At 43.4% G+C, this 72,089-nt stretch overlaps 1 protein-coding gene across 1 annotated transcript; it reads right to left on the reverse strand.

The window, feature by feature from the left end:
• Positions 1-2,126: 2,126 nt before the first annotated feature.
• Positions 2,127-9,029, reverse strand: CD93 (CD93 molecule). Its single transcript, XM_019718382.2, has 2 exons — positions 6,831-9,029; positions 2,127-6,551 (listed from the first exon to the last, which is right to left on the reverse strand). The coding sequence occupies exons 1-2, from the start codon at positions 8,744-8,746 to the stop codon at positions 6,527-6,529; spliced, it is 1,941 nt and encodes a 646-aa protein (XP_019573941.2). The 5' UTR covers positions 8,747-9,029; the 3' UTR covers positions 2,127-6,526.
• Between the last annotated feature and the right edge of the window lie 63,060 nt (positions 9,030-72,089).

A 72,089-nucleotide genomic window follows, 5' to 3' on the forward strand; every position in this document is an offset into this window, starting at 1 on the left:
AAGAGTGCTTTGCAAGAAAAAGTGACAAAGCGTGTTGGTCCTCAGCCAAGGTAAGCAGAAATATACCTCTGCTGTTCTGCAAGTGTGGGCCAGAAAGTTACAGATGCAACAAGGGCAAATAGCCCTTAATTAGTTCAAACTGAAAGTTGAGATGTGTGAATGGTGACCCAATGACCTTCACTACATCTTGGTCATCCCCCACCCCATCCCCTTTCTCTCTCTCTTTCCTTTTCCCTCCCTACCTTCTTCTCTTTCCTTCCCTCCTTTTTTGTTTTTCTTTTATTCATTTTCTCCCTTCTTCCCTTTCTTCTTCCCTCCCTCCCTCCCTTTATTCCTCCCTCCCTTCTTTCCTTCCTTCCCTCATTCCACACAGTTGAATTCTATGGACCAATTTCAGCCACAAGAGAACCACAATATCCAAGTCAAAGGTGACAAACCTCAAATAAAAACCCAGGAAATGGTTTTCAGTGGAGTGTGACAGCTGTGGTGAATTCTGGCTGTGGGCACCTGGAGTCTCAGGACAGGGCATGTGTATGCAGCCCTGTAAAGAGCATTCTGTCAAGTCAAATTCTCAGAGAGTGATTGCTAGCCTCATGGGTTATTCTGGACATTTCACTCTCTTTGCTTCTTTTTTCACTTTTTCACCATTTACCTGTCCTTCATTTATTCCAAGAAGGGTGAGCCAGGAGATATAAATAAGATAGGAAAACTTCTCTTTTTAAGCATCTGAAATGTCAAAATATAATTCAGGGAGAGGCAAACTGAAACTCTGTGGTTTTCAAGTTTATTGTCTTTGCTATCTGTCTCCTCTTACTGAATACACTTGAGTCAGCTAAGAATTTGATGTGCTCATTCAGTTCATGTTAAAAGCCACGGAATGTACACAATATATATGTTAGTTTTGCATTTTAATCTATGTGTTATCTGAAACAAATGTACTTTGTATTGTGGAACAGGTATAAGTCTGTATAAATTAAATTCTTTTGGGGTAAATAAATCATTTGACAGATTTAAGTCATTAAATCTGCTAGCATTTAAGTCATTTTAGTTAGTGGATAGCAAACGTCACCAAGAAGAGTCACTCTTAAAATTTGACATTTTTGTTCACGGGCCTTTCCTCAGACAGGAAACTCTTGCTTCAGGTTTTTCAGTATGAAACAGAAGGATGTTAAAATTGTGTGATTGTATATGTGTATATTTATGTTTGTGTGTCTGTATGTATGTGTTTGTGTGTATGTTTGTATATTTGTAGTTGCTTTTCTGCGTGTTTGTGTTGTATGTTTCTGGTGAATGTTTGTTTGTGTGTGAGTATGTTGGGGACCAGCCATAGTTGTTCATATTAAGATATAATTTCCAAATGTATTTTGTTAATGACGAGACTGCTAAAAGGATCAGCTTTATTTAACCCTGAGTAATGAGTGTTTATTCTGCATCATGTCCATTAGCATATCAGCAGAGCACTTAACCTACCTAAACCCTGTTCTTGCAAGTACATAATCTGAAAGGAAGATGGACTTAGAACCGACCACCATCTGAGGCCCCAATCTCACTGTTCAGTCACAGTGAGATTTATGCAGCCAAACAAGAAAGATCTGGTCTGCCTGTCCAATCAGTTAAATTAACTGAAGATGCTTTGCTGCTAAAGTGGTAATAATGCTCATATGATACTAGACAATTGTGTTTTTGCATCACTCCAATGGGACATGTTTAATCTTACACCAGGTGTCATCCATGCAATTAAAATGATGTAAGGAATTAAATCGTGAAGATAGAGGCACAGAGGAGTGGACACAGGATCTGAGGCAAAATCTGGAAGCATTCAATTGGGTCTGGGTTTCAGCTGGGACACTGGTCACATTGCAGCTCAGTCTCTCTGTATCACCATGTTCCCAGGGGCAGAGTTGTAGCGATGGTGCAGGCAGGAGAGCAGTGCCTAGTATCCACCCAGTCAGGGCTCTGGGGTTTGTGCTGCCTCTACTAGGTGAAGACATGCAAACTGGGCAGTCAAAGCACCTTCCTTTAGCAACTCTTTGAAAAGGACAAAGGATACATTTAATGATTGAGAATACCAGCCTGCCACATATTTTGAGTTGTTATGAAATACATTAAAGCAAGTTGACAATACATGTATTTCAGAGTTTATTAGAATAGGTGCATAACAAAGAGTGCAAAGATCAACAAACCTGCCACTTCTTGAGGCTGACCCAAGATGCCTCTCAGTATCTCAGAGTTCTGAGGAACAGTGCAATCTTTAAGCGTGCCCTCCCTGCAAAGTGCAAAGCACTCTTGCCTAGGATGAAAATAAACCCTGCCTAGAAATTCCATGATTCCAGAATCAGTGGAACAAGTTTCAAGTACACATATTTAAAAATCCTTGCATTCTCATTTAGCATTCATGAAGTGATTACTGACATTTATAAATTGCACCTAATATCACAGAATGAGACTTGCATATGACCTAATTCAAGCGTAAGCCAAATGTACAAAAAGAACTTTATCCCAGGGGACCAGGGAACAAAATCTGCTGAAAGGAAACACTTGCCGCCTTGTAGATAAAAGGAACAATGTAAGAAAAGAATTCCAGAGTTTCTTCCTAAAATAGATGGGCATTATCTCTAAGAACAGACCAAAACATAATTCTTTTTTTTTTTAAAGCACTTCAGTAAGTATTAGTTTTGGGAATCTGGAATGGAATAAGGTATTTGATTATTGGACACATGGAGAATTTTGATTATCATCCTCTTTTTTGGGTTGACAAACCACACAGATTTAAGCAGTAGGTTTTGCAGCCAGACAGGAACAGATGCTTTCAGGGCTCGTATCTCAGATTCCCACACTAAACCTATTGTCTAAGGTGATGGAAATATGTAAGGACATTACACCATTTGCAGCTGCTAGAAATCAATGCTTTCCTGTTTTCCTGACCTAGACAATGGAGAAGCTCAGCAGAAAAATAATATGAAAAGGTTTTCTTATATTTGCTTTAAAAAAAACTGTTATTTTGAATTTAGTACATTTTCCTTGTCAAATCTCATCTCTCTTCTCTTAGTTGTCACACACACAAAAAAAATTATGGGAAAGAAAGTTGGAATAAAAGTAACTAATGGTCAAATCCATATTCTTCAAAGATTGCTGAGTGGTAAAAGTCCAGGTCCCATGCTCAGACAAGCAAGAGCTCATGATTAGAACATGAAAGAGAACAGCAACTCATACAAATGTGTTTAAGAAAAAAGAAATGTGTTTCATATTCAGTCCCTCCTGCACGATGTACATGAGCATGCGCTACATGCTTAACTTTTTATTCCACTTGTTTGCCTGGTCATAGGAAGATGTGAGGAGGAGGCTTTCCCAATGGTTGCTAGTGTATCACTGAATAGCACTTAGGGCTAGAGATGGCCTGGCAAGGCCTGGCCGTGACTATAGCCACAGTCCTCCTGTCCTCAACTCAGGAACCACTTAATTCACTCACACAGCTGTGTAGCACCACAATGTGACAAGGACTATGATCAAGCCACTCCCAATGGCTGCTTTTGCCATGAGGCCACGCTGTTGAGCAGTCGTGGGTCATCCTACAAAGGACATTCACCAAGTCTACCACTCACCAGGCATTTTTGGAAATTGCCTCATCCTTGGTTTTCTCCATGCCTCAGATTCCCTGGGGATATTTTCTTCCTGCATCAGGCCTCTCCAAACAATGAACAAGAAAAAGCAGTGACTGTCCCTGAAATTCAGGAATGGGTCTAGTGGGCTGCATGTTTAAGGGTGCCATCCCCTTTAAATTATCTGCCTTGGGAGGTAGAGGGTGGAAGATGGTGAGTTTACCTCAAATATAGTTTTTCGAAGAGTCTCCCAGAATCATTGAACTATGGGAAACTGTTTGAACAAAAGTCTCCATTGCCTTTGAGCTTGTTGCCAGGTGGGGCCTTCTTCCTCTCCCCATCGTCCTACTGGTGCTGCTCAGCAGGTCTGTTCCTGCCCGGCCCAGGGACGTGGTTAGGGGAGTCTGCACGTAGCAGAACCACCTCTCCCCATGCTCAGTCTCTGGCTGTGTCATGGCAGAGCCACCTGGGGCTCCCCTGGATAAACAGGTGGTTTGCCAATTGCCAAGCAACCGATGGGCACTTGTTTATCCATTGCTGCAGCTCCGAGCTCCCCAACACAAGGACTCGAGTACCTCGGACAGAATTGCAGCAGTATTAAATTGGAGAATAAAACATCTGTTTGAGGCCGGCAGTTTCCATTAGATTTTCTGCCTGAGGTCATCCAGGTCGGAGATCTTGGCTGCTGGTGGGCAGTGGCCTGAGAGCAGGAGACCTTATTGGCCTTCAGAGGACCAACTCTGCCAGAAGGGACTCTGAGAAACTGCTATTTACCAACCCATATCTCCCCTTGTGGGTTGTGGGTTCCACAGCGTGGATCTACATGGTCTCCCCGGTGTGGGGGACTAGGCTGCCTATTCCTACCATAGAAGAATTCAAACACAGAGACCAGAAAATGAGGCTGGACCATAGAAAAAATGGAACACTGAAATGAGAGGGCACATTGGTGACCTCAGCGAATTCAAAGTCCACAGGATCACAGAGGACTTGGGTAAAACCTTTAAAATCATCTGAATGGTCAAACGGTCGGTTCCCATACAACACACTGCCAAGAGTCATGCCACAGCTTTTGTCTCCTTGAGTGTTAAATACCAATATTCCAAGTGAAAAGTGACTTTAAAAAACAGATTTTCCAAACCCCTGCTATGCCCCACAGAGCCTCCATATTTCCTTCCACCACTCCCCTTCAGTTTTCCACTGTCTTGAAAAAAATCTGAACTGCATCATCTACATTTCAAAATTGGCAAAAGGATATTTACTTGACTCAGAAGGCTGTGTACCTGACACTATTCCCACCCAGGGTATGGACCTCTGGGACAGATGCATTTCTAAGATAAAACCAGAAACAATAAGGTATCCTCCTTCTGAGAAGCAGAATTTGGAGTCTCTGGAAGGAAACACATTCCCTCTGTCCTTCTCTATGGTGGCAGCAGACAGCCCACTTGCCATCAGAGCTGCCACTAAGGCAGCTCTAACAGTTCCCACCCTTCCAGTTGCTTTCTGGTGACTCAGGTGGAACTATATGTTATCATCTACATTAAGGGCAAATCTTTGCAATTGAGCACTTACAAATGAGGATATAAATTAAAATTGCTTTGAGTAGTTTTTGCAGTTGCAAAAGATTTTAGTTATTTTCTCTCCCCCACGCCCACCCTATTTACTGAAAAGAGAGAAAGGGGACACAAGTTCCTGAAGCAGCACTGGGACAGCATCCTGCACGACCCTTCCTTGACTTTTTTGTATCCTACAGCCACAAATCAGGAGCAAGTTCTCAGGATGCCATATGGACTAAGAACTGTGCTAAAACAGTCTATGATGACAGCTTTCAGAACTCAGCATATCACTTCTCTCACACATCCTATAGAAACAATCAGAATGATAGACTTTTTGGTGCTTTCTCTATCTACAGTCAAAGCACCCAAATCCAGAGCTGCATGAGGTGAAGGCCGGGCAGCCAAGGATGGAGGGTGTCTTGGGGCTGCGCTGACTCAGAGACAAGTTGTCCTTGGCTTTTTTCCTTATGAGTGTTCATCTCGTCAATAGTCAAGTGTGTGTTAACATCAGAACATTTAGATGAATTTAGATTTAAATGCTTGTGGAGCAAACCCCCAGCCTCTGTTTCTCCAGCACGTTAGGTTATTTGTTTTCAAAAACTTTTTTAACTCACTTCATATAACTTTTATCACATTTTTCAGGCTTCACTGGCAAATAAATCCAAGACTATCATCAGTAACTTAAGAACAAGGAAATGTATGTCTAAACTCCCTGCCTCCTTGCTACCTAAGCATTCAAGTGGATTTCTGGTCAATGTGGACGATTTCAACAATATCAAGGTCAGCCGGACTTTTGATGGGAAAAACGCATGAGTGTAAAGGTAAAGAGATGTTCCCAGTCCTGAATAGTTTTCCTCTGACAAACAAACAAACAAACAAACAAACAAACAAAACAAAAAAACCCCAAAACAAAAAGAGCTTCTTATATAATTAAGCTATTAATTCACTTAGTCTCCATTATACTAAGAGGAGCAAACCATTTCAGTCCTACTTAGCATTATCAGACCCCTTTTCTTCTTAGATAACTCCAGTCAGCACAGAAGCAGTTCAAAAGGAGCCCATTAGCACCAAACTTGCAATTCAGAATCAATGCAAAAAATGAAATCAGTCACACTTGAATTTGACAAGGGAGAGTGAGAATTGTTAATATTCACAAAATTCCTACAGTGACACACAACTTCAGGAGTATCACACACACATAGAATATACCTGCACATTCCAAGTTGCCAGGCTTTTAAGGAGAAAGTTTATAACTGTTTGCTAAGATTCCAGTCCAATCTTTTAGAAGGTTGTGGGTCCTGCCTTCTGACAGGGAGCATCAATCTCTGGAGATGGTGGCAGCTGACTGTCAGTGTCTCTGGGACCACCTTATCTTCAGCAGTCCGTCCCAGGTGTCAGACTATGGAAAACAAAAGATAACATTGGAAACTGCCGCACCCTGCCATGCATGATGAGACCCTGGAGCAGGCCACGTGCACCGACGCTGTTGGCAGCACAAGAGGGAGGAACAGTCCTAAGGGAGCTTCAGTGTGTCTGTGGGTTGGCAGCAGGGTTGGGTTTACTATCCAGCATGGACAGTCCCTACCCCTGCCCTCTGCTTGTTTGTGAGGAGGTCATTGCCCACCCACCTCTCTGTGCGGGCCCATCCTGTCCCCTGGGCAACCTCAGGCCCCTTTACCTGTAATGGTTTTCCATGGCCCTGCCCTCAGCTCGCTCTGGAACCCAGGAGTAGCTGTGTGCTGCACTCTGGGGCTTTTTCTCCTCCTCCCTCTTGGCTCTGCGCTTGCGGTAAACCAGCAGTCCTAGGGCCAGAGCCAGCAAGAGTAAGATGGCCACTACGGCGCCCAGAATGTAGAACAAAAGCAGCTTCTGCCCATCAGTGCCGTCATCCCTTTGATGGATCATGAGATCCTCGCCCGTAGAGTCCTCATGGCTGGTGGTGGTTGTGGAGTGGTGGTTGCTGGGCTCAATCCAGATGCCAGGGGACATACTAGGGGTCAGTGTGTTGGGTGGGGCAGGGGTGATAGAGGCGTTGGGTGGGAGGGAGGATTTCCTCATGGTGAGTGCCACCTTGGAGGTGTCCTTAGGGTCCCCAGTTGGACTTGACATTGTGGCAGAAGACACAATTCTCCCCTCTCTAGCTCCTGTGTTCTCCCCTTGGAGAGGTCCAGCCAATCGTCCTAGGGACGTGGGCCCCATGATGCAGGAGACCCCGTCAGGGGCCAGCTCCCAGCCTGGCAAGCAGCCACAGCGGAAGGACCCCTGCATGTTGAAGCATAAGCTGTCACAGAGGCTGCCTTCTTGGCCCTCACACTCGTCCACATCCTGGCACTGGGTTCCGTCCTCCCCAGACAAAACATAGCCGTCCTTGCAGAAGCAGTAGAAGGAGCCATTTGTGTTGGTGCAGCCCTGGGTACAGGGTGAGTGGTCTGTCTCACACTCGTCCACATCCCGACAGGCCCTCTCTCCAGGGCCGCTGGCCTCATAGCCCACCCAGCACTGGCAGTGGAAGCCCCCAGGAGTGTTGATACACTCCTGGGCACAGGGGAAATCCTGGCACTCATCCACATCTACACAATCCTGTTGAGTTGAATCCAGCTGGTAGCCTTGGGGGCAGAGGCACGTGTAGTTTTTCCCAAGGGGTCCAGGGATGCATGTCGCCACCCGTCCACAGGGGCTGGAGCTACAAGGGTTCCGGGAGGTACAGGTCACCAGGTCATCCAGCAGCCGGAATCCGGGGCGGCAGCCACAGCGGAAGGAGCCGTCTCCCCCCTCGAAGCAATCTTGCTGGCAGCCCCCATTGTTGAAGTTGCAACCATATTCGGGGCTGATACAGAGGGGACCCGAGCTGCTCCAGTCAAACACATCAATGGCCTTCTCCTTGCACAGGAAGAAATAATGCTCACTCTTTTCCCCATCCCCACAGGCCACATTGGCCACAGAGGCAAAGGGCACAGCCTCCAGGGAGGAGCTGGTGGCCTGGAAGGGGGTGGTGTAGTTCACCTGACCCGGGCCCCCCAGGGCCAGGGGCCGGCACATGCCTTTGAAGCTGAACTTGCACACAAAGCCTTTGATGTTGCTTCCAGGAGAGCCCGGGCTCCCACAGGGGCTCTCGGACCACTTGGGGAGGCGGCTGGTGAGGGAAAGCAGGGACAGGTCTAGCATTAGGGACACACAGCGCCTGGAGATGCAAGAGCTTCTGGGCTCCTTGTGCCAGTTGGCATAAGGTGTGTCCTCCCCACCACCCACCCAGCTGAAGCCCTTCAGAGGTAGGCTGGGATCCAAGCACTTGCCCTTCTCTCGCTGGAGTCCTATCCAGAATTTGCCCACCGGGGTTGCCAGCGACATCCTTGGCTCCAGGAGCTGGGCCAGTGCTCGCTGGATGTGCTGGGCCTCCTCCTCAGTTCTCACCGTGGCCAAGTTGCCCCCGTTCTTGCTGCAGTGAAGCTGGGCCTCAGGCGCACTCAGCTTGCCCCAGTGGGCCGTGTAGCAGGCAGTCCCCGCGCACACCACAGCCTGTGTCTCAGCACTGGCCGCTGCCCAGGGCTGGCTCAGGAGCAGCAGCAGCAGCAGCAGGCTGGTGGAGGCAGCCATTGTGTCCTCTGTGTCGCTCTCAGTGGGAGACTGGAAGCCTGGCAGTGACAGCGGCTGCCCCAGCTGAGCTCCAAGGGACACCAAGGGCTTAGACACTGACACTCTGGTACAGAGCAGGACACAACGACGGCAGGCTTTTCACGTCCTCCTGACCCAAGGCGCTTCCTGTGCTGCTGTACTTCTTATTTCTCACCGGATACTGGAACTTCCTGCAGTGAATAGTTTTCTGACTCCCGTTGCCTTCATCATGGTTTTGTTGTTCATAAAAGGAGACAGGCAGATTTGCTGGGTCCCTGGCTAAGCACTGGGGAAATGTGATGGCTTGGGGGTGGGGGGAAGATGTTTACAGCTCTGGAACACCAGCTGCTTTATTTTGCTTCCATTCTCTCCCATCGGCACAAGGAGCTTAAATGGCATGCTACAGACTGAGTAGAGACTTTTGGGGGCTAGGAACTTGAAAAAGCTCACTGAGTAATCCATAGTAAAATTCCACTTTGGTTTGCAAACAACCAGAAGGGGGAAAAAAATCCTCAGACTTGAGACACGAGGCCACGGATGGTTATAATTTTCAGCCTTTTTTAGAAACAAACTGGATTTTCCTTTCTCTTATCTCATGTTCCCTTCAACTTTGGGAATCTTTTTTATTTTATTCCCCCATAGTGAACTTTAAATAGAGAGGCAGTGTTTAAATAGGAACTGGGCCGTGGGAATGTCTGAGTGCTTAATATAATGTCAAGCTCCTAGAGGACATTAAAACAAATTGGGTGAAATTTAGCAGTTTTCAGGGTTTCACCGAGCAAATATTGTGTTGGGAGGTGGCAGTGTAACACAAAGCATGAGAAAGAGAAAAACAAAAATGTTTCTGGCCTCCTGACCCTGGAATTGATATCTGCCTCCTCCACTCAGGGATCCTAGGATAGGTAGGAGTTCTGGGCCTCAAAGAAGGATTCAGGCCACCACTGACCGCCTCCTGCACAGCAAGCAACTCACCAAAGTCCCTGGACTTCAAAGGTTCTTTTCCTGCATCACAGACTTGTTTTGCTCATTGGGGCTGTGTGGGGACAGAGTCCCAGAGAGCAGTTTCCAGGTTCTCGGCCTCACGTGGAAGGTGCTGGCTCGGGTAGTAGATGGTCATCAATTGTGACTGGTGGGCCATCAGCTGTAACCAGTTAGCCAATTAGGCACTGATATAACTGCCGTGGCTATGTTGGAGGGTTGGTTGGTTGGCAGGCAGAGAAGAGGACAGCGGATTGCAGATCATGTGGATCCTACTTCCTGTGTCTCACCCAGCCGCCAGCGAGACTGGGGTGCAGGAAGACCCCTTGTTGGGGTACTGGCAGATGTTTGCTTTTATATCTTCAACCCAGCTGCCAGCGAGAATATATAGTGGTATGACTATCTATGGCTCCGTTGGTGTTCCTTTTTGGCCTCACCATATCCTGCATTCTTATGCGAGGGGCAGGACCAGAGTCCCTGCATGACATATGGCATAGCGAGCAGGGTATGGTGCCCAGCCAAAGCTCTCCAAAGGGCGGTGGAGCAGTTTGTGTATGTGAAAGCTCAGCTTCGGGAGGCCCGTGAGGAGTTGCGCCAGGAAAAGGTGGTGCGGTCTGCTTGGGAGACTCGAGCCTCCAGATAGCACGCCACCCTGTTGGCTGTGGCAGGCTTCGCCTGCTTTTTGGTAGTCTGCTGCTGCCGTAGGCCCTGAGGGTTGCAGACATCTTACACCAAAGCCTCTACCCAATCAGACACCTGGAGCAGCGAGCAGGATTCCGGCCAGGTAGGAATGGCATCTGACTCTGGGCAGGAGGATGTGTGGCCTTCACACAGTGTGTGCTACACAGTAGCCACTGTTCTCAGGAGTTTGACCCCCGAGGAGGGATGGGAGGACATGAATGGCTCTCTGGCCAGCGTGGAGAGGGCACTGCAGGTTCTAGCTGAGCAGTTGCTGGTGGAGGCGAAGGGTACAGCCGGCCGTGTGGGCTGGATGTTCCTCGCTGTGTTGCATCATAGCACAGAAGATGCACTTAATGAAATAGCTCAGGGGCTGGACCAGCAGCCCCCGGGGGAGGCGCTGGAAGCTCGGGACCACCAGTTAGAGGAGGTTCTCACCGTGTTACATCATAATTCGGAGGAAGCGCTTGCTGGAATAGCCCAGGTGCAGGACCAGGTGTCCCAGTAGGAGGCTCTGGAAACTCGGGTCCACCTGTTACAGGAGGAGACCCATAGTGGAGACTCAGTGCCAGAGGCGGATGACGCGAGTGGAGACAATATAGCTCCCAACCCCCATGCCCAGCTCACCGTGAAGCAAAAGGTGAAGCATGAGTAACCTTTGGGCCCCAGTGTTGTTGCTCCCAGCAACCCAGCAGCAACTGAGTTCACAACCTACACTCCTTACACTCCCACTGAGTTGCAGGAGCTGGGGAGGCAGTACAGAGAGAGCCCTGGAGAGCCAGCCTTGGCTTGGCTATTATGTTTATGGGATGAGGGAGCAGACAGCATTCTCTGCTCCCCAGGCGAAATGGAAAAGCTAGCCTCCGTGACAGGGCATCTGTCCCTGCGACAAAGGTTACAGAATTGCCATAGGTTGGCCCAACACCAGGGCAACCATTCTCTAATGGAGTGGCTCACTGCTGTGGTACGCACAGTATGGGGACAGGCTGGCGAGTTGGCAGACACTGTGAGTAAATGGCAATCGTATACTGAACTTATTCAAATCATCCATGAAATGGGTATGAGACATGCTATGTGCAACCCTAATATGCGGGGGCTGGATGACGAGCGTTTTACAACCAGCATGAGAGATCTGGTTTTGGATACTGACCCAGCAAATGCTTTTGATCCCTGGTTGCCATTCTTACGCCCTATGTGGGGCAGCAGATCCATGAAGTTACAACTGCCATGGCCACTCTGGCGGATGTTGAAAGCCGGTAGCAAGAGAAGTTAAGACATGAGGTTTGAGAAGTTAAGACCTGGAAGCCCAAATCAAAAGTAAAGGGGTGAGGTCGCGGGCCTCAGAGAGTAACACGCATGCAGATGTGGCATGATATTGTGGCAGCAGGGGTCGATTAGGAAAAAATAGACCAACAACCCAATGCACTCTAGTTGGAAGTTTGGAAACAGTTGCATCGGAATAGCAATTCTAGTGAAGCACAAAGGGAAAGTCTGGGAAAGTGCGACTTCTGTCCCTCCAGGACTTCATGCGGCCACTTGAGGCTGACTCCTTTCAGCTTGATTAGGGAGATGGAGGGGTCCAAGGTACCCTGTCAGAGGGGATCACCAGGGACCGGAGGCCTCACGTGGAACTCTCCATAAGTTGGTCCCCTTCTAATGTTCAGAGGGTTTTGGTCCTAGTTGACACTGGTGCAGACTGCAGTCTTGTTTATGGGAACCCAGAACTGTTCACCGGACCAGCAATCTGCAATGATGATTACGGGGGAAAGACTGTGACTTTAAAAGCTGTTTCCTTACCACTGGGTATAGGAAGGCTTCCCCCCTGTACCTACATGGTATATGTCTCCCCCGTTCCGGAATATATTCTAGGGGTGGACGTGCTACATGGCCTCAGTTTATAGATGTCGGTTGGAGAGTTCTGTCTCCCGATCCGGGTGGTGAAAGCGGTGACACGCAGGCATGCTCACCACCCTCCTCAAGTGTTGCCACAGCCCTGGCGCGTGGTTACAGTGCAACAGTACCACATGCCAGGAGGACAAGAGGAGATTGGTCATACAATTTTGGAATTGGAGAAGGCACATATTGTGAGGCCGACACCCAGTCCCTTTAACTCCTAGTATGGCCTGTCAAGAAGCCAGATGGGACCTGGCGAGTGACTGTGGACTATAGGGAGTTAAATAAGGTGACACCACCCTTGCACGCTGCAGTGCCTTCAATTCATGATTTAATGGATCATCTGACTGTCTGCCTAGGGACATATCACTATGCAGTGGACACTGCTACGGGGATGATGTTTGCTTGGCCCTGTCCGGCTGCGGATAAGTGGCATACAGTGGTCGCTCTTACACATCTGTGCATCCTCTATGGGCGACCCCAAGTCATTGGAAGTGACAGGGGTTCTCATTTTACAGGGCAAGAAGTGCAGCGCTGGGCTGTCAGGATGGACGTACAATGGTTGTTTCATACCCTGTACAATCAACAAGCAGCTGGCATGATTGAATGCTACAACAGCCTTTTGAAACAAGGTCTCCGGGTGTCAAAACACCCTCTCAAGATGCATGACTGGGCCTCGCATCTATTGGACGTCCTGAGAGTCCTGAATGAGAGACCACAGAAGGGAGGGCCCACACCAGTAGAAGCTCTGCTACATCGAATGGCCGCGCACATTCAATTACAAGTTACCACAAGTGAGACTCTGTTAAAGCCAGGCTACGGCAGAAATGGAAACATTTTGCTGCCAGCACCCGCATGCTTGAAACAAGCAGGGGAACAACAGCAATGGACTTGACCCTGGAAGGTCAAAAGCCCCCACTGTCGGTGGTTGGGTCTGATAGCCTCATGGGGGGCCAGTTTGACTCATGATTTGCAAGTGATGCCAGGGGTGGTGGCCGAGTGGCCACCGCAAGTGACTGTAGTATACGGAAATCTCAATGCCGGGATGATTTTGTGGGGAACCTATGTGCTCTCGCTATGGCCTATTATGGGGTCCCCTGTTCTGTTACATGTTGAAATACATAAGGGACCCCAAGCCCTGCCATAAAGGTCTGGTACCACAAACCGGGAAAGGGGCCAGTGGCAGCAACCCTCCTTTCCCAGGACAAAAAGCTAGCATGTATCCTCCCAGATGAAAGGCATTTGCTATTGTTCATTCCGAAGACTACTGTTTCTTTCTGCCCGTAACGCCTATAGGCTAACACGGCACAGGGCCCCTCATGGAAGACGCTTGCCACATAGATTGTGATGCAAGACCCTGTAGGGGTGGAGTGTGGGGACAGAGTCCCAGAGAGCAGTTTCCGGGCTCTCGGCCTCATGTGGAAGGTGCTGGCTCGGGTAGTAGATGGCCATCAGCTGTGAATGGTTGCCATCAGCTGTAACCAGTTAGCCAATTAGCCACTGATATAACTGCTGTGGCTGTGTTGATTGGTTGGTTGGTTGGTTGATTGGTTGGTTGGCAGGCAGAAAAGCAAGCGGCAGATTGTGGATCGTGTGGATCCTACTTCCTGTGTCTCGCCTGGCCACCTACGAGACTGGGGTGCAGGAAGACCCCTTGTTGGGGTACTGGTGGATGTTTGTTTTTGTATCTCCAACCCAGCTGCCAGGGAGAATATAGTTGTATGATACCCTTATACCAGCTCCGTTGGTGTTCCTTTTTGGCCTCACCATATCCTGCATTCTTATGTGTGGAGTGGGACCAGAGTCCCTGCATGACAGGCTGTCTTTGGTAGGGTCTCCCGGAAGTAGACCCTGAGACAAGGATTTGGAGCAAGTAGTTTATTTTGGGAGAAGTGAGATAGGGAAAGGAGGAGCCAACACAGGGTTACTGAAAGATCAGGTGATACTGGGGCTCCTGGAGCTCCATTCCGTGGGACACTCTGAGAGATAGTGTAGGCCACATGGCAAAGCATTCTCAGCTGAGGGTAGGGGGCTGGGGCAGTTATCTTCCAGCTCCCTCCTCACTGGTGGCAGATTTTCTTTGCAGCTCTGGGCTGACAGTGAGGACCAAGTACACCAGGAGGATGCTCAGGTGGAGAATCACAGGGGACTGCCAGGGGGCTTTTTGTGTGGTACCAGCGTCTGCCACATTGGCCCTCTACAGAGATTTGAGTTAGGGTTGTATGGGGTTAGTCACTCATTGACTCTCAGCCTCCCCAAGGTGACCATCTCAGATTCCAGTTGGAAATCTTTCAGAGGTATTCCTTATGTCCTACTTATTGTAATAAGGTATTTGAGATAGTCCAGTGACCTTCTCTCAGAACCCAAGGTATCTTCCCTGTGCTCCTTGGTGCCTATGGAGATACATCCATCATCTATCCATCCACCTATAATTCATCTGCCCACCTATCCATCCATCCACCCATCCATCTGTCTGCCCACCAGCCCATCCATTCATTCATGTAACCAACGTTCTTTAAGCCCTTACTATGTGTTGGGCTCAGCACTGGGAATCTGGGAAGGAACTTCTGACTTCGTGATCCTTGAAGTATATTAGAGTAGACAGAGTTGGGGCACATTGAACAGTTGCAACTGTGACAGGTACCAAAGGTAGAAGTTCAGGGTGTCAAGAGAGGTCTTGACCTAGTAGGAGGATGGTGGGCCATTGGGATAATCTCCTCTAGGGAATAATAGCAGTGAAGCCAGAATCTAAAGGAGGAATATTTATGAGGGGCAATGATGTCCATAGAGGGGAACAGCACATACCAGTGCCCTGTGGTGCAAGGGTTGTGGCCTTCATGGAGAGTGAAGGAAGGGCAGGGAGACTGGAGCCCGAGGAATGAGAGGGAGGGCCTGGGGAAGGTGGATTCCTGTGAGTCCAAACAGTGATGATTTGGGACTTCTTAAATCTGTGGGGAGACACCAAAGGACTGATAAGTTGAGATGTATGTGAAAAAGAGTGTCTCCTGCTGTGGAGTGGGGAGGAGGCTGGTGGACCCCAAGCAATGTGAGGACCACTCAGCAGATGACTGCAGGTTTCCAGGCCCTGGAAAGTTACCAGCCCATGGTAACTTGGATTGGGCTGGGCCCCTGGATTAGGGATAGCCAATTCAGGAGGTGATGAGGTTCCAAATCAGGTCATTCTTGGCACTGCACGGAATGTGGGTTGGATGGCATGGGAGGTATGCAGGGGGACTTCATGGCTTCTTGCTTATGCCATCAGGGTCTAGGATCCTGGAAGGCTATGTGGGAAAACAGGGCCTGGGCTGGAGAGCAATCAGAGGGCGCTGCCTCTTGGGGCTGAGAATCTCCCAGAGAACCCCTCTCTCATGACTTGCCTCCTTGGGATCCTGATTTAGCCCCCAGACCTGGGGAAGCAGCCAGGTTCAAGGGAACCTGAGAAGGCTAGTGTCCTCAGGTCCTGGTCAATGTAGCTGGATATTTAGGTTTAGTGAAGGTCAATATTAACCTCTGCCTGAAAGAAGCTGCATTTCTAAATGTTTATATTTGGTAGGTGATTTCTTAACATTCTCTAAAATCAATCTGACAGTGTTTGCCTCAGGTTGCAATGCAGCCTGGCATATACGCATAGCAGGGAATCCTTCTCCTGGTTGCTTGCTTTGTAGGAGGCAGTCAGTGGTGGCCTTAATCCTTATTCCAGGCCCAGAACTCCAGACTTTCACTCTGTCCCTCGATCCTTCAGTGACGGCCTGCCAGCCTGCAGAGCTGGCTGGGTTAAATCACCTAGGATCTGACAGCCTGGCTTCTGCAGTGTCAGTCTCCTCGCTGTTTTCCCCACTCACAGAGGAGGTGGAAGGAGAGCCCCAGGGGCTGGGACACCATGCCTGCTAGCTCAGCAGAAGAAGGAGAGCTTACCTTTATTGGTGGAATTTGGCTGAGTTTTTCAAAGTATTTAAGATCCTTTGATGCAAACATGAAGGAAATTCTGAACCTCATGTATGGAACTCCCTATGGATGATGATTCATCACATTTTATTTAAAGTGCAGATTTTATCAAACCTCTCTGAGGACTCACAGCTAAAGAACAGGGCAACAGAGAGCTTTCCTGTTGTCACGCAGCAGCCTACCCATCTGTCCCCTCGTACCTACCCCTAAAGAAAGCAGAGTCTTTGAGACTAATCTTTTCAGGGACTTTACTTCACCTTTGTGCTTGCACCTTATGTCTCCCTGTTTGGCCCTGGAGAATGGCTGGTTAGTCAATGATGGGTAAGATTCCCCACGGAGGGGGGGGGGCAACTCAAGCCAGGCACAGTGGAGTGGGGACCAACAGGAGAACCCATGGGGTTGATAGAGGTGGGCAGAGACCCCCACCTTCCCCTGGTTAAGGAGAGCCTCTGCCTTTGTGGCTGCATTCCTTCCCACAACCAGCTTGGGAAGAGATTCAATGGTATAATAACATCAGTTCTCCATCTATCCATTTCAGTAAGTTTCAGCATAAAGGTTTTTTTCTCTTGGAGAGGTACATCCTGAGACTTACAGGTTCAGCTGTTTGCAGGCAAGGGTAAATAGTTCAAATCAGGTTCTTAGTATAATGTGGGAAATTCACAGACCTTGCAGAAAACAATGTTGCTTTCTTGTGTATGCATCAATGAAAGCCACAGGGCAGCCCAATTTGGGGCTCTCAGTCCTTTGATGCTGTGAGACCCTTGGCCCCTGTTTTATATCTTTCTTGATTTCTGTTTCTTACTTTCTTAACCCTTCCCCTCCCCTTCTCATTTGCTCACTGCTTGTGTTGTGCTGGACTCAACACTTTCCTTGGTTGATCTTTGAGTGGGAGCTATTTTAAGTATTCTAGAACAATCACAAGCCTAACAGTATAGTTTGTGCCCTGAGCCATGGCCCTACACCATCCACTTTCATTCTCAAGTCTCAATGAATGCTGTCAGCTTTATTTTTAAATTGTCTTTAAAAATACTTCACACTATGCTGGGAATGGACTGTTCTAGTTGCTAATATGGGGATAGTTTAAAATCTCAATTATTCTGGAGCAGAGTGATTTGTTTATGAATCATTCAGACACGTGGCTTCTTCTTTATATTTTAAATTAAAAAGTTGAATGAAGGAGGATATTCAAAGCATGCTGCACTTGTTCTAGAACATGCAACAGGTGCCCAGTGTGCATCAGTCACTCTCTTCCATTTGTTCATTCACTCAATAAACGTGTATGAGCCACTACTATGCACCAGACTCTGTTTTCTGCCTGTGAAGGGGGAGGGTACACAGGTTTTGGTACTTTATGTGCTTTGTACCAGACAATTGAACAAGGAACCCGAGAACAGTCTTTGATGGAGAGGACAGGCGTAGGAGAAACTGGCTGGCCAATGGACTCTTAGCAGCAGTTCTCTTAGTGGGTGAAGGGCAAGTTCCAAAGATGGCCCAGGTAGGCAGGGGTCTGAGAGGGCAGTCAGGGTGTCCCAGAGAGGAAAGGCCGTGCATTCCACAGGGTCTGCAAAAAATTTAAAACAATATTAAAACGAGTTAAAAGTTGGTCTTTTTAAATTATCTTTTTATTTTCACCAAGTCCCACTAATTCTAAACAAGGTCAATTATAAAATTCTCCTCCCCCACAAAAAAAGAAAATTTGTTGGTCTAAATTCTAAACAATTGTGGTAGTCACCATTGTTTTAATAATATATATGCAAGCTTCAGATTAGCACCTTTTAATTATTTATCCTTTAATAAGCATTATATTCTGTGTGGGGTGTGGGAAATTACCAGTCACCCACAGGCTTTACAGAGCAAGTTCCTGGTAGGTGGGATTCAAAGCTTGAGGAGGGTCCTGCTTTAGCAATACTGCATCCCTGCTGCTTCTGAGCTGATTCACAATAAACGATGATAACACAGAGGCCACAAAGAGAAAGAAACAGAACCTGAGTCACTTCAGTCCATTGTTTTCTGTGACTACTCGGAGTTTTGTAGTTGAAAGTTTAAAACAGGATAGAGTGGGAGCTGTGAGATGTGATACTTTTGGTAAGTGCAAATTTTAGTTCATAGTCAAGCTATTTAACTGAATCTGAATAACATTTTTTTAAATTGAAGTTTCCCCTTTTTTAATAGCTTGTTTTAAGACTAAAGAACAAATTAAAAAATCATTATTGTGCATAACGACATGATTATTTCTGAAAGCAATTCTGTTGTACAGAGGTGTGAGCTGTTGCACTCACCCACCTGAAGTACAAGTACGCCAGTTGTGCAAAACCACAATAGGATAGACTTCTCCCAGGGGCTTGGCTTATCGATTTTCCAACTGTTCTACACTGAAGCAATAGAACACATCCATCCACCCTGAGTTCAAATCCTGCTCTGATGTATATAGTTATGTGACCTTAGATAAGCTGCTGAACCACTTTCTTCATGTTGTATGTCACAACAACCTGTGACTGTATTCTCACCTGTAAGAAGGGGGGCTTTGTGAGGATTAAATGAATCAGTACCTAGAAAGCTCTCAGAACAGTGCTTGCAGGAGGTGTAATTGTTATACCAGGAGGCAGAGGAGCTGAGATGCCTCCCACCCCACCCCCAGACTCTGCCTCTAGCAACTGAAACTAGATCCTCAGCTTGGCCACTTACTGGTTTTGGAGTTAGACCCAACCTCTTCATCTCCAGAGATCTTGGTTTTCTCGGTTGTCAAACAGGAACAATAAGGGTCAGGAAGCCATGATGCTACCCTGAGTATTAAATTAAAGGAGACAATAGCTGTGAGCATTTCCTGTGGGGGCTGGTGCATAGACAAGAGTCCTGTTCTTATGATTACAAGGAAACAGAGAAAGGCAGACAGCACACCTCCAGCCTCTGCTCCCACCAAGGCAAAAATGAAGAGGAGAAAACCCCTGTTATATTTGCTGGAGACTAGGAGGAGTTTTTCTTTTTCAGGGGCTTCCCGGTCTTTGTTTGGCTCTTTGTCTGGGTAAACATTCTTCTAGAGCATTATTGATTTTTCCATATCACAAAAATAGCCTTCTAATGTAATTTATCATGCACAATATTTATAGAAAACTTGCTTGGTTGTTTTTAAGGTTAACTTGCTCTCACCTCCTGGCAACTGGCTTTGATAAACAAAGGCCACTTGTCAGCATCTGGAAAGAGATAAATCACAGAGAGGAACTGTGCTTTTGACAGGATCTCTTCACACATTTAATCTGCAGCCACAGCTCCAGGGATGAAATGACCCAAATGAGGTACAGGATCCCTTCAGCATTTACAACATTCTCAGTGGTTCCAATAAGTTTTCATAACAATTTAGCCCTGTTTAGACAATATAATTTTATAGAAATAAAAATGATCTATTTGCACATGCCACGATTTGATTCTCCATGAAATGAGAATAACACAATAGCTGTTTGAAAGAGAGGTCATGTAGGTTGAATAGAGAGGATGTCGTTGCCTTAGGGAACTGACTGAGGACTCTTGAATATTCCTTAGGATAACAGACTAGACCTGGAGAAGCAGATGTCTCAAGCATCCATGAGAATCTACCTGGTGCCAGGTGTGTCCAGGTCTACACCTAGGAGCACTAGGGTAAGTGCTAGGACCACACATAACAGCTGGGGAGGCTAGGTTGCAGCCATGTGTCCTGTTCCAGGAGCTCACAAAAAAGCTGGACCCCGGAAAAAAAAAATGGCGGCGTGAGGTGAGCCTCTATAAAGCTCCCCTGGAATTTATAATGAATCGAACAACAAAAACTCCACAAAGGACTCCCTGCACAGCGGACAGGCAAGACGAAGAGGCCGACTGCCGAAGTCACCTACAGGTGGGCGAATCGCGCGAGTGGGGGAGGAGGAAAGGGAGAAGTGCGGAGATGGAGCCACACGGGCACAGGATGCAGACCAAGCTCAGTGCTCCGAGCTCGCTGCTTCCCAGAACTACCGCAGCTGCGGGAGAGGGAAGAAGTCGGACTGCTAGGGCACCACTTATGGCCCACAGGGCTGAGGGGGCAGCATATAGCATGGCTGAACACAACGCTCACGGCAGAGACCTCAAAGAAAAGACTGAGGGAAGAAGGCTGAAAACGGTGGTTTAAGCCCACACTGCCGAGCAGAGAACGGAAGCCTTAGGCACTGACACTAGCTGCCCCCTCCCTAACCTCCCAGAGCTCGCCCCGCCCCCACCTGCCCGGTGCTAGAAGCGAAACAGTAGCAGTTTCAGATCGAAAGAAGAGAATATTTGATATTCTGAGAACTATGGACCACAGACACAAATTCGCAGCCCAACTAGTTCCGGCAAAGGGGAGAGAGCTATGGAAGCAGGACCGGCTGTGGTGGTGGTCGCCGCCATTGCTCTGGGCCACCTCTCACAACTCACCTCGCCCCTGGCCCCACCTATCAGGGCGGATCCCTGCAGGAGTAAACAGAACTGCTGAAACATACGGGCTCTGAATCTGGAGCTGGAATAACTTTGGAACATCAGAAGCTTTCCCCATACCCACCGGGACACTGTGCCCTGTGACCTAGATGAACGATTAACAGAAGAGAAGCCCGTCTCCCAGGGAATCCCCCCATTGTGTGAGAAGTTGGAATAGTGCAGAGAAAACATAGCACTACCGTGTGGGAGAAGAAAAATAGGCTACAGTCGGAGAAAACATAAAACATTCTACCAACAAGAACTGGAAAACAAAAGAAAGACAGCTTCATATCAACCTGTTGCAGAAGCCACTCCTGTAGATGTCTAGGAAGAGAAACAGTAAACCAGTAATTGCCATGAATAACTAAGGCAACAAGATAGCTCAGAAAGAAAGTGAAAAATCTCCAGAAAAGGCACTTAAAGAAGCAGAAATATGTGATTTAAATGACAGAGAATTCAAGATTGCAGTTCTGAAAAAATTCAACGAGATGCAAGAAAACACAGATAGGCAGTTAAATGAATTCAGAAACACAATCAAAGAACAGCATTAGCGTTTTACGAAAGAGATTGAAATTTTAAAAAAGAACCAAATAGAATTTCTGGAGATTAAGAACTCAATAGAAGAAATTAAGAATGAAATAACCAGCTTAGGTAGTAGAGTTGACCAGATGGAGGAAAGAATCAGTGACATCGAAGATAGAAACCTGGAAATGACACAGATAGAAGAAGAAAGAGACTTGAGACTTAAAAGAAATGAAAGAACTCTACAAGAACTTTCTGACTCCATCAGAAAGAGCAATATAAGAATAATGGGCATACCAGAAGGAGAAGAAAGAGAGAAGGGAACAGAGAATATATTCAAACAAATTGTCAATGAGAACTTCCCAAACTTGTGGACAGAACTGGACCCTCGAATCCAAGAAGCAAATAGAACACCTAGTTACCTCAATCCCAACAGGCCTTCTCCAAGGCACATTGTATTGAAGCTGTCTAAAATCAACGACAAAGAAAGAATCCTCAAGGCAGCCAGGGAAAAGAAGACGGTAACTTACAAAGGAAAGCCCATTAGATTATCATCAGATTTTTCAGCAGAAACTCTACAAGCCAGGAGGGAGTGGAACCAAATATTCAAACTATTGAAAGAGAGAAATCATGAGCCAAGAATAATATATCCAGCAAAGATATCCTTTAGATATGAAGGAGGAATAAAGACCTTTCCAGACATACAGAAGCTGAGGGAATTTTCTAATACACGACCTGCACTACAAGAATACTAAAGGAGGCTATTCGACCACCATCAACAGGGACAATTTGTGGCAACGAAAACATAAAAAAGGAGAGAGTAAAGGCCTGAAGAAGAATACGGGAATGGAGAAAGTAAGTGTGCTGAAGAAAACGGAATATTCTAAATATCAAACTTTCTTTTACATCAACTTAAGGGTAACCACTCAAAAAAATCCAGAACTGAAATATATAATGTAATAAAAGAAGAAACAGAGGGAAACATCATAGGATACCACCACACAGAAATAATAGACAACAACAAAAAGGCAAAGAAACAATGGAGGCACAGCTTTACCTGAACTCTAAAGATAGAATGACAGGAAATCCTCACATATTAATAACCACCCTAAATGTAAATGGACTAAACTCACCAATAAAAGGCACAGAGTAGCAGATTGGATCAAAAAATTAAACCCAACCATATGTTGTCTCCAAGAGACACATCTCAGCTACAAGGACAAGCACAGATTCAAAGTGAAAGGGTGCAAATTGACATTCCAAGCAAATGGTACCCAGAGAAAATCAGGTGTAGCCATAATGATATCAGATGAAACAGACTTCAAGGTGAAAAAGATAATAAGAGACAAAGATGGACATTTCATAATGGTGAAGGGGACTATACAACAAGAAGACATAACAGTCATCAATATTTATGCGCCCAATCAGGGAGCACCGAAATATACCAAGCAACTACTAACAGAACTAAAGGGAGAAATTGACCAAAACACAATTATACTAGGGGACTTAAATACATCATTGACAGCTATGGATAGATCATCCAAACAGAAAATAAATAACGAAATAGTAGCCCTAAATGACACATTAGATGAAATGGACATAATTGACATTTATAGAGCACTTCATCCTAAAACATCAGACTATACATTCTTTTCTAGTGTACATGGAACATTCTCAAGGATAGACCATATATTGGGACATAAAATCAGCCTCAGCAAATTTAAGAAGATTGAAATCATACCAAACATATTCTCTGATCACAAGGCTTTGAAATTGGATATCAACTACAAAAAGAAAGCAGGAAAAAACACAAATACATGGAGATTAAACAACATAATTTTAAAGAATGACTGGGTCAAAGAAGAAGTTAGAGGAGAGATCAAAAGATACATAGAAACAAATGACAATGAAAATACATCCTACCAAAATTTTGGGGATGCAGCAAAAGCAGTTTTAAGAGGGAAATTTATCTCATTACACGCCTATCTCAAGAAACAAGAAAAATCCGAAATAATTAACCTCATGTCACACCTTAAAGAACTAGAAAAAGAAGAACAAGTGAAACCCAAGATCAGCAGAAAAAAGGAAACAACAAAAATCAGAGCAGAACTAAATGAAATAGAGAACAAAAAGACAATAGAAAAAATAAATGTGACAAAGAGCTGGTTCTTTGAAAAGATTAACAAAATTGACAAACACTTGGGTAGACTCACTAAGATAAAAAGAGAGAAGACACTAATTAAGAAAATCAGAAACGTAAAAGGGGAAGTTATCACGGACACCACAGAAATACAAAGGATTATCCAAGAATACTATGAAGGACCTTATGCCACCAAATTCAATAATCTAGAAGAAATGGACAAGTTCTTAGAAACATATAGCCTTCCAAGGCTGAACCATGAAGAACTGGAAAATCTAAACAGACCGATCACCAGTAAGGAAATTGAACCAGTCATCCAAAACCTTCCCTAAGCAAAAGTCCGGGACCAGATGGCTTCACTAGTGAATTCTACCAAATCCGCATCAAAATCCCAATGGCATTTTTAAAGAAATAGAACAAAAAGTCATCAGATTTGTTTGGAACTACAAAACACCCCAAACAGCCAAAGCAATCTTACGAAAAACGAAAAGTACAGGAGGTATCACACTCCCTGACTTTAGCTTGTATTACAGGGCTACAATAATCAAAACAGCATGGTATTGGCAGAAAAACAGACACTTAGACCAATGCAATAGAATTGAGAACTCAGAAAAATACCGCATAAATATGGACAGATGTTTGACAAAGAAGCCAAAAACATACAATGGAGGAAAGACAGCCTTTACAATAAATGGTGCTGGGAGAATTGGATAGCCACATGCAAAAGAATGAAACTAGACTGCTATTTGTCACCATGTACCAAAATCAATTCAAAATGGATCAAAGACTTAAGCATAAGACCTGACACAATAAACTGCATAGAAGAAAACATAAGTACTAAACTTATGGACCTTGGGTTCAAAGAGCATTTATGAATTTGACTCCAAAGGCAATGGAAGTAAAAGCTAAAACAAATGAATGGGACTATCTGAAACTTAAAAGCTTGTGTACAGCAAAAGAAACCATCGGCAAAATAAAGAGACATCCAACTGAATGGGAGAAGATTTTTGCCAACAGTGCCTCCGATAAGGGGCTAATATCCAAAATATACGAGGAACTCATGAAACTCAACAACAAAAAAACAAACAACCCAATTGAAAAATGGGCAGAGGACTTAAGAGACATTTCTCCAAAGAGGACATACAAATGGCAAATAGACATATGAAAAAATGCACAACATCACTAATCATCAGAGAAATGCAAATCAAAACCACAATGAGATATCACCTCACCCCAGTCAGAATGGCTATCATCAACAAGACAAATAGTAACAAGTGTTGGAGAGGCCGTGGAGAAAAAGGAACCCTCATACACTGTTGGTGGGAATGCAGACTGGTGCAGCCATTATGGAAGGCAGTGTGGAGGTTCCTCAAAAAATTACGAATAGAATTGCCATATGACCCAGCAATCCCTCTCCTGGGTATCTACCCAAAAAATCTGAAAACATTTATACATAAAGACACATGTGCTCCAGTGTTCATTGCAGCTTTGTTTACGGTGGCCAAGACATGGAAACAACCAAAATGTCCTTCGATAGATGAATAGATAAAGAAGTTGTGGTATATATACACAATGGAATACTATTTGGTGGTAAGAAAAGATGATATAGGAACATTTGTGACAACATGGATGGATCTTGAGAGAGTAATGCTGAGCGAAATAAGTCAGACAGAAAAAGCAGAGAACCATGTGATTTCACTGATATGTAGTATATAAACCAAAAACAACAAAAGAACAAGACAAACAAATGAGAAACAGAAACTCATAGACACAGACAATAGTTTAGTGGTTACCAGAGGGTAAGGGGGATGGGGGGTGGGAGATGAGTGTAAGGGGATCAAATATGTGGTGATGGAAGGAGAACTGACTCTGGATGGTGAACACACAATGGGATTTATAGATGATGTAATGCAGAATTGTACACCTGAAATTTATGTAATTTTACTAACAATTGTCACCCCAATAAATTGAAAATATAAATTAAAAAAAAAAAAAAAAAAAGCTGGGCCCATCTTCCCAGGTCAGTTCTCCTGTCTTTGCATGGCCTGGCTCAGCTCGCATTGCTAAACCCAAGTGATTTAATGCAAAGGGAAATGATACTTCCCATCTTCTGTAGGTGTGATTGCTAGTCAAAACGTGATATTTACTAGCCATATGACTTTGGGTAAGTATTTTTCCTCTCTGGCCTCTATTTCCTAACGTGTAAGTAGTGTCACGTTGCAGAGGGACATGCAGATTAAATGAGATGGCCTAGCAAAGCGTTTAGCACAATGTTTCATCACCAGTTGCCATTATTAGCCATGCAAACACAGTTATACATTTACTAACAGTTCTTACAATTATAGTTATCCTGTTTGCCTTCACTGATTCTCAGGAAGCCAATAAAACCCCACACAGATGAAGTGTCAGCACCACAACACCCTCTTTAAGATCCAGAGGTAGAGCAGTGTTTGACAGCACTGCACTGGCCCCCAAAGATGCCTGACCACGTGCTCCAATGGCCTGGGGGGATGCATGGAGAGAAGGTGGTGGGCATGGCCATAGGTGTCTCTAACTCAGGATCCCAGGTAGATGTGTATAGAGCATGGGATAGTGTATGTGTATTCTCAAAGTCAGCACTGTGACCTGGGATCTCAATGTGTGCCCAGTGAGTTTTCCTCACCTGCTATGGGATAGCGGAGTCCATGCCTAACTTGAAGGTTTTGACACCATGTCGTCCATCGGTGGGTTGGTGCATCTTTATGTTAATCCATCACCCCACCTCTGGGGTCACAAGTTGTTTTGGGCATCTCGGACCTGCCAGCTCTGTATGGGCACCCAGGGGCTGCTGCACTACAAGGGCATGTATACCTTCAGAGGCCTGGGCCTTTTTGGCTGGGGTGTGTATAGAGGAGGTAGCAGGTGCACTCCATTGTAATTGTCACCCACTGGTGCTGATGCAACCCTAGTTTGGAGAATGGGTATACCAGGTGCAGGCCCTGGGGCAGCACCAGTCCTGTCTCTCTTGGAGGTGAGCTGGGAGCTTGTCTGTGGGCTGTGCAACATTTAGATGTATCAGTCAAGTGCTGGGTTTTCCACTCTGGGGGTGCTCATGGAGCTCCCTGGGCACCCTGGAGACCCCAGAATCTGATTCCACATGGCTATGCCACAGAAACTTGGAGACCTCCCTGTCATCCTGAAGTGCAAGGCCAGAGGTCAGAGCCCCAGGTTTCAGATAAAGGTGCCCTGTGAGTTCTCTTCTCATGCTTGGTGCAATCTCTGTCTTCAGGGAGTGACTATTCTCTCCTGTGTCCTTGATTTCCCATCTATGAAAGGCCAGTGTGACACTGTGAACCTCTCCACACAGTGGGGGGAGGTGAGGGCTGGAAAGCCAGACCAAAAGGAGCAAAGCAAGACATGCAGAGTGATCGACCGCACTTATTGCTTCGATCAGGGCACTTAGTGGGCAAACAGGTAAAGAGTGCTCCTATTTTGACATCCCATAATGAATGGGCTGACTGAATTTAGTTCAATGCAGGATTTTGAAAGTAAACCAGGTTGCATTTTTAAAATCCCTTTTCCTGAAATAATAAAAATTTGCCTTTTTACTTTTGCTTTGTTTCTCTCTGTCTCCATGTCTCCACCTATTGGGGAAAAAAAGGGGGCTAAGGAGAAGATGTCAGGGCAAACAGGTTGGGGTTGGGACCCCAGTGGCCAGAGAGAGCCCCTAGGTAACATAGGCAGTTGCTAGTAGTGGTGGCTGTGGTGACATGGTGAGGATAGGGAATGGAGATGGACTCAACAGAGTCTGCCCCCAGGGGCACAATGGCAGAAAAGAGTCCTTATTAATTAGGCATTCCAACCTAATCCTTCTTGTCTAGCTGGATTCTCCTAGGCATTCCAACCTAATCCTTCTTGTCTAGCTGGATTCTCCTAGACAAGAAGGCACAGTTGACAGCCTAGTACCAGTGCTAAATCCTGTTAAAACTGACAAGAGTCAAAATAACAATGGCCTGTGGTGTGCAGAGGCCCCACATCTCCATTTCCGGATGATTCCTCTAACGTGGCCGTCCATGACATAGAATTGCCTGCCTAAGCTTGGGCTTTTAATTTCATTTTACCGGTAGTTAAGTTTCATCATCAAATGAAACAGGAGTTTCATTCCCATAAGCGTTCTGGATTATGTCAAGTTTCCCTCTGAAAGTCTGAATCACACTGTCCATGCCCTACTTTTCTCCAACACTGCAAGGGAAACATTCCTCTGCAGAAAACATTCCTCTGAGAGCCCTAGTTATTTCATTTTCCTTTTCCAGTTCTTTCTAGAAGATGAAAATTAGAAAGTGACCTGATCTCAGTTCTGGGAGAATATCACAGTGCTCTCAGGCCTCTGCTGTAATATGTATTCTCAGCTAGGGGAGAACATAAGCAACGGTAAAGCCTCCTATTAAATTCTAGACATCAGCCTCTTCATCTGAATGAGAACTGTTGGTCCCAGGTTGGGTCCAGCTCTTGGACATTTTCTATTAGACCCACACAGTGTTCTTAAATTTTTAAATTAATTATCACTATTTAAGAAGTGTAAGATTTTACGTAAAGATCTGGATTTCTGCTTTCTCTTGAAAAAATCAAAGTGTCTGGCAATGCTGGTCCCTTCTGACCTGGCAATCAGTGGCCACACCAAGATCCTCTTGGGTGCTGCCTTGCCGGCTCCTGTAGCTGTGGGTGCCTAAACTTCACTGAACATCAATGTAGTAGCACACCTGCCTTCCATCTAAAGCCACGAGACTTCTTCATCTGGTATTTATCTGTGATCTATTCAGGATCCTATGTCCATTGCTCTCTGTATGAAAGGGGTGTGTGTGTGGAGAGTTCTTCTAATTATAGCATCTTATGAATCCTTGATGCCTCTCCAACAGATGTCCTCTCTTATTCTTCTTGAGAGAAGCTCGATTGTGTATCTGTTGGCAATAAACTTCAAGAGATGCTGGTAGACTCTGAGCCAGGTCTGAACCAACATCCACCCCTAGCCAGCTACCTGGGTCAGGGCAGACTTGTGGTACAGACTGCTTATGTAGTGTGAGGGGAAGTGCTGGGTGCTTCTGGGAAATGCCCCCTTCCCTGCAATAGAGAGGTGAGAAACGGTCATCCCGTCCTCTGAATGATCTTCTGAGTACTGGTTTGCCAAGAAACATGTCAGCTCAGAAAGATGGAGGAGCATAAACAGGGAAGGAAACTGGGTCCTCAAAGGCCTCATTGAACTGCTGAATAAGCCACAAAAAATCTCCTCACGTGAGACTTCTTATATGAAATTATTAGCGTTTTAATTGTTCAAGCAACTTTGTTACTTACAGTTGAAAAATTCTATCCAGACTTTGGAGCCCTAAAGATTTTACTCTATAGGACAAGTGCTGACCCCAAGGCCTTTCAAGCCCTTCCTGGGTCTTTAGAGCTTTGGTCTGTTTGCTGAAGCAAAGATCCATGCAACAGTTCTAGGCACCAAACTCTGCTCCCCACACACATGTTGGAAAAGAGAATGGACTATTTGTGGTGACCTCCCTCTTTAGGTGCTGACGATGAGGAAGGCATCTAAATGGAGGAGGGAAGTAGCTGCTTATACCTGCAGATGTTGCAGATGGTGGCTTGGGAGGGCTAACAATGAAACACTTGGGAAGACTAGCTTTTGTCTGCTCGTCCATACTCCAACAGCCTGCTCTGCACCTTGGGGCCCAGTGAAAACGGGAGCAGTAGATGGCACAGAGAGGGCAGTAGGCAGATAAGCTTGAGCTGGCCAGATACCTGCATTCACACCCACATACCTGCTGTCACCTTCCTCGTTCCCATGGAAATAAAGTGGGTGGCAAAAAGGAAGATGAGACGCCAAGGTACATCAGGTTCCAACATGCAGAAACCATTTCAGACCTACACTGGGAGCAGGCTACACCCTCTGCCTATTCAAGAGGAAACATGATGCTGTCATCACACACAGCAACTGCAGTTCTACACAGTTTCCCAAGGCAAAGTCAGACTGCCCCAGGGTTTCCAGCATTTCACCTGAGTAATTCAGCAAGTGTGAGTTTTTTCTTTTAGCTCTTGTGTTTTAAAGGCAGTGGTGACTTCGGTGTGCTAATAATTCATCTCTGAGTCCAAAGAAAAAATTGTAATTTAAAATGGTGACCAATTTGCAGGCATTAGTTTGCCACATGCAAAATCAGCAGATTCCACAAAATTCAATAAAACATACGTACAGGTAACCCACATATAACATGGTTGTTAGGTTCCTTAAAAATACCGTGTTATGCGAGTCCATCTTATATGAAACAAAGAACTAGTACAAAAAAGGGGGTTAGTTTCCAAAAAATAAAACAAAAAAACATGCTATTTTTAGAATTAAGAGAAATATCTTTATTAAAGTAACTTTCACCAAAAGTATAACATATTAATATGTATTAAATAATGTTTTCTTTGTCATCACTCCTAAGCACCATTAACCAAGGGCGTTTCTTTTTGGCAAGATATCATCATCCTCTGAACTTAATACTCCACGAACACAATGGATTTAAAATTCTAATAAATTTTAAAATTCTGTAGTAAAATCTGATACAACATCCATGGTCGAATGAAAACTTTCAAATGAGGTATCTTTTGCTCTTAAAAGTTTTTATTACGTTCCTTGTTATTCGGGGATTTCCCTAATTTCAAATGACATAGCTTTTGCTCTTAAAAGCTCTTATTACATTCCATGTTGTTCGAGGATTTCCCTAATTTCGAATGAGATATTTTTTTGCTCTTAAAAGCTCTTATTATGCTCCATGTTGTTCGGGGATTTCTCTAATTCTCAACCGTGTTAGAGCAAACCCGTGTTATAGAAATGCCGTGTTATACAGGGGTTACCTGTATTTCCATTCAACCCAAAATTTGAAGTTATAAGCAGTGGAAGGTGCAGAATTACAGTAGTTTTTTTACTAAAGAACTGCATAACTCAATATATCAATATGGCATCATAAGATGTGGGTGACCTGCTCTGATTGAGGTTTACTGTTGACTTCTCCTGATAACACAGCAACCTGATTCTTAAAGACACAGAAGGATAGAAAACATTTAGTAGGACATACCATGTTTCCCAAAAAAATAAGACCTAGCTGGACCATCAGCTCTAATGTGTCTTTTGGAGCAAAAATTAATATAAGACCCAGTCTTATTTTACTATACTGTAAGACCGGGTCTATATAATATAATATAATATAATATAATATAATATAATATAATATAATATAATATAATACAATACAATACAATACAATACAATACAATACAATACAATATATACAATATAATACCGGGTCTTGTATTAATTTTTGCTCCAAAAGACGTATTACAGCTGATTGTCCAGCTAGGTCTTATTTTCGGAAGAGGATAGTGCCCTGCTCAGGCCTGGGGAGGCTGAGTCAGCCAAGTGGCAGGTGAGGCCTGCTTCACCAGGACCGTGCCCCTGCCTGGAAGATACAGCAGTTGTTTGCCTGCACGATAATGGGTCTTGGCCCAGCCAATGCCATCTCTCCTCCTGCCACAGCCACACTTTTCACACTTGTGCACTGTCACCTCTGCTTTCCCATCTTTCTCACTTCTCTCTTTTCTTCCTCTTTGATGTCTTAAAACTGCTTTCACAAAGCTTCCCTCCGACCCAGAGCAACTACATGGCCTGTGTCAGTCCTCAGTTACTGGATCCTCAGGTGTACTTTTGGAATCCTCTATCTATCAGGGACAGCAGGACAGCTACCTAGCCCACTTCACAGAAACTTTGCAATGCTATGTACACTAGCCCACACACACACGTGCACACACAGGTGTGTACATACATGTACACACACACATGCATACATGCATATGGCCATACATAGGTATATATGCACATGCACACACAGGGGCAAAAACACACAGGTGCATACAAACACACACAGAGATACGAGTTAACTAATTCACTCTTTTAACTCCTTAGGTCTTGATGACGCTTTGCCTGTCTTCCTATAGTAAATCCAACCTCCCTGTCATCAGTTCTCATGGAAAGCCTTTTCACCTTGTAGCTCTACTTCCTGGAACTCAGCACATTTGTAATTTCACATATGTATATTTGATAGAGAGTCTCCCTCCAGTGACTGTAAACTTCAATAGAGGTGAAAACTTGCCTCTTTTTTCCTTTGCTTACTCCCCAGTGCCTGTTACAGGGAGTAGGTGATCAGTAACTGTTTGTTGAATGAATTCACAAATCCCTAGAGTAAGTGAGACAATTTCCCATGCTAAAGTAAGAGGGAAAGAGGATCAAGCAGGGTTGAATCCTGTCACCTGGGAAATCCAACCCAATTTGCATTTACAGTGTGCATTGCCCATTCGAGACATTTACATTTCAAGAAAATCTATGTTCAAGCTAGAAAATATTGGAGGAGCATTTATAGCCCCTGGACCCCCAGCACCAGGTTTACTGTTGGCAAGTCCTCCAAAATGGAAGTGAATGAAAGAGAATGCATGACTGCTAAACACTGGCCTTTCCCATAGCTCACCAGATCCTTCTCTCTACGTCAAGCTCCCTTTCTTCATCTCCACAGTTCGTCAGGATGGGCATGTGCATCCTGGGGGACACACCAAGATTCCCTGTCCTTCCACATCATGGTTTCTTCTTTTTGTTAACATCAAGGTTCTTAGATTTCCTAAGAGGGTTGACACTGAGATATTTTCAAGGCCCACCACTCAGTGTTCCTTCCCAACTTCCCTCCTATTCACGTGTCTTTTTACACAACGTTAAAACCCACTTTTTAAAATGCACTAGGAAATGCTTTTAAAGGAATAAGAGAAGCACAAAGGTGATGATTATGAACAAGAAATGAGGAAACACAGCAAGAGGAAGGTGACTTGGTCATTCTCAGTCTTCATTATCCTTTAAGATATCCTCATACAGAGACTTCCGGAAAAATGGCGGAGTGAGGTGAGCCTCTGTAAAGCTCCCCTGGAATTTACAAAGAATCGAACAACAAAAACTCCACAAAAGGAATCCCTGCACAGCAGACAGGCAAGACAAAGAGGCCCACTACCGACTGAAATCACCTACAGGTGGGAGATTCGCGCGAGTGGGGGGAGGAGGAAAGGGAGAAGTGCGCGAGACGGAGCCACGCGGGCACAGGACGCAGACCCAGCAAAGCGCACCGAGCTCGCTGCTTCCCGGAAGTACCGCAGCTGCGGGAGAGGGAAGAACTCGGACTGCTAGGGCTCCGCCAGGGCTCCACAGGGCTGAGGGGACAGCATATAACACGGCTGAACCCAACGCTCACGGCAGAGACCTCGGATAAAAGACTGAGGGAAAAAGGCTGAAAATGGTGGTTTAAGCCCTCACTGCCGAGCAGAGAACGGAGCCTTAGGCACTGAGACTAGCCGCCCCCTCCCTCCCCTCCCAGAGCTCACCCCGCCCCCACCTGCCCGGTGCTAGAAGCGAAACAGTAGCAGTGTCAGATCAAAACAACAGAAAATTTGCTGTTTTGAGAACTGTGGACCGCAAACACAAATTCACAGCCCAACTAGTTCCTGCAAAGGGGAGAGAGCTGTGGAAGCAGGACCGGCTGTGGTGGTGGTCGCCGCCATTGCTCTGGGCCACCTCTCACACTCACCCCACCCCTGACCCCACCTATCTGGGCAGATCCCTGCAGGAGTAAACAGAACTGCTGAAACATACAGCTCTGAATCAGGAGCTGGAAGAGCTTTGGAACATCAAAAGCTCTCCGCATACCCACCGGGACACTGCGCCGTGTGACCAAGACGAACTATTAACAGAGGAGAAGCCTGTCTCCCAGGGAATCCCTCCATTGTGTGAGAAGTTGGAATAGTGCTGAGAAAACATAGCACTACCGTGTGGGAGAAGAAAAATAAGTTGCAGTTGGAGAAATAATAAAACATTCTACCAACAAGTACTGGCAAACAAAAGAAAGGCCGCTTTCTATCAACCTGTTGCAGAAGTCACTCCTGTAGATGTCTAGGAAGAGAAACAGTAAACCAGTAATCGCCATGAATAACCAAGGCAACAAGATAGCTCAGAAAGAAAGTGAAAAATCTCCAGAAAAGGCACTTAAAGATACAGAAATATGTGACTTAAATGACAGAGAATTCAAGATTGCAGTTCTGAAAAAACTCAACGAGATACAAGAAAACACAGATAGGCAGTTAAATGAACTCAGAAACTCAATCAAAGAACAGCATGAGCATTTTACGAAAGAGATTGAAATCTTAAAAAAGAACCAAATAGAATTTCTGGAGATTAAGAACTCAATAGAAGAAATTAAGAATGAAATAACCAGCTTAGGTAGTAGAGTTGACCAGATGGAGGAAAGAATCAGTGACATCGAAGATAGAAACCTGGAAATGACACAGATAGAAGAAGAAAGAGACTTGAGACTTAAAAGAAATGAAAGAACTCTACAAGAACTTTCTGACTCCATCAGAAAGAGCAATATAAGAATAATGGGCATACCAGAAGGAGAAGAAAGAGAGAAGGGAACAGAGAATATATTCAAACAAATTGTCGATGAGAACTTCCCAAATTTGTGGACAGAACTGGACCCTCGAATCCAAGAAGCAAATAGAACACCTAGTTACCTCAATCCCAACAGGCCTTCTCCAAGGCACATTGTATTGAAGCTGTCTAAAATCAACGACAAAGAAAGAATCCTCAAGGCAGCCAGGGAAAAGAAGACGGTAACTTACAAAGGAAAGCCCATTAGATTATCATCAGATTTTTCAGCAGAAACTCTACAAGCCAGGAGGAGTGGAACCAAATATTCAAACTATTGAAAGAGAGAAATCATGAGCCAAGAATAATATATCCAGCAAAGATATCCTTTAGATATGAAGGAGGAATAAAGACCTTTCCAGACATACAGAAGCTGAGGGAATTTTCTAATACACGACCTGCACTACAAGAAATACTAAAGGAGGCTATTCGACCACCATCAACAGGGACAATTTGTGGCAACCAAAATTCAAAAAGGGGAGAGTAAAGGCCTGAACGGAATATGGGAATGGAGAAAGTAAGCATGCTGAAGAAAATGGAATACTCTAAATATCAAACTTTCTTTTACATAAACTTAAGGGTAACCACTCAAAAAAAATCCAGAACTGAAATATATACTGAAATAAAAGAAGAAACAGAGGAAACATCATAGAATACCACCACACAGAAATAATAGACAACAACAAAAAGGCAAAGAAACAATGGAGACACAGCCTTACCAGAAAACTAAAGATAGAATGACAGGAAATCCTCACATATCAATAATCACCCTAAATGTAAATGGACTGAACTCACCAATAAAAAGGCACAGAGTAGCAGATTGGATAAAAAACTAAACCCAACCATATGCTGTCTCCAAGAGACACATCTCAGCTACAAGGACAAGCATAGACTCAAAGTGAAAGGGTGGAAATTGACACTCCAAGCAAATGGTACCCAGAGAAAATCAGGTGTAGCCATAATGATATCAGATGAAACAGACTTCAAGGTGAAAAAGATAACAAGAGACAAAGATGGACATTTCATAATGGTGAAGGGAACTGTACAACAAGAAGACATAACAGTCATCAATATTTATGCCCCCAATCAGGGAGCACCAAATACACCAAGCAACTACTAACAGAACTAAAGGGAGAAATTGACCAAAACACAATTATACTAGGGGACTTAAATACATCATTGACAGCTATGGATAGATCATCCAAACAGAAAATAAATAACGAAATAGTAGCCCTAAATGACACATTAGATGAAATGGACATAATTGACATTTATAGAGCACTTCATCCTAAAACATCAGACTATACATTCTTTTCTAGTGTACATGGAACATTCTCAATGATAAACCATATATTGGGACATAAAATCAGTCTCAACAAATTTAAGAAGATTGAAATCATACCATGCATATTCTCTGATCACAAGGCTTTGATTATTGGATATCAACTGTAAAAAGAAAGTGGGAAAAAACACAAATACATGGAGATTAAACAACATACTTTTAAAGAAGGACTGGGTCAAAGAAGAAATTAGAGGAGAGAGCAAAAGATACATAGAAACAAATTACAATGAAAATACATCCTACCAAAATTTTTGGGATGCAGCGAAAACAGTTTTAAGACGGAAATTTATCTCATTACAGGCCTATCTCAAGAAACAAGAAAACTCCCAAATAAATAACCTCATGTTACACCTTAAAGAACTAGAAAAAGAGGAACAAGTAAAGCCAACTGTCAGTAGAAGAAAGGAAACAACAAAAATTAGAGCAGAACTAAATGAAATAGAGAACAAAAAGACAATAGAAAAATTAATGTGACAAAGAGCTGGGTCTTTGAAAAGATTAAGAAAATTCAACAACCCTTGTCTAGACTCACTAAGATAAAAAGAGAGATGACACTGATTAACAAAATCAGAAACGAAAAAGGGGAAGTTATCACGGACACCACAGAAATACAAAGGATCATCCAAGAATACTATGAAGGACTATATGCCACCAAATTCAACAACCTAGAAGAAATGGACAAGTTCTTAGAAACATATAGCCTTCCAAGGCTGAACCATGAAGAACTGGAAAATCTAAACAGACCGATCACCAGTGTGAAATTGAATCAGTCATCCAAAACCTTCCCAAAGGAAACGTCCGGGACCAGATGGCTTCCCTAGTGAATTCTACCAAACCTTCAAAGAGGATCTAATACCAATCCTGCTCAAACTCTTCCAAAAAATTGAAGAAGAGACAGTACTCCCTAACTCGTTCTATGAGGCCACATTACCCTGATACCAAAACCTGGTAAGGACAGCACAAAAAAAGAAAACTACAGACCAATATCTCTAATGAATACCGATGCAAAAATCCTAAACAAAATTCTAGCAAATCGAATACAACAATGCATTAAAAAGATTATTCATCACGACCAAGTGGGGTTCATCCCCAGGGCACAAGGATGGTTCAATATCTGCAAAGCCATCAATGTGATACATCACATAAACAAAATGAAGGACAAAAATCATATGATTATATCAATTGATGCAGAAAAAGCATTTGACAAGATACAACATCCATTTATGATTAAAACACTTAATAAAATGGGTATAGAAGGAAAATACCTTAACATAATAAAGGCCATATATGACAAGCCCTCTGCTAATCTCATAATTAATGGAGAAAAACTGAAGCCCTTTGCTCTACATTCAGGAACACGACAGGGATGTCCCCCATCACCTCTGCTTTTCAACATCGTGTTGGAAGTCCTTGCCAGAGCAATCAGGCAAGAGAAAGAAATAAAAGGCATCCAAATTGGGAATGAAGAAGTTAAATTATCACTCTTTGCAGATGACATGATGCTATATATAGAAAACCCTAAAGACTCCACCAAAAAGCTATTAGAAACAATCAACGAATACAGTAAAGTTGCCGGCTACAAAATCAACGCACAAAAGTCCATTGCCTTCCTATATACTAACAATGAAATCTCAGAAAAAGAAATACAAAAAACAATTCCTTTTGCAATTGCAACAAAAAGAATAAAATACCTAGGAATAAACTTAACCAAGGATGTGAAAGCCCTATATGCTGAAAACTATAAGACATTTTGAAAGAAATTGAAGAAGACAGAAGGAAATGGACAGACATTCCGTGCTCATGGATTGGAAGAATCAACATAGTTAAAATGGCCATATTACCCAAAGCAATATACAGATTCAGTGCAATACCCATCAAAATCCAATGACATATTTTAAAGAAATAGAAAAAAGAATCATCAGATTTGTTTGAATCCACAAAAGACCCTGAATAACCAAAGCAATCTTAAGAAAAAAGAACAATAATGGAGGTATCACACTTCCTGATATTGGCTTGTACTACAGGGCTACAATAATCAAAACAGCATGGTATTGGCAGAAAAACAGACACATAGACCAATGGAATAGAATTGAGAACCCAGAAATAAAACCACATAAATAAGGACAGATAATTTTTGACAAAGAAGCTAAAACATACAATGGAGCAAAGACAGCCTCTTCAATAAATGGTGCTGGGAGAATTGAATAGCCACGTGCAAAAGAATGAAACTGGACTGCTATTTGTCACCATGTACCAAAGTTAATTCAAAATGGATCAAAGACTTAAGCATAAGACCTGACACAATAAACTGCATAGAAGAAAACATAGGTACTAAACTTATGGACCTTGGGTTCAAAGAGCATTTTATGAACTTGACTCCAAAGGCAATGGAAGTAAAAGCTAAAATAAACGAATGGGACTATATGAAACTTAAAAGCTTCTGCACAGCAAAAGAAACCATTGACAAAATAAAGAGGCCACCAACTGAATGGGAGAAGATTTTTGCAAACAGTGCCTCCGATAAGGGGCTAGTATCCAGAATATACAAGGAACTCATGCAACTCAACAACAAAAAAACAAACAACCCAATTGAAAAATGGGCAGAGGACTTGAAGAGACATTTCTCCAAAGAGGACATACAAATGGCAAATAGACATATGAAAAATGCTCAACATCACTAATCATCAGAGAAATGCAAATCAAAACCACAATGAGATATCACCTCACCCCAGTCAGAATGGCTATCATCAACAAGACAAATAGTAACAAATGTTGGAGAGGCTGTGGAGAAAAAGGAACCCTCATACACTGTTGGTGGGAATGCAGACTGGTGCAGCCGTTATGGAAGGCAGTGTGGAGGTTCCTCAAAAAATTACGAATAGAATTGCCATATGACCCAGCAATCCCTCTCCTGGGTATCTACCCAAAAAATCTGAAAACATTTAGAGATAAAGACACGTGTGCTCCAATGTTCATTGCAGCTTTGTTTACGGTGGCCAAGACATGGAAACAACCAAAATGTCCTTTGATAGATGAATGGATAAAGAAGTTGTGGTATATATACACAATGGAATACTATTCAGCGGTAAGAAAAGATGATATAGGAACATTTGTGACAACATGGATGGATCTTGAGAGAGTAATGCTGAGTGAAATAAGTCAGACAGAAAAAGCAGAGAACCATGTGATTTCACTGATATGTGGTATATAAACCAAAAACAACAAAAGAACAAGACAAACAAATGAGAAACAGAAACTCATAGACACAGACAATAGTTTAGTGGTTGCCAGAGGGTAAGGGGGGCGGGAGGTGGGGGGTGGGAGATGAGGGTAGGGGGGATCGAATATATGGTGATGGAAGGAGAACTGACTCTGGGTAATGAACACACAATGGGATTTATAGATGATGTAATACAGAATTGTACACCTGAAATCTTTGTAATTTTACTAACAATTATCACCCCAATAAATTTAATAAAATAAAATTAAAAAAAAAAGAAAGATATCCTCATACGGTGCAAAATCTCTCTGATTTGAGGTGTGCAGCTTGAGTGTTCTTACCTCTAAAAGCTGAAAGGGCAGTACAGAAATGAAATACTTCCCCAAGGCTGCCAGTGAATCTGCACCAGGAGCAAGGATAGGGTCTGGAAACCCACAAACACCACTTCTCCTGGTTCCCAGGTAACAGTGGGCATAAATCTCATTCCCAGTCACACATGAGAATCACAAACCACAGTGCCAAAGCCTAGCCTGGACCAAGTAAATCAGACTGACTGTGGGTAAGGCCTGGGCTGGGTGTTCTTTTACACACACACACACACACACACACACACACACACACACACACAGCATTAAGAAGCACAGGGCCTGGAACGTTCTGAGTACTAAATACATACTTGCTGAACAGAGCTTTGGTCTCCCCCTCAGAGAAGAACATACCTGCACCTCCCTTGGAAGCTCCTTTCCAACCAGCTGGCATTTGCCGGGACATGTGTGGGCACTGTGGTGCACGGGGCCCTTAGGCTGAGCCCCAGGACATCCTGAGTAGAGTGCGCATCTCTGGTGACAGGGAGTCCAAAGGGTCTCTCTTTACCTTGTCTCATTATTCTTCTTGCTAATCTGCAAGTCAGGTCCTTCTACAATCACATGCTGAGATGAGTAACAGAAATCCTCTCTGAGCTGAGCTGCCATGCCCAAGACGCACCAGGAGGATTGATGGAGGAGCCAGGAGTGATGGAGGAGGCAGGAGTGATGGGGGAGTCAGGACTTATACAGGATCCAGGAGTGATGAAGGAGCCACGAGTGATGGAAAAGCAGGGAATGCTGGAGCCAGGAATGATGGTGTAGGAAGCAAGAGCGGTGGAGGGGACAGGAGTGGTGGAGGAGGCAGCCTAGACCAGGGGGTGGGTGTGGGGACACACAGATGCTTTATTATCCATGTCAACCTGATGATCCACAGGTTAATGGAGACAATCAGGAAAGGACATCCACAACCAGAGTCCTTCACCCTCTATGGGTCAGACTCCTCTAGGACTCCGCTGTATTAATTCCATGCTCACACAATAACCTAGACAAAAATGTATATAACATAGTTATTCATAATAGCCCAAAGCTAGTAACAACCCAAATATTCTTCTGGTGAATGGTTAAATAAACTGTTCATCAATACCATCAATGCTACTCAGTAACAATATAAGACTTGCTGACACACACATCAATCTCCTGAGAATTACGCTGAGTGAAAAAAGCCAGTCCCAAAGATTACACGTTGCGTGGTTCCACATATATAATAATCGTGAAATGATAAAGTTATAGTAATGAGAAACAGATTACTGGTTGCCTGGTGTTAAGGAGAGGGTGGGAACAGGAGGCTAGTGGGTGTGGTTAGAAAAAGACAACAGTCAGTGTCCTTGTGTAGATAGAAATGCTCTGGGTCTTGATTGCATCCGTGTCAGTATCCTTGCTGTGATTTTGCATTATAGGTCTGCAAGATGTTATCATTGGGGAAACTGGAGAAAATGTACATGAGAACTCTCTGTATTATTTCTCTCAAACTGTATGTCAATCTACAATGATCTCAAAATAAAAAGTTCGATTAAAGAAAGAGAAGAAGGTCTGGACACAAATTTATTCACATGATGTGTAAGGACTGGACAGAAGCTGTTCTATCACCTGTTAGCTGCAGGGAAGCCAAACTCACCCACCTGGATCTGCCAGCAAACTTCCTAGGTCTTAGGAACAGCATTAGTCCCATGGCCCCCAGGCTGTGGTCTTTGGCAGGACCAGAGATTCTGACCCTGGGAAGAGTGGAGACCAGTCCTATGCAGGGAAATGCAGGGAACCATCAAATAGTGCTATCATGGCCACTGAAAGGACCAGAGGGCAACATTACCTTCATTATTTTGAGAAGATGTACAATTGTCAGCACAATAGCCACTTCTCTGCAGGCTCCAGAAATTTCTGTTAAAAATATTAACACATTACAGAGACAAACTAACTCAACTATCATTACATCAGGGGTTGTAAGCATTTCCTGTTCAGAACCAGATAGTAAACGTTTTCAGCTTGGCTGGCCATACTGTTGTAACTACTTAGCTCTGTCTTTGTAGCCACAGACAATATGTAAACAAATGGATCTGGCTGTATTCCAACAAAACTTTATTTACAAAATCAGGCAGTTGGCTGGATTTGGCCCATAGGTCATTGTTTGCCAAACCCCTGCCTACATTTATATATTTTTGCAGTTTGCAAAGCATGTTCACCCAGCCACCACCAGTGAGCATGGATAACTCTTACCAAGCTCAGGGGACCTCTCTCATAGGAGGGAAGCCTGGGACACCCAAGGGTGAGACACAGGCCTGGGACCCCGGGAAGGGCACTTGGAAGCCAGCTTGGATGCCGCACACTATCAGGGATTCTTAGAGCGAGTAGGCTGGGAGAGAGCCACGGAGAGTGTGGTATTTTATCCACCAGCAAAGAGTGGTGAAGGAGGCCCATCTCTTTCTCTCCATCATGCCAGCTAAGGGGGAGTGTATTCAGACTGATTCTGACGCAGGCTGATGCTCAGAATTGTGGATCAAGAAAGAAAAACACTTCCCTGGGGCAAGAACCCAGGTCTCCCAGAGCTCGGATCTTAATCTGCTGTGTGAGCTTGAAGCACTCACTTCCCACTAGGTGTTGCTGGAAAATGGGATCAGATTGAAAGTACCTTTATGGCACTATCCTTCATGCCATGAAAAGGGAGCTTTTATCACTAATAACATAATCCTTTGTCCACATTAGGAAATTGAGTAAAGGTGATCATACGTAAAGTCTTGCCTTAGTTCAAACTCCAGTCATTGTTTTCATTCCTAATTTTCTCCAAACAACTTCTGCTCAAGTCAGGCCTGTATATGGACAGAAAGCCCCTGAAGAAACAATCAGTAGAACTTATAAACCATCTTGGGTACCAAGTTCCTTAGATCAGTCATGCAAAAGCTTTGGGAAATGACTCAAATGCCAGGAAGGAAGTTTAAAAAACAAAAGAAAACAAAACAAAACACACACACACACACACACACACACACACACACACACACACACACACAAGCGAGCTCATTTAAAGCAAGAACAAAAAATAATGAAAGGCAAACTAAAATAACAAGGAGAATATATGACATTAGCAGCATTTTTTTCCTATAAGTACTGCCAGCACCCGCTCAGAGGAGTGAGGGTGACTTCTGTGGTGGTAGGTGAGAGAGGGAATGTGTGGGAACACTTTATGAGAAGGTGGAATAGGTGACTTCCTTTGTGCCGTTTAATTTGTTTTGAAGTGCAGCTCACCTATAGGCAGGAGCACAGAGCATGATTGATAGTCAACGAGTTTTCACCTGCTAGACTCTAGGCAACCAGCTCAGGAAGCAGAACATTCCCATGCCCTGGAAGCTCTTGCACTCCTTCAGACACCTCAAAGGTGATGCTCTTAACTTCTGACAGCTTTGGGGTGATTGCATTAACAGTGTCACTGGGGTATTCACTTGTGGGTCTGGCTTCTCTCACTCTGTACTGTCTCTGTGAGATCCAGCCATGTTGCATGTGGCTGTAGATGGCTCGTCCACATCTCCTTGCTGAGTGTCCCACTGTGTGAATATGCCACAATTTTGAAACCCATTCTGCTGTTGATGAGATTTAGGTGATTTCCAGATTTTGTTGTGTGTGACTTAGGGAGGTGAAGGCTCCATCAGGCCAAATCCTCCATCTATTAATAAATTGTCTGAAACGCATTATCATAGAGGCAGGTTGTTTGGTCCACATCTTTCTCACTGTGCCCTCCTTATCGAGGGAGAGTCCCTGTGGAGGGGCCACATGCAGTGGTCAGCTCCCTGATACTCTGAGCTCCAGGGGTCTCTCCTTGCAGCAGAGGGCAGAGGGAGCAATAACTGGCACCAGTTTTGGCTCCTTCCTCATTGTGCACTGTATCAGCTCTGCATCTACTTACATCTGAGCCATGATGCCTTTAAAACTCCCCAGAGGACCTTCTCATACCTCTCGCTTCAGTCACACTCATGGGCAGTCTGAAGACCTCACTAAAGCCATAATGGGTTGAGAGAAAATAGACAGTGTGGCCTTCAAGGAGCTCACAGATAGATTGAGCAAATCAGAACAGAGCTTGAGAGATGTAACAAGAAAAACTGTGACTAGAGTCTGAGGGAGGGTGGAAAGGAGGAATGTCAGGAAAAGCCTTGAGGCCTTAGATCCGAGCTGGGTTTTAAAGGACCATGTGTCTGTTGACCAGGCACAAGGTGAGCCTAGATACCTGTTTTATTCAAGATGAGAAACAACATGACAGATGGAGTAGAAATGGGGTAGAACCAGGTGGACTCAATTATTTTCCTCTCTCTCAAATGTAAACCCACCTGAATGCCCCAGCAGAGAGCTGTTTTACTGTGTGTGATTTAGGAAGGTGACATAGGGTGTATGGTTGCAGGTGAGGAGCAGAGCCAGGCCTTGGGCACCAGCACCTGGCCCTCAGTCCTGAGAGGTGGGCTAGTGCTCTGATGGCTGGGGGCAGCACTCAGCCTGCAGCTCCAGGTACATAACTGGCTGTCCTGCATGCCCATCAGTAGTCTTTCATATGCTCAGTGACTGTTCCTGCCATTTTCTCTCCTTCCTGGAAACTGCCCATCTATTCTGTGACCTAAGAAGCCTGTCTTATCACCACCAGGAATGCTGATGCAAACGGCAGGATTTTCCATAAGTGGTCCCCATGCCCAGGTTCAAGTACAGGAACCAATGACTTGGTTTCCTGTGAACTCACTTTAGCGTGACTCAAAGGACAAAGGAGGGCCTTTCCAGAGGCATAGGCGGCAGTGGCTTCTGTTTGATCTGAGGGTTCCCTAGCTCACACTGGGCTCCTGCAAGGGCTGCCTTCCTCTGACAGTGAGGGGTCCAGTTGGCAACTTGTGGAGACTGCTGGTGGCTATGTATTTCCCACATACTTTCTGAAAAATTACCAAGTTTTCGAAAGTTAGATATGAACATATGTATGTGATTTGAAATTCCAGCAGTATTTAGAAGGATACAATGCAATTATTTCCCTTCCTCCTCTAGAACTCCAAGCTTCCTCTCACAGTCTCCCCAGCGGGAGAGTACCCAATACATTCTTCCACGATTTTCTCTCTTCAAATATAAACATGTCCATATATGTGCAGTCCTTTTCAGTCAGCACTTTGTCACTTAGAAATATGTCTTCGAGGTTGTCCCTTATCAGCCCTCATAGCTCTGGCACTTTTTTCTCTCAGTTTTTTCAATGATCTAGTCTAGCACATTCCTTTAACCAGACCCTGTGAACTGTTTTTTTGGGGGTGGGTGGGAGTAGAGAGGGTGTCCATTTTTCTATTGAGATTTTGGTGTTTTTCCTACTGAAATGTAAAGCATATCTATAAAGACAGCCTTTTGTGAGGAGTGTGTGTGTGTGTGTGCGCGCGCGCGTGCTTGAGCGTGCGCACACGCGCGTGCGTGAGTGCACATGTATGCATGCCCATTATTTTTCCTGTTTGCTTTGCCTTTTGAATTCATTTATTTATGGTATATTTTATTTCCAGAAAATTCTAACTTTTATCTAATTAAATTTATTACCATGTCCTCTATGGTTTCTGAATTTGTATTTTGCTTAGATAGGGCTTTTCTTATCACATATCCATAAAAATACTTCCATATTTTCAGTAGTTTCACAGTACTACTTTTTACTTAACTTTTTTGGTTACATCTGGAGTGTATTTTGAATGGTGGGTTAGTTAGAAATCCCATTTAATGTTTTTCCAGATGGTTATCTAGTTGTCTGACTTCTTTTAATGACCAGATCTACTGCTGTATTGATTTTAAATGCCATCTGTATCATAAACTAAACTCTGATGTTATCCGATATACTCTGTACTTGGTTTCCTTCACTTGCCTGTGTATTTATTCATACACCAAACCACATTGTAATACCACTGTAGCTTACGATGTTTCAGTACTTCATTAATTTTATGTATCTGAATCTACTCTTGATCTGAATTTTTCTGGCTGTCCATTTACCTCTTCCTTCCTTTTCTTGTAAGAACTCCCTATAAATAAAAATCAGCTTATCTAGTTGACCCAAACTACCTGTTTTTATGTAGACAACCATAAACATATAGATTAATTGGAGCAGAGGTCCAAATTTATAATGTGGAGCTTTTCAATTCCAAAAGAGATTGTATATTTCCACATAGTCATAGTATTAATTTTTTCCTCTTTGTTGTTTTAAGTTTTTGTCAAAGGAACATGAATTTTATTGGCGACTCTGCGTGGTGAACACACGACATGATATATAGACGATGTGTTACAGAATTGTACACTTGCAACCTATGTGACTTTACTAAAAATTGTCACCCCAATAAACTTTAAAAAAATCTTTTTTTAATTGCTATCATAAATGGAATATTTTTTCCATTTTATTTTCTGACCGGTTTTGGTTTTTATAAAGTTATTGATTTTTGTAAATTAAACTTATAACCAGACACCTGATTGAACTACTCATTATTTCAAACAATTTTTCAGTTGATCCTCTCTGTGTTTCATATATACTACATTTCATCTGCAAAAACATAGTAATTGTAACTCCTCTCTTATGTTTTTGAACTTAATATTTCTCCTCTGGTTTATTGCACTAAATAGCATTTCATGACTATGTTTTATGATGTGGCATTAATTGGTGTCCTGGTTTGAGGCTTTTCTGGGGATGTTCCTAGCTTTTCACTGCTAAGCATGCATTTTTATCACAGTTTTATTATGTTGTGGAAACAAATGTCTATTCCTATTAAAACATATTTAAAATCAGAAATATTCTGAATTTTATCAAACACCTCGTTGAACTCTATGGAAACTGTAGGTATTTTCACCCTTTGACTTGGCAGGAGAAGATAAAACCCCCACTCGGGAGCCCAGCTCTCTGGAACCCTGTTCAGGGTGGGTACACCCATCTACCAGCTTCTGGGCGTGTGGGCTGCTAATGGCTCACAGCTTCCCTGTCCCCCAGAATTGCCTTCAGCCTATGGAGCCCTTTCCCCAGAGATCCCTCCAGAGGTGGGGTCAGCCCACAGCCCCACTGGACTGTCAAAGTTACAAAAAGCCAGTCCCCTGGCCTCCAGGTGGAGCAGACAGCCAGGTGCAATTCATGCTCCAGACAGACCCCTCTGTGGGTCAGGCAAAGATGGACTCCAAAGGAACCTCCTGTTCACCCGCATTTCCCTGTCTGCTCTGCCCCCCTTCAGCTTTCTCCTGAAAACTCCTGTGATAAATAAAGTGCCTGTGTCAGAATCCCCATCCCTGGCTCTGCCTCCAGGGCACACTGGCTGAAGTGAGGTTTACAAAGTGGTAAGAATGGTCATTGATTTCCTAACCCTGACTGGGCTTGAATTTGGAGGAGAAACCTTGTTTGGTGGAGGTTTATTGTTTCTTCAATGTGTTCCTGAGTTGTATTTGCTAATATTTCACTTATGATATTTCCATCAATAATTATAAGAAAGATTGGTTTATTGTTTTCTTTTTGTTTTTCCTCAGGATTTGGTATCTTATGTATTGAATAAAAATAAATATAAAGTTTTGTATTTTTATTGTTCTAGAACACTTAAAATGGCATTGGGATTATCTGTTACTTGAATTTGAAGGTTTCATCAAATATCATAGAAATTATATGGACTTGGGGGGAGGGTTCAGACCTTTAGTAACATTCTTTTTTTTTTTTCCTGCAGAACACAGAGATTTATTATGGCAGAAGGAGAAGTTAAGGCGGCTAGAGAAATGAGCTGTTCCTTGCCTGTTTGTACAAGGAAAACATTTTTTTTCTATAGAATTCATTCTGTAGGGTTGATAAAGGGTTAGAAATTAGTGCCTCATGTCAAGGCCAACTCTTAGAAACTTTCTGTCTTTACAGTAAATTTCATATACTCTTTTCTCAGTTAAAAAGCTAGATAAACTTTAATGAAATACATAAATCTTAAGAGCATACAGTATCATATTAAGAAAAACTAATCTTGGAATATGAGAAAATGCATATTAAACAAACTTGAAAAGAGCAACCAACTAGTTAAGTTAATGTTAAGATATTACGTTAATGAACTTCTTCAGCTCATTTCTGGACAGTCTGTATATGATACTATGCAACATTATTGTAGAATACTTGTATGCCTATCCGTTGAACATGGATAATTTTTTTTTCAGTTATAAAACAAATTACCCAGTTTCTTTTTTTTTTCTTTTTTTATTAGTTTCAGGTGCACAAGACAAAGCAAAACTTAGACGTTTATCATTTATATCCCTCACACTGTGTGAACCCCCCTCCCCCCATCCACTATCCCTCTGTACGTTCCCCAAATTAATTTTCAAAACCCCGTGGCCATCTTGTGGTTACTGACTGTTTTCTAATCCGCTCACCTTCCCCCTTACCCCCACCCCCCGCCCATCTAGCAACCCTCAGTTTTTCCTCCATGTTTCCAAAACTATCTCTGATTAGTTCGTTCACTTATTCTTTTCTTTAGATTCCACATATAAGTGAGATCATATGGTATTTGTCTTTCTCTGTCTGACTTATTTCACTTTACATAATGTTCTCTAGGTCCATCCATGTTGTTGCAAATGGTAAGATTTCTTTCTTCTTTATGGCTGCGTAATATTCCATTGTATAAATGTACCACAGTTTCTTAATCCAGTCATCTACCCATGGGCATTTCGGTTGTTTCCAGGTCTTGGCTATTGTGTATAGTGCTGCAATAAACATAGGAGTGCATAAAGATTTTTGAATTGGAGTTTTGGATTTCTCCGGATAGATACCTAGGAGTGGGATTGCTGGATCATAAGGTAGTTCCATTTTCAAATTTTTGAGATACCTCCAAACTGTTTTCCATAGTGGCTGCACCAATCTGCATTCCCACCAACAGTGCACCAGCGTTCCCTTTTCTCCGCATCCACGCCAGCACTTGTTGTTTGTTGATTTATTGATGATAGCCATCCTGACTGGGGTGAGGTGGTATCTCATTGTGGTTTTTATTTGCATTTCTCTGATGGTTAGTGAGGTTGAACATTTCTTCATATGTCTGTTTGCCATCTGTGTGTCCTTTTTAGAAAAATGTCTCTTCATGTCCTCTGCCCATTTTTTAATTGGGTTGTTTGTTTTTTTGGAGTTGAGTTGAGTGAGTTTTTTATAAATTTGTGATATTAACCCCTTATCAGATATATCATTGGCAAATATCTTTTCCCAATCAGTAGGATCCCTTTTTGTTTTATTGATGGTTTCCTTTGCTGTGAAAAAGCTTTTTAGTTTGATGTAATCCCACATGTTTATTTTTTCTCTTACTTCCCTCGCGCGAGGGGATATATCAGTAAAAATCTTACTCCGGGTAATGTCTGTGAAGTTTCTTCCTATATTTTCTTCTAGGAATTTTATGGTTTCAGATCTTACATTTAAATCTTTAAGCCATTTTGAATTTATTTTTGTATGTGGTGTAAGGAGGTGATCCAGCTTCATCTTTTTGCATGTGTCTGTCCAAGTTTCCCAGCACCATTTATTGAATAGACTGTCTTTACCCCACCGTACATTCTTGCTTCCATTGTCATAGATTAAATGGCCATATAGGCATGGATTTATTTCTGGACTCTCTATTCTGTTCCATTGATCTATGGGTCTGTTTTTATGCCAGTACCATGCTGTTTTGATTACTGTAGCCTTGTAGTATAATTTGAAGTCAGGTATTGTTATACCTCCCACTTTGTTCTTATTTCTCAAGATTGTTGAAGATATCCGGGGTCTTTTGTTATCCCATATAAATTTTAGGATTATATGTTCTATTTCTGTGAAAAATGTCGTTGGTAGTTTGATAGGAATTGCGTTGAATATATATATTGCCTTAGGCAGTATGGACATTTTAACTATATTAATTCTTCCTATCCATGAACATGGTATGTGTTTCCATCTATTTGTATCTTCTTTCATTTCTTTCTTCAGTGTCTTATAATTTTCTGAGTACAGATCTTTTACTTCTTTGGTTAAATTTATTCCCAGGTATTTTATAGTCTTTGTAGCAATTGTAAATGGAATTGCTTTTTTAATTACTCCTTCTGATGTTTTATTATTGGTATATACAAATGCAACTGATTTCTGAATATTAATTTTGTATCCTGCTACTTTACTAAATTCATCTATCAGCTCTAATAGTTTCTTGGTGGAGTCTTTAGGGTTCTCTAAATATAGTATCATATCAGCTACATATAATGACAGTTTTACTTCCTCCTTACCGATTTGGATGCCTTTTATTTCTTTTTCTTGTCTGATTGCTGTGGCTAGAACCTCCAGCACTATGTTGAATAGAAGTGGAGAAAGTGGGCAGCCTTGCCTTATTCCTGATTTTAAGGGGAATGGTATGATGTTAGCTGTGGGTCTATCATATATGGCCTTTATTATGTTGAGATATGATCCCTCTATTCCCACTTTCTTAAGGGTTTTTATCATGAATGGCTGCTGAATTTTATCAAATGCTTTTTCTGCGTCAATTGATATGATCATGTGATTTTTATTTTTCATTTTGTTAATGTGGTGTATCACATTAATTGATTTGCGGATGTTGAACCACCCTTGCATACCAGGGATGAATCCCACTTGATCATGTTGTATAATCTTTTTAATATATTGCTGGATTCTGTTTGCTAGTATTTTGTTGAGGATTTTTGTATCTATGTTCATTAGCGATATCGGCCTGTAGTTTTCTTTTTTTTGTGGTGTCTTTGTCTGATTTTGGGATCAGGGTGATAGTGGCTTCGTAAAAAGTGTTTGGGAGTCTTCCCTCCCTCTGGATTTTTTGGAAGAGTTTGAGGAGAATAGGTGACAATTTTTTTTTGAACGTTCTGTAAAATTCACCTGTAAAGCCATCTGGTCCAGGGCTTTTGTTTGTTGGGAGATTGTTGATTACTGATTCAATTTCCTTGGTGGTAATCAGTCTATTCAGGTTTTCTCTCTCCTCTTGAGTTAGCCTTGGAAGGTTGTATGCATCTAGGAAATTGTCCATTTCTTCCAGGTTGTCAAATTTGTTGGCATACAGTTGCTCATAGTAATTTCTTAGGATTTTTTGTATCTCTGTGGTGTCTGTTGTCACTTCTCCTCTTTCATTACTGATTTTATTAATTTGGGTCCTCTGTCTCTTTTTTTTAATGAGTCTGGCTAAAGGTTTGTCAATTTTGTTTATCTTCTCTAAGAACCAACTCTTGGATTCATTGATCTTTTGTATTGTTTTTCTGGTTTCTATTTCATTTATTTCCGCTCTGATCTTTATTATCTCCTTCCTTGTACTCCCTTTGGGCTTATTTTGTTGTTCTTTTTCCAGATCCCTTAAGTGTGAAGATAAACTGTTGATTAGTGATGTTTCTTGTTTCTTTAGGTAGGCCTGCAGTGCTATGAACTTCCCTCTTAGGACTGCTTTCACGGCATCCCATAGATTTTGGGTCGTTGTATTTTCATTTTCGTTTGTCTCGAGATATCTTTTGATTTCTTCCTTGATCTCCTGTTTGACCCATTCATTATTTAGTAACATATTATTCAGCCTCCATGAATTTGTGTGTCTTCCAGTTTTTTCCCCTGTAGTTCATTTCTAATTTCAAAGCACTGTGGTCAGAGAAGACAATTGGTATGATTTCAATTTTCTTAAATTTATCAAGACTTGCTTTGTGGCCTAACATATGGTCTATCTTGGAGAATGTTCCATGTGCGTTTGAGAAGAACATGTATTCTGCAGCATTGGTGTGGAATGCTCTGAAAATATCGATTAAATCCAAGTAGTCCAATGTATCATTTAAGGCTGTTGTTTCCGTATTGATTTTCTGTCTGGAAGACCTGTTCCTTGTTGTCAGAGGTGTGTTGAAGGCCCCTACTATGATAGTGTTACTGTTGATCTCTGTCTTTATGTCAGCCAATATCTATTTTATGTATTTAGGTGCTCCTATGTTGGGTGCATAAATGTTTACTAGGGTTATGTCCTCTTGTCGAATTGATCCCTTTATTATTATATAGTGCCCATCTTTGCCTTTTAATATTTTCTTCCTTTTAAAGTCTATTTTGTCAGAAATAAGTATTGCAACTCCAGCTTTTTTCTCATTTCCATTTGCATGGACTATCTTACTCCAACCCTTCACTTTCAGCCTGTGTGTGTCTTTTTATCTGAGGTGAGTCTCTTGTATACAGCATATACAAGGGCCTTGCTTTCTTATCCACTCAGCCACCCTATGTCTCTTTCAGAACAAAGCAAATCACCAAGCACAACAACAACAAGGAAAAAATCAAATACATTCACATGTAAAAAACAATCGACAACCCCCACTCGACACAGGCAAAGATGTCAGAGATATAAAGACAAATCAAAACAGAACAAAAAGCAGTGCCAGTCGTGGCTTAAGCCCACCAAGTAATCTTCAGGTTGTTCTCTGCTGTAGCACAGAGTCCCCTGCGTATTGTGCAGGTAGAGCCGGTCACCTGGTGCCCAGAGTGACGTTGGGACTGCAGCTTTAGATGCGTGGGGCTGAGGGGTCTGGACGGTAGTTTTTACAAAGCCAGTGCAGTTTCTGCCCTTGCCTGCACATATGCACACTGAGTAGCACCACCAGCCCTGCGTCCAGTTCTCCTGAGCCTTAGGGCACCTCTTTCCTTTGTGTGTGTGTGTGTGTGTGTGTGTGTGTGTGTGTGTGTGTGTGTGGTGGGCGGGAAATTTCTCAGCTGCTGAAAGCTGGGAGCTGCGTCTGCAGCTTACTGCTGATCCCTGGGAGTGCCTCCGCCGATATAATTGCCCCTCCGTAGGCAGGCCAGAAAGGGTGGGGTCTGGGGATGGAAGGAAGGGTCCTCTCTTTCCCAGCCCAGCTGTGTCACACCCTTCCCGCAGGCCAGAAAAGGTGGTGGCTGGGGACGAGGAGTTCCCTCTCTCCTAGGCCAGCAAAAACCACACTCCTCCCAGCCTCCTCCCTGGGCCAGAGCCGTCTGCCAGTCTTCCCAGAGCCCGAGCGCCAAGGCTCCTCTGTAATCTGACACTGCTCCTCAGATCAGGGGCCAGTTCAAGTCTCTGGAAGGGTGGGGGTAGGATTGGAAGAGCGGGGGAGGGGCCCAGGTATGGAGTTTGTGTCCTTTGTCTGGACTAAGGCTTAACTGGAGGTATCAGCTGAAGTTATTGCCTCAAATGCTGGATACACTGCCCCCGTGGCAGGAGAGGTCCGCTGTGGGATGCAGGGCAAAGAGCCCACCTCCTGGCTTCCGCTCTCTCCTCCGTCCTGGGATCTCCTGCGTATCTGTAGCCGTGGGTGTGGGCTGGATTTTCACCGGCACAGGTGCAGGGCAGATTTCCACAACCCGAGGGTGGGGGCCGAATATCTACAGCCACAGGTACGAGGCCGAGTCCCCACAGCCACAGGCGTGGACCGCGATTCCACCCTACGTCCCCACCGCCGCAGGTTCGGCGCGTCTCCACTCCGCTCCCTTCCTTCTTCCCCTACTCGCCCAATTTTCCCCACCTGCAAGTAATCCCTGCGCAAGTCTCTTCGCTGTTCTGCGTGATGAGCAGAGAGTCCTTTGATGCGTTATAAGCTTCCTGTTTCTGATAAGATCCGACGGAGAACTCAAAAAGTGCGCCCCGCTGCCACCATTCCTATGACGTCACCAGTAACATTCTTAATTATTCCATGGCAACCTGTTTAGATTTTGAGGTCAGAAGTATTTTTTTTCTAGATAAGGAAAAATACAGACACTGTATATATATGAAGAGCGATATCCATTTTTTTACTTCTATAGAGTTAAATTTTCTGTCAAAATTAATTTTTTGTTCTCTGTTCCTATTTTTACTTCCTCATTCTCATTTCTACTTTTGTGATTTGTGCTTCGCCCTTTATTCCCATTATGAAAACAGTTTTGTTGGTTTTTTATGTGTAAAAATACAAATAATATTTAAAAATAAAGAATAACTGAAAATCACCCAAAATTCCATCACCATGAGATGACGCTATTAGCAATTTGGTGGGTTTCCCTTCATAATGTGTTTAGGCATCTGCATGTGTACATACCTGTGTAATACTATATGCAGTCAACGTAAGTTGGATAATATCAGTGTTATTTCAATTTTAGCCACCACCTTTTATTTTTTAAATGTAGTATTTTGTTTTGCTTATTTCTTCTCTTTCACTCTCATTCTGAAACATAAACAAATGTGAATAGGCATGTGTCACACACACACACACACACACACACACACACACACACACAGTTTTTAATTGAATTCAATAGCTAGTGATTTAGTCTCCAACATCGTGGTTCTATGTGCTTTAGTTTCTTCAAAGATAGAGTTTTCTGATATCCGTTTTCCTGGATGTTTTTGGTTGGCTTTCAGGAGGGGAGCAGGACACAGCTGCCATTATTCTGACATCTCCAAAGGGAATACCCTTGTATTAGTTCCCTACAGCTGCTGTAACAAATAATCACCAACTTAATGGTTTAAAACAACACAGATATATTATCTTATAGTTTTGGAGATAAAAAACCTGAAACAGGTCTCATGGGGCAAAAATCAAAATGTAGGAGGGTCATGTTTCTTCTAGAGATTCAGGGAAAATTGTTTCCTTGCCCTTCCTAACTTCTAGACATTGCCTGAATTTTTGGCCCATGAATTTTACTCCCATCTTCAAAGCCAGTACTGGAGGTTTCTCCTGCTGCTTCATTCTGACTCTGACCCTCTCTCACAATCACCCTTGAGAGTGGCAGGGTCACAGAGACTCCACCCATAAAAGAGACAGGAATTGTAGCTCACATGCTGTTTCCCCAGAACACTTAAAATATCCCAAGAACTTAACCCAGGAGGACATTGTTTGTCTCCCTCCTTATCAAGCCTCTCAGCTGGTCTCTAAATATCACAGGAGGACAGAAAAGTTCTTTCACTTACAAACCAGTGGGTGCTCTGAGAGTTAAGGGTATTTCCTGTTACCAGAAGGGGATGTTTCTTTTCAGATTGCTAGATCTCTGTTATAATGGAGTCACAGATGCTGCCAGTGCCCCCTATGTATCTCCTCACTTTCCCTCACTGTATACACTGGCACCTTTGTGCTCAGGTCAGGCTGGACATGCCAGGACATCAGCCAGTGAGGAACCCCAGTGCTTGGCCCTCCAGCAGGAAAGCTCTGCGGTGTGTCCACCACTCTGCTTCCAGGTCCCTGCCTCAGGATGGGGAGGCTCTGACTGCCACAGTGACCACTTGCTGATAACATAGACCTCTCTGCTGCTCATTTTTCTCAACAAATGAACACACTGAAGGCCTTTTGGGGACAGGACCTGCCCAGGCGACCCCATGCCTGGAGAGAGAGAAGCCTAGGAGATTTGCCAGCCCTGGGGTCCACTCACTGTAAGTGATGGTCCAGCAGGGGCAGATACTTTCAGAACATTTTCTGCTGTTCTCATTACCCCTCTCTTCCCATAGACACCATTTCCTGCTTTTTTTTTTTTAATTAAAGTTTATTGGGGTGACAATTATTAGTAAAGTCACATAGATTTGTACACCTGAAATTTCCTGCTTTTTTAAAGCTACCAGTTTTTGGTAGCTTAAATACCACGCATCATGCTAAAAAAAAAAAAAAGTCACAGATTTTATTGTATCCTTTAATCTGAATAATAAAAAGGGAATATTTCTCCAGTTTAAAGATGTAAGAAAGAGACTCAAAGAAGCGTAGCACTGGAAACTGTAGAATGTCCCTGCGTCATTATAGGAATAGCAGCACACACAACTTGGAGGCCCATTGCCTCAGTGAAGAGTTCTGTGCTTATTCACAGGTTAACATCCTTGGCAAAGTTCAGTGACGACCAGTCTAGTAGAAATCTGTTCCCTGACTCATTTATGAGAATTACGGCTGAAAAGCAAAGGTGCTATCACCCTTATGCCCCTGTCCCCTGGGCCCTCAGATTAGGGGGCTCTGCTGTGACTGTCTGTCTCCCCAATGGGCAAGCAGTCAATGGGAAGAAGCGGAGTCCACCCAGAACCATGCCCTTGCCTCTAGATGACACTCTGGGTACCTGGCATGTACAGGGCTGGTGAGCTCTTTGCAAGCTGGCCAATCTTCCTGTGGGGGGAACGGCCCTTGGTGTGAGCATCCTGACCTCAAAAGGTTGTCATGGCTATTTGTGGGATGTCTGTGGGCAGGGTCTGCACACATGTATGGGCTGGGTTGTCCTGCATGTGCACACAAGACCCCTCAAGGTTCAGGACAGCTGGGTGGGAGGAGCAGGGTGGTGGCCATAGACTGAGGGCCAGGGGCAGCCCTGCCCATACCAATCTGCTCCACCCAGGAATGTGGAGGAGTCTGGGACCTGGGCTTCTGGGCCATTAAGAAGGTATATTTATAAGATAGTAAAATAAGCTAATAGTTAGTTAGCTCAACTTGGGAATTTAAAATATCTAAATCTGCAATAAGTGAATCTCTTTTTGCTTTTGCTTCAGGAGACCCAGAACACCTTAGGGACAGACTGGGAAAGGGGGCTGTGGGGGCACCAACAGCAGGTGAAGGGAGCACATAGATGAGCCCAGGGGTTTCAGAAATCTAGTGCCCCTCCTGCCAAGCTCTGCGTAGGCTGGTTGGGCACTAGGTTGCAGGTGGCAGACCCTGTGGCCTCAGCACTTCTTACCCACTGCTTTATATCCCTGGCTCTGGATTTTCCCTCGGCTTGTGACTCCCCAGTGACTCCAAGGCTTTCTGAGATAGTATTCCTTTGGAAATATCACTGCCAGTAAGAAGACTGGTGCCTTAAGAGGCCAGGGTGATATTTCCCTATGGAAATTAGCTGAAGCTATTTTTCGATGCATAGAAAGTGTATTGCACAGAATGGCACCATTGGAACTAAATGATGAGCTTCACAGGCTGCTTTCAAAGGAATGACTATACCAAATCCATATCTGCAAACCTCAACATGCCAACAGAAGCTGTCAAAATTAATCAATCTTTGTTTCAGCCCATCTGTACTACTACAGTGGTCCCTCTCCATTGGGGGGCTCATTCTGACTTTGTCATTCCTTTTTTAAATGACTACAGTTCACTTGAAAATTTTCTCTCATGGTGGAATTCATCCCAATGTGTTAACAGAGAGCAATGAACCTTCTTCTGCTTATGGCAGGTCTCTTCTGTGTGAGACAAATTTGGGGGGTAACAGTTGATGCATTCCTCCTCAAGATGTTTCATACTGAACTAGTTCTGCCTCATATTAACTCCCTAAAGGAGACAGGGATGAGGTAATGATTCTAATCAGTCTAGCTAAGATTATATCTTCTTGGTTGAACTAAAGTTACAACAATCAACAAAACAGTCACATTTATTTCATAGCCTCATTCCTCATATTTTAGGAATGTTCACTCTGGGGCACATTATGTCAGAGGTTCTCAAATATTAGTGTGCATCAAAATGACTGGGGATGGGGGTGGGGGTCCCTCAAGAAGCAGAGGCCTGGCCTCCATCTCAGACCTAAAAGAACCGACTCAAGCCTTCTGGAGCAGAGGCACCTACCCATCTAATTAGTGCCACAGGTGACTCTGATTGAAGCAGACGTGAACTGTACTGGGGAAATACATTGGGACAGTGGCATCCACGGTGCTTATGTGGCATCCAGAGGAAGGCAGTGGAGGTCAGCTTTGGGGACAAAAATCTGTGTTTTTGAAATCAGGTGAAAGAAAGAAGTTTGCACTAGGTAACAAAGAATTCTTTAGTCAAAAAAGAAAAAAAAAACACCAAGAACATAGAAGGAAAGACATCGAAAATGTTTAAGTCTAAGTAAATTCATAACATTACTAAAAACAAACTGGAAAAATAAAACAAAATGATTGGACACTGGTGGACAGACTCCAGGAGGCCCCTGGAGTCCTCGCCTCCTGGAGACAGGCCTTCAGTTTTCTGACCACAGAAAATTAATTCTGCCAACAGTCTGAGTGAACTTGGAAGCAGATCCTCTCGCAGCTGAGCCTCCAGGTGAGGCTGCAACCCCAGCGACATGTTGACTGCAGCTGTGAGACCCTGAGCAGAAGATTCACTGCTCGACCATGCTGTAGACTCCTGACCACAGCAACTGTGAATTGTCATAAGCTGCTAATTGTGGTCATTTGTTACCCAAAAATAGATAACTGATGCACCCACCTTTGGAGAATTCTTGACAAATGCCTCCTTAAAAAATAGGTGAATAATAGGACAGAACAAAGCATTTATCCCGCCTTTCTTGGAGGAGCCATACTTCAGGGCAACACAATAGTGAAGCCAATTCGCTTTCCATGAAAATATTGCCTCTAAAAAATGAGATGGGACGTCATCAAAATGGCGGCGTGAGGTGAGCCTCTGTAAAGCTCTCCTGGAATTTACAACTAATCAAACGACAATAATTCCACAAAGGACTCCCTGCACAGCAAACAGGCAAGACGAAGAAGCCCACTACTGAATTCACCTAAATTGGGCAAATCGCGCGAGCAGGGGGAGGAAGCAAGGGACAAGTGCGGAGACCGAGCCAAGCCAAGCGGAAGCAGGATGCAGACCTAGCTCAGTGCGCCCAGCTCCCTGCATCCCGGAACTACCACAGCTGCGGGACAGGGAAGAACTCGGACTGCTAGGGCTCCGCTTATGGCCCACAGGGCTGAGGGGGCAGCATATAACATGGCTGAACCCAACGCTCACGGCGGAGACCTCGGAGAAAAGACTGAGGGAAGAAGGCTGAAAACGGTGGTTTAAGCCCTCACTGCCGAGCAGAGAACGGAAGCCTTAGGCACTGAGAACAGCCGCCCCCTCCCTACCCTCCCAGAGCTCGCCCCACCCCCACCAGCCCAGTGCTAGAAATGGAAAAGTAGCAGTGTCAGATCAAAAGAGCAGAATATTTGCTGTTCTGAGAACTGCAGACAGCTAACAGATTCGCAGCACAACTAGTTCCGGCAAAGGGGAGGGAGCTGTGGAAGCAGGACCAGCTGTGGTGGTGGTCGCCGCCATTGCTCTGGGACATCTCTCACAACTCATCCCGTCCATGGCCCCTCCTCTCTGGGCAGATCCCTGCAGGAGTAAACAGAACTGCTGAAACATACGGGCTCTGAATCTGGTGCAGGAAGAACTTTGAAACTTCAAAAGCTCTCCGAATACCCACACGGATACTGCGCCCTGTGACCAAGGCAAACTATTAACAGAGGAGAAGTCCGTCTTCCAGGAAATCACCCCATTGTGTGAGAAGCTGGAATAGTGCAGAGAAAACAAAGCTCTACCATGTGAGAGAAAAAAACAAGGCTGCAGTTGGAGAGAAAATAAAACATTCTACCAACAAGTACTGGAAAACAAAAGAAAGACCTCTTGCTAACAACCTGTTGCAGAAGCCATTCCTGTAGATGTCTAGGAAGATAAATAATAAATCAGTAATTGCTATGAATAACCAAGGTAACAAGACAGCTCAGAAAGAAAGTGAAAAGTCTCCAGAAAAGTAAATTAAAGATATGGAAATATGTGACTTAAATGACAGAGAATTCAAGATTGCAGTTCTGAAAAAACTCAACGAGATGCAAGAAAACACAGAAAGGCAGTTTAATGAACTCAGAAACACAATCAAAGTAAAACATAAGCATTTTATGAAAGAGATTGAAATTTTAAAAAAGAACCAAATAGAACTTCTGGAGATTGAGAACTCAATAGAAGAAATAAAGAAAGAAATAACCAGCTTAGGTAGTAGAGTTGACCAGATGGAGGAAATAATCAGTGACACCGAAGACAGAAACCTGGAAATTACACAGATGGAAGAAGAAAGAGACTTGAGACTTAAAAGAAATGAAAGCTCTCTACAAGAATTTTCTGACTCCATCAGAAACAGCAATATAATAATAATGGGCATACCAGAAGGAGAAGAAAGAGAGAAGGGAACAGAGAATATATTCAAACAAATTATTGATGAGAACTTCCCAAACTTGTGGACAGAACTGGATCCTTGAATCCAAGAAGGAATAGAACACCTAATTACCTCAATCCCAACAGGTCTTCTCCAAGGCACATTGTATTGAAGCTGTCTAAAATCAACAACAAAGAAAGAATCCTCAAGGCAGCCAGGGAAAAGAAGGCGGTAACCTACAAAGGAAAGCCAATTAGATTATCATCAGATTTTTCAGCAGAAACTCTACAAGCCAGGAGGGAGTGGAACCAAATATTCAAACCATTGAAAGAGAGAAACCATGAGCCAAGAATAAAATATCCAGCAAAGATATCCTTTAGATATGAAGGAGGAATAAAGACCTTTCCAGACATACAGAAGCTGAGGGAATTTTCTAATACACGACCTGCACTACAAGAAATACTAAAGGAGGCTATTCGACCACCATCAACAGGGACAATTTGTGGCAACCAAAACATAAAAAGGGGGAGAGTAAAGGCCTGAACCGGAATATGGGAATGGAGAAAGTAAGCGTGCTGAAGAAAATGGAATACTCTAAATATCAAACTTTCTTTTACATAAACTTAAGGGTAACCACTCAAAAAAAAAAAAAAAAAAAAAAAAAAAAAATCCAGAACTGAAATATATACTGTAATAAAAGAAGAAACAGAGGGAAACATCATAGAATACCACAACAACAAAAAGGCAAAGAAGCACTGGAGACACAGCCTTACCTGAACTCTAAAGATAGAATGACAGGAAATCCTCACATATTAATAATCACCCTAAATGTAAATGGACTGAACTCATCAATAAAAGGCACAGAGTAGCAGATTGGATCAAAAAAACTAAACCCAACCATATGCTGTCTCCAAGAGACACATCTCAGCTACAAGAACAAGCAAAGACTCAAATTAAAGAGTGGAAATTGACATTCCAAGCAAATGTCACCCAGAGAAAATCAGGTGTAGCCATAATGATATCAGATGAAACAGACTTCAGGGTGAAAAGATAACAAGAGACAAAGATGGACATTTCATAATGGTAAAGGGAACTCTACAACAAGAAGACATAATAGTCATCAATATTTATGCCCCCAATCAGAAAGCACCAAAATATACCAAGCAACTACTAACAGAACTAAATGGAGAAATTGACCAAAACACAATTATACTAGGAGACTTAAATACACCATTCACAACTATGGATAGATCATCCAAACAGAAAATAAATAACGAAATAGCAGCCCTTAATGACAAATTAGATGAAATGGACATAATTGACATATATACAGCACTGCATCCTAAAACATCAGACTATACATTCTCTCTAGTGTACATGGAACATTCTCAAGGATAGACCATATATTGGGACATAAAATCAGCCTCAGCAAATTAAAGAAGACTGAAATTATACCGAGCATATTCTCTGATCACAAGGCTTTGAAATTGGATATCAACTGCAAAAAGAAAGCAGGAAAAAACACAAATACATGGAGATTAAACAACATACTTTTAAAGAACGACTGGGTCAAAGAAGAAATTAGAGGAGAGATCAAAAAATACATAGAAATAAACGACAATGAAAATACATCCTACCAAAATTTTTGGGATGTAACGAACGCACTTTTAAGAGGAAAATTTATATCATTACAGACGTATCTCAAGAAACAAGAAAAATCCCAAATAATTAATCTCATGTTACACCTTAAAGAACTAGAAAAAGAAGAACAAGTGAAACCCAAGGTCAGCAGAAGAAAGGAAATAACAAAAATCAGAGCAGAACTAAATGAAATAGAGAACAAAAAGACAATAGAAAAAATTAATGTGACAACAAGCTGGTTCTTTGAGAAGATTAACAAAATTGACAAACTCTATGGCTAGACTCACTAAGATAAAAAGAGAGAAGACACTAATTAACAAAATCAGAAATGAAAAAGGGGAAGTTATCACAGACACCACAGAAACACAAAGGATCATCCTAGTATACTATGAAGAACTATATGCCACCAAATTCAAAACCTAGAAGAAATAGACAAATTCTTAGAAACATATAACCTTCCAAGGCTGAACATGAAGAACTGGAAAATCTAAACAGACCGATCACCAGTAAGGAAATTGAATCAGTCATCCAAAACCTTTCCAAAAGCAAAAATCCGGGACCAAATGCCTTCACTAGTGAATTCTACCAAACCTTCAAAGAGGATCCAATACCAATCCTGCTCAAACTCTTCCAAAAAATTGAAGAAGAGACAGTACTCCCTAACTCATTTAAGAGGCCAACATTACCCTGATACCAAAACCTGGTAAGGACAGCACAAAAAAAGAAAACTCAGACCAATATCTCTAATGAATACAGATGCAAAAATCCTAAACAAAATTCTAGCAAATCGAATACAACAATGCATTAAAAAGATTACTCATCTCATCCAAGTGGGGTTCATCCCCAGGGCACAAGGATGGTTCAACATCCGCAAATCCATCAATGTGATAAAACACATAAACAAAATAAAAGACAAAAATCATATGATTATATCAATTGATGCAGAAAAAGCATTTGACAAGAAACAACATCCATTTATGATTAAAACACTTAAGAGGCTGTCTTTCTTCCATTGTATGTTTTTAGCTTCTTTCCAAAATTATCTGTCCATATTTATGTGGTTTTATTTCTGGGTTCTCAATTCTATTCCATTGGTCTATGTGTCTGTTTTTCTGCCAATACCATGCTGTTTTGATTATTGTAGCCCTGTAGTACAAGCCAAAGTCAGGAAGTGTGATACCTCCATTATTGTTCTTTTTTCTTAAGATTGCTTTGGCTATTCGGGGTCTTTTGTGGTTCCAAACAAATCTGATGATTTTTTGTTCTATTCTTTAAAAAATGCCATTGGGATTTTGATGGGGATTGCATTAAATCTGTATATTGCTTTGGGTAATATGGCCATTTTAACTATGTTGATTCTTCCAATCCATGAGCACAGAATGTTTTTCCATTTCTTTGTGTCTTCTTCAATTTGTTTGAAAAATGGTGCTGGGAGAATTGGATAGCCACATGCAAAAGAATTAAACTGGACTGCTATCTGTCACCATGTACCAAAATTAATTCAAAATGGATCAAAGACTTAAGCATAAGACCTGACACAATAAACTGCATAGAAGAAAACATAAGTACTAAACTTATGGACCTTGGGTTCAAAGAGCATTTTATGAATTTGACTCCAAAGGCAATGGAAGTAAAAGCTAAAATAAACGAATGGGACTATATGAAACTTAAAAGCTTGTGCACAGCAAAAGAAACCATCGACAAAATAAAGAGACAACCAATTGAATGGGAGAAGATTTTTGCCAACAGTGCCTCCGATAAGGGGCTAGTATCCAAAATATACAAGGAACTCATGAAACTCAACAACAAAAAAACAAACAACCCCATTGGAAAATGGGCAGAGGACCTGGAGAGACATTTCTCCAAAGAGGACATACAAATGGCAAATAGACATATGAAAAAATGCTCAACATCACGAATCATCAGGCAAATGCAAATAAAAACCACAATGAGTTATCACCTCTCCCCAGTCAGAATGGCTATCATCAACAAGACAGATAGTAACAAGTGTTGGAGAAGCTGTGGAGAAAAGGAACCCTCATACACTGTTGGTGGGAATGCAGACTGGTCCAGCTGCTATGGAAGGCAGTGTGGAGGTTCCTCAAAAAATCACAAATAGAATTACCATATGACCCAGCAATCCCTCTCCTGGGTATCTACCCCAAAAATCTGAAAACATTTAGAGATAAAGACACGTGTGCTCCAATGTTCATTGCAGCTTTGTTACGGTGGCCAAGACATGGAAACAACCAAAATGTCCTTCGATAGATGAATGGATAAAGAAGTTGTGGTATATATACACAATGGAATACTATTCGGTGGTAAGAAAAGATGATATAGGAACCTTTGTGACAACATGGATGGATCTTGAGAGTGTAATGCTGAGCGAAACAAGTCAGACAGAAAAAGCAGAGAACCATATGATTTCACTGATATGTGGTATATAAACCAAAAACAACAAAAGAACAAGACAAACAAATGAGAAACAAAAACTCATAGACACAGACAATAGTTTAGTGGTTACCAGAGGGTAAGGGGGGTGGGGGGTGGGAGATGAGGGTAAGGGGGATCAAATATATGGTGATGCAAGGAGAACTGACTCTGGGTGGTGAACACACAATGGTATTTATAAATGATGTAAAACAGAATTGTATACCTGAAATCTATGTAATTTCACTAACAATTGTCACCCCAATAAATTAAAAAAGAAGAATTGAGATGGTAATAATAGAATTAAAATGTTACTATTTTGTTGCCTCTTACTCAAGTAATGACAATGATCATCAATGGCAGCCAAACAAAACAAAGAGAGAGAGAGGTAGACATTCTGGCTCACCTGAGAAAAGTGCCCCCACACCTCTTACAAAGTGGCATTGCAAATAACCAACCAACCGAACAAATCCATTCCTGAAGCAGATCAAGCTTCTACAGCCAATTTGCCAACAATACAGGGAATAGAAGAATATGGCAAAATAAATACTGTGGAGATGCATTCAACAAAATCCAGATGGTAGGAAACTCTACAGGATAAATAATAGTTTCTTTAACCAGTGTGTGGGAGGGAGGGAGTGGAGGGAAGAGAGAGAGAGAGACAGCGAGAGAGAGAGAGAGAGAGAGGAAACAGGGGAACCTACTCCTCAGCCAATTTTGCACTTTAGTTATATCCTTAGACCCCAATTCAAACCATTTGAAAAAGCTGATCATAGCAAAATTAGGGTAATAGAAACTTCATTAGATATTTGATGATAATTGTTATTTTTAATTATGCAAACCTATTGTGCTATATATTTTTAAAGATTCTTTGTCTGTTAGAGATATTTTCTGAAATATTTGCAGGTGAATTATTATCCTGTGTAGGATTTGATTCCAAACAATTGGCTGGGGGACTAGATGGGGTGCAGTTGAAATGTGATTGGCTGTGTAATTCACTTATTGAAGCTGGTTATGAGCACATGGAAGTCATTAGATTATGAATTATTATTATATGATTCCCTTGACTTCTATATGAGATTGAAAATGTCCACAATAAAAAGTTAAAATTGCAAAGAAAATTTGGCAGAGGACTAGAGTTTAAGGGACTAATCATTTATTCCCATGAACACTTTCTCCTACATGTAAATATAGAAATGAGTGGAAAATCAGATTTGCTCTGAAGAAATAAATCTATGTGGCCAAACTGAACTACAACATATTTATTACATGAAATGAGGAGTGACTGAATAATAGCTTTAGTGCGGAATTACGAATTAACTGTGGAAAAGCTTCTCTCTCTGCCCAAACTGCCTATAACTCTTCAGTTTTCTCTTTATTTAATTGTTTTGAGTTTTATAATGGCCTGTTGGATAACAATGTATCTCTGCAAAGTCTCACTTCAGAATGAAGGGAGTTTTTGTTGAAATAAAAAGGTGTTTGGGAAATGCTATGTGTGTTTTGGTTTAGAAGCTGAATGCTGATTCAAATGCCCAATTACTTGTCAGCTTCCAGTGGACAGAAATTATCAGAGACAGCGATGGCCAAGGAGGCAGGCAGTTGTGAGATGAGGTCAGTGCCCTGGGGTAGAAGGTGGAGGGTGGAGGGTGGAGGGTGGAGGGCAGGGAGTGGAAGAAGAATGTAGAATGAGGGTCTCTCTGCTGATTTAGCTCCAGAGCCCATGAGGGGTGGAGGCTGGCCCAGCAAGCCTGTGACCAGCATCAAAATTGTCTGTAGGATAATTTGATTGATACTTTACCCCTCCAGTTTTCTGATCAAACAACTTTTGCTCTGATATGCTCCAGGCCTGCTAAAGTCCACTCTGGATATCAAATTCAGGGACCCAACTCTGTCCTCTAATTTATTCCTGTCCACTGCTCAACCAAGTGACATCCCTGTGGTGCACATTACCTGGCTGGACCCCCAAGCTTGCTCAACTCAGGCACAGCCTATTACACCTTAGTAGCCAAACAAGACTGACTTAAGTTAGGGCAGCCCTAGAGAGGGGAGCCAGGGCACCAGTAAGACCAGTTATGACTACTTTGAACATTTCCTTTTCATGTCTTTTATCTTTATAACAACCCTGGGCAGAGTTCCCTGGTAGTGTCCCATTGACAGATGAAGAGACTGGGTGACATATGTGGGAACCAGGTTCCTATGTCAAGGTCATGTCTGAAGCAGTCCTCCCACCTAGGATTCAGCAAGCGTTTCTGAAATCCAGGCCTTCTCTTCTGCTTCTCCTATGCTGCGTGGTCCATGACTTCTGAAGCAGGAGGCCCAGCAATGTGGGACAGGCAGGCAAGGCCAGGGACAAGCTGAAGTGGCCACCACACTAGTGGAGATGGCTCTGCAAGTATCTTTGCCTGGAACTGCTCTCAAAGATACCCAGCAAGTTCTTCCACAGTAAGAAATTTCAGAGAAAGCTCAGAGGGGCTACTCTGGAGGAAACTGTGGGGGAATGTCTGACCTCCAAGTGCCCTGCACTGTGCTGAGTCCCATAAGGTATAACAATGCCCTGTGAGCAGCCTCACGGAGCAGTCCTGGTAAATTGCTAACTAGGGGGGAAAAGCCCCTACTGGTAGCATTTCCCTCTCTCCATGCTGTAAACACCTCTACCGTGGTGATTTCAATCTGCTAAATGATGTTACTGAGCCTGGAGTAGGGAAGGGATGCAAGTAGCATACATCATACAGTATTTCTACCATTCAGACTTGGTAGGCATAAATAACCTCAAGATCACAGATAGTCATAAAAATAGTCAAAAGGTCATAAATTTTGAGTATTTATTACCTTTGTTTTCACAAAATTTATTTAATTATTGTCATGCAGGACCTCAGCTCCCATTCCCCACACCAGAACGCAGGATATGGTGAGGCCAAAAAGGAACACCAAATGGAGACATAAATAGGGGAGTAATACCACTATATTCTGGCTGGCGGCTGGGTTAGAGACACAGGAAGCAGGAGCCACATGATCCGCAATCCACTTCTCTGCCAACCAACCAACCAACCCCACTTGCCAGCTGTAATCCACGCTTGCTGGCTTAGCCACGGCAGTTATATCAGTGGCTAATGGCTAACCAGTTACAGCTGACGGCCATCTATACCTGAACCAGCACCTTTCCATGTGAGGTCGAGAGCCTGGAAATTACCCTCTGGGACACTGTCCCCACAATTATGTTTACATAGTTTATTTTTAATAATGGTTGTATTCAACAACCAGCTTGCGCAATTCCCCCAAATTTTGTGATCAGCACTCACAAGCAAGTGGGAGCCGGCATAGGCTCCAGCAGACTGTGAATGCGGCACACAGCTCGGAAAACCTAGCAAAGAGAAGGGTAGCATGTGAAACAACCATTACGGGTTAAACCTGCCTGGTGTTGAGTTTCAGAGGAGTAGACACACAGGAGAGTAGAGTGATTGAATCCTAGTGTGAGGCAATCATTTAGTTCCACCCCTGCAGGCAAAAGTGGAGACGAACAGAGATTCTTCTTCACTATAGTTCATTCCTTGTATTGACATCCAAGGTTTTCTTTTGCTGGTACAAAGAGAGGGATTGCAGGAAGTGTGGGGACAGAGTCCCAGAGAGCAGTTTCCAGGCTCTCGGCCTCACGTGGAAAGGTGCTGGCTTGGGTAGTAAATGGCCATCAGCTGTGGCTAGCTGGCCATCAGCTGTTACCAGTCAGCCATTAGCCACTGATATAACTGCTGTGGCTATGTTGGTTGGTTGGTTGGTTGGTTGGTTGGTTGGTTGGTTGGTTGGTTGGCAGAGAAGCAGACGGCAGGTTGCAGACAATGTGGCTCCTGCTTCCCGTGTCTGCAACTCAGCCACCAGCCAGAATAGAGTGGTATGACTCCCCTACCTATGGCTCCTTTGGTGTTCCTTTTTGGCCTCACCATACCCTGCATTCTTATTCAGGGAGCGGGACCAGAGACCCTACATGACAGGAAGCTTGTCAAATTGCTCATTCAATTAGAAGCAAGGGTCAGGAAATGGTGTCTGCCTTGCCCATCAGCTGTTGTTTATAATACCTGTCTCTCAGCTTATCTGCTGGGGCGCGTTTGGCCTGGATACCCTGGATTCTCCTGCCTGTGGACTGCTGCTAACCACCCAAACATATCAACAGAGGCTGTGGTGGGAAGGCTCCTGCAATAAACTGAAGACCACACATGTTCTGAAGCCCAGGAACCTCACATTGTTTCAGGAGCAGAGCCATGATGGGTGGAGGTGGGGTGGGGGTGGGTATGAGGTGGGGGGTGGACTTTGTGGCTCATTGTGAATGCTTTGGCCCATGCCAGACCTCTGGGAGCCTGCACTGCTCTAACTTTGGCTACATTCACTCTGCCTAATTGTCCTCTCTTCAAACATCACTTATTGAAAATCTACTTTCAGAAAGACAGTTAGATTAGGAAGCATGAGTACCAGGTTATCACTAAGCTGTTGGCAATTTTTAAACTTTAGGGGAGGCTTGCTTTAACTCTGAGCCTTGGTTTGCCATGATACTCAGTAAAGGTATTGATAAGATCTAACTCCAAGATGCTATGAAAGTAAAACTAGAAAGGTATGCGCAGTTTTTTAATTTGGTTGTGTTAAGACTTGTTAGTTATTCTGAGCCTCACCATAGCCTACACCTGCTTCACCTGCTTGTGACCTGGAGCAAGTTTATTGAATGTCTCAGAGCTTCAGTTCTGGCACCTGACCTAGTGATACCCCATCACTTGAGAAAGATTGTATGGGTTCCATCAGTTTCCAGCAGCACACTAATGTTTGGGGACTCAACTCTGCAGTAATAGTGAGAGTGGCCCCCAGCTCCAGGGGCTGTACGAAGGAAATGGCCAAGCCCTCAGCCCACAGAACTGGCTATAGCTGAACAAGACAGCCAGGTCAAGGCTGGGTGTCAGGCCCCAGGGGACCCATCATGAGGGGCTAGAGGCCAGAGTTTGAAGAGATTTGCTCCAAATCCAGGGACAATGGAAATCCCCACCTCTGCAGATTTTCCTGGAATGTAGGCTTCCTGCCCTGCAGCTGGTCAGTGAGGCTAATATTAATACTCCCAAATCCACAACGACACATGTTCACTAATATTTTGTAGCTTCTGTACATTGTTTGTGATTTAAACTGTTAATTTCTTTTCCAGGTTTGAAGCAAGGAGCCTGGGATATTTTGGATAACTCTTTCCTTTCTGGCTCTTAATTCAGGGCCTTGTGAAAAAAATTGGGCGATGAAAATGGGCCATGGGCAATTTGAAATGATCTTCAGTACTTCCTGCCACTCCAGCCGATAGTGCACTCATTTCAAACCCTCATCACCACGATGGTCAGTGTCAAGGATGCCGTCCATTCTGAGCTACACTTTCAGTCTGTGGAGAGGGGAGGTTTGGAAAGGACAGACCAGGCCCAAGTTGATCTTCTACACTTGAGCATATGTGATAGAAATGGGATTTTCATTTACATAGTCTTCAGCTGTGATTTTAAAGCCACTGCCTTTTCCATACCCATGATCTTCAACATTAGACTTGAGGACTCCTGGCACTGCTTTGGAAAGCCCAGGAGAAGGAAACAAGGCTGAGGTCACATGGCAGGGAGCACAAGCTGATAGCTGTGTTATTTTCTAACTAAAAAATAAGACAAAAGCTAAACATTACTAAATTTTAACATGTGGATTGACAGTACACTTGGTAAGTTATTAGCAAATATACATCCACTGCAAGTACGTAAAAGAAAATGTTTTAGGTAGAAGAGCTTACTCAGAAAATCTCAAAGTGCAGGCATACACTTACATGTGTTATTAAAGTCTGCCATGAAAAGAGTTATGTGAACCCTGTTGTGATCAATCATTTCCACATTCCAGCTAGAGGGAACTCGGAGGTCATTTGCTCTGACCCCTCATTTCACAAATGCAAAGAATCAGATCCAGAAAGAGTAAGTGACTTGACTAAGCTGAAACACCCAGTTAGCGGCAGAAGCCAAACTAGAATCCAAGGTGTGTGTGTGTGTGCATGTGCGTCAGTGTGTGTGGTAGTGTGTAAGTGTGCGTGTGTGGGAGTGTGTGTATGAATATGTGTATACAGGTATGCATGCATGCTTAAAAACATTTATGCTTTTCTATGGATAATTGCTCTTAAGGGAATGTATCCTAAGAGAATAAGCAGAATTATAAAATCAGTGTTCCACATTAATACTATGGAACCACTTTTGAAACAAACAGTAGGGTATTGTTCTAATCCAACAGTAATAGGATAGTTAAGTAAACTGTCATGTACCACACAATGACGTATTATGCATAAATTAAATTATGTTCAGAAAGAGTTTATACACGTAGACAGAAATGTTTACTTTTTAATATTCAAGGTTTAAAACTCTCTGCAGAATACTCCCTGCAATCATGTCTGAAACAGCACAGGAATCCACTGACCTGCCAGCAGTGAACCTCTTTGGTTGGTGGTGTAAGGATGACTTTTGTCCCAAATACTAGGGGTGCCAAAAAAAATGTATACAAGTGGGTACTTTGGTCACCGTTGCTCAAGCAGTAGTTTGCCGTAATCAGAAGTATCTGGACGCTGATGGCAACCACTTTGAGCACCTCTTGTAATTGCAGAAGTCAAACATGACTTGTATTCATTTTATGTTATTGGTATATATTGAGTATTATAATTTTAATAGCTTTTTTTCTTTCTTAAAAGGTGTATACATTTTTCGGCACCTTCTGTATTTCCGTCCTTTCCAACTTTCTGTAATAAGTATATAAATATAGTAAATTTTATAGACTGTAAAGGAAATGATGATTTGTAACTGCACATTTGCACCGCAGCCCCCTGACCTGGAGCAGTTTAGGCAATAACGCCTGTGTTCAGCTTCTTGTCAGCTCACAGTTGCTCCTGGGTGCAGAGAGATGGAAAATGTACCGCCCACCTGACCTGAGCTTCTGTCTTAGATGATCCACAGTGTTTGTCCTGCATCTAGCATGTGTTTTCATACAAGGATGGTGCTGGGGTTGAAAGCCATTTTTCTGCCGTTGAAAAATCCCATTTTTCTGATTTCCTCTGGAGTGCTCTCCTGGCCACACCTCTGAGACCACAGGTGGTGGTCATTGCAGGTCCTGAGGCAAACATCTACCTATGCCTCAGGAGTAAACTAAGGCTGCCCGAGACACTTGACAGTTGAATTCCTCTCTGTTTATTTCCTTAAAGCATCTTGAGAATTCACAAGCCTCAAGGCTCTTGCTATGACTTCCAATGGGCTTAGAAATTTCAGTGTCCTGGAGAAGGGCTTCCTCTGAAGCAGGGCTAACTCAAGCAGACCCCACCCGTGGCCTCAGGCATTCAAGGAAAACTGGGTACCCCCACTTTATGGCATATAAATTTGGCGCCTGATAGAAAGTCATAAGTGGCCACCTGCTGAGTATAAACTGGGTCCTTTCCTGAGGTCTGGGCAGACCATGAGAAAGTTGAATATGGTTAGTAAATTACTGCAATCTCTGCTCTTCATTGTCATAACTTGCTCTGGGCAGGCAAAGGACCCAAGTCATTTATTAATCATCATGGCATGTACCATGGTGGACTCAGGCGGTTGCTGGAAGGCAAGCTGAAACCCTCTTCTCCACTAAACCCACAATACTGCACAGGGCACATGGACTCTGCAATAATTAACAAACCCTCCCACCACAGACGGAGGTGGGGGAAGCAAAACGGGAGCCAATTTTAAGTGCCAGGGAAGTTGTTTGACACAACCTTGACCCAAATAATCTGGGAGATGTGTTCACCTTGTATAGTGGTAGCAGTGAACAACTGGACAACTCTGGACACAGTCCTTTATTTGCTCTCCTAGTGCTTCTAGAAACACTGACAAGTTTCCAGGATGTGCCAGGTGCTCTCCCAGGTAAATGGGCACCAGTGAGATTGCAGGTGGTAGGGGAGACAGATGTGCAGAGAGTAAGTATGGCAATGTGGCAGTGGCAGTGCTCAGCAGGTTCCACGCAGCACAGACAATGAACTCTATGGCGAGAATGGGCACAGGTGTGCTGTTCCAGGGAAGGGAGAACTGGGTTGGATTTGAAAGTTGAGTTGGAGTATTCCAGACTAGGGAGGGAGGGTTTGTAGGCAGAGGAGAGAGCATGTACAGATACACAGAGAGTGGGCCACCAAGGTCTGGTATGTCTAAAGAGGGCCAAGGGGAGGAAGGATCTTGTAGAGACAAATCCACTGTGAGCATGGAGTTGAAGTCCTGCCTGGATGGAGATTCTCTCCACGTGCATGTGTGCCATGGGCAGGGCTGACCTGACCTGACCTGACCTGGGTCAGTGCTCCTCAAAGTGAGGTCTGAGCTGCAGTATCAGCATCAACTAGGAGCGTGTTAGAAGTGCAAATTCTCACCCCTCTGCATTTGTTTCCTGAGGTGGCCATAACAAAGTATCACAAACTGGGTGGCTCAAAGTAACAGAAATTTGTTTTCTCATAGTTCTGAAGTCTGGAAGTCTGAAATCAAGGTATTGGCAGAACTGTGCTCCCTCCCAAGCCCTGACAGGAGGATCCTTCCTCACCTCTTTCAGTTTCTGGAAGCCTCGGGTGTCCTTTGTCTTATGGTAGCATCACCCCAATCTCTGTCTGTCTTCACACGGCCATCTTCTCCCCACGTGTCTCCGTCTTCACATTGTGTCTTCTTCTTGTAAGGATGCCAGTCACACCACATTAGGGTTCATCCTAATGATCTCATTATATCTTAACCTGATTACATCTGCAAACACACTATTTCCAAATAAGATCACATTCACAGAAACTTGGGGTTAGGATGTCAACATATCCTTTTGAGGGACACAATTCAATCCAGAACATCTTCCGTCCACAGAATCAGAACACTGGGTTTTAGCAAGCCCTCCAGTTTCAGAAGCACTTTTCTGGGTAAATAGAAAATGTGCTCATATCTTCCCAATAAATGCTCCGAGCCTGAGGCAAGTCTGTGGTTTGTAGCCTACAGGTTACATAAAGTCAGGCATGGGACCAGCAAGAGTTGGGTACAGGGATGTTTGTTTGATCAGCAATAATGTTGATAACCTTCACTCTGCTATCTCCAGTTCACAAAGTGCTTGCACTCCATTACTTGTTATGGATTGGGTCCCCCAGCTCCCACGGCCAACCCTGAGACAAGGACCTGGATGCAGGTGTTTTTACCTGCAATGTGAGGGATTGGGGAAGTGAGGCAGGAGGGGGAGGAGCCAGTGCAGGCACATCACCTAGAGAGACTGGCAAAGGGAAAAACCACCCTCCATCACTTTTGTCCTCATGAACTCAGATTCTGTGTAAGCAGGGGCAGATTTGAAGAGCAGATGATAGTTCCAGAG

This window comes from Rhinolophus sinicus, linkage group LG13 (genome assembly GCF_036562045.2).
Source record: "Rhinolophus sinicus isolate RSC01 linkage group LG13, ASM3656204v1, whole genome shotgun sequence".
NCBI lineage: Eukaryota > Metazoa > Chordata > Mammalia > Chiroptera > Rhinolophidae > Rhinolophus > Rhinolophus sinicus.

Excerpts from the sequence above, each read along its gene's own strand:
- CD93 (XM_019718382.2), bottom strand. The coding sequence starts at position 8,746 with ATGGCTGCCTCCACCAGCCTGCTGCTGCTGCTGCTGCTCCTGAGCCAG. Across the intron at positions 6,552-6,830 it reads GCCATGGAAAACCATTACAG|TCTGACACCTGGGACGGACT; the intron begins GTAAAGGGGCCT and ends TGTTTTCCATAG.